The sequence below is a fragment of the Erythrolamprus reginae genome, chromosome 8 (assembly GCF_031021105.1).
Source record: "Erythrolamprus reginae isolate rEryReg1 chromosome 8, rEryReg1.hap1, whole genome shotgun sequence".
NCBI classification, from domain to species: domain Eukaryota; kingdom Metazoa; phylum Chordata; class Lepidosauria; order Squamata; family Dipsadidae; genus Erythrolamprus; species Erythrolamprus reginae.
This window is the reverse complement of record NC_091957.1, coordinates 5,994,012-6,065,139: the sequence shown is the minus strand read 5'-3', so window position 1 is coordinate 6,065,139 and position 71,128 is coordinate 5,994,012. Positions and strand designations below refer to the sequence as shown.

The 71,128-nt window shown below is 42.6% G+C and overlaps 3 protein-coding genes and 1 long non-coding RNA gene across 6 annotated transcripts in view; 1 reads left to right on the top strand and 3 right to left on the bottom strand.

Moving 5' to 3' along the window:
• Window positions 1-20,070: 20,070 nt before the first annotated feature.
• Window positions 20,071-23,890, bottom strand: LOC139170710 (uncharacterized). The gene is made up of 3 exons (XR_011559658.1): window positions 23,799-23,890; window positions 21,824-21,915; window positions 20,071-20,114 (listed from the first exon to the last, which is right to left on the bottom strand). It is a non-coding gene; the product is annotated as an uncharacterized lncRNA (long non-coding RNA).
• A 5,519-nt stretch (window positions 23,891-29,409) lies between these two features.
• On the top strand, window positions 29,410-32,194 carry B3GALT9 (beta-1,3-galactosyltransferase 9). Its single transcript, XM_070759588.1, has 2 exons — window positions 29,410-29,415; window positions 31,139-32,194. Exons 1-2 carry the CDS (start codon window positions 29,410-29,412, stop codon window positions 32,192-32,194), a joined length of 1,062 nt encoding a protein of 353 aa, XP_070615689.1.
• Window positions 32,195-32,859: 665 nt separating this feature from the next.
• On the bottom strand, window positions 32,860-49,291 carry PSMD5 (proteasome 26S subunit, non-ATPase 5). The gene is made up of 10 exons (XM_070758705.1): window positions 49,057-49,291; window positions 47,651-47,795; window positions 45,354-45,467; window positions 43,560-43,688; window positions 41,500-41,609; window positions 41,194-41,336; window positions 39,886-40,077; window positions 38,490-38,599; window positions 35,572-35,712; window positions 32,860-34,390 (listed from the first exon to the last, which is right to left on the bottom strand). The coding sequence occupies exons 1-10, from the start codon at window positions 49,239-49,241 to the stop codon at window positions 34,133-34,135; spliced, it is 1,527 nt and encodes a 508-aa protein (XP_070614806.1). The 5' UTR covers window positions 49,242-49,291; the 3' UTR covers window positions 32,860-34,132.
• Window positions 49,292-52,279: 2,988 nt separating this feature from the next.
• PHF19 (PHD finger protein 19) overlaps window positions 52,280-71,128 on the bottom strand; it is a 22,678-nt gene continuing 3,829 nt past the window's right edge. For 2 of the 3 annotated variants that reach the window (XM_070758702.1, XM_070758703.1), the window contains exons 2-15: window positions 68,854-69,042; window positions 67,717-67,798; window positions 66,550-66,645; window positions 65,526-65,626; window positions 62,228-62,376; window positions 60,859-60,954; window positions 60,391-60,459; window positions 59,263-59,383; window positions 57,694-57,761; window positions 56,613-56,768; window positions 56,404-56,479; window positions 55,526-55,611; window positions 54,459-54,554; window positions 52,280-53,413 (exon numbers count right to left, since the gene is read on the bottom strand). In XM_070758702.1, coding sequence (XP_070614803.1) covers window positions 53,062-53,413; window positions 54,459-54,554; window positions 55,526-55,611; window positions 56,404-56,479; window positions 56,613-56,768; window positions 57,694-57,761; window positions 59,263-59,383; window positions 60,391-60,459; window positions 60,859-60,954; window positions 62,228-62,376; window positions 65,526-65,626; window positions 66,550-66,645; window positions 67,717-67,798; window positions 68,854-69,033 — 1,728 coding nt within the window. In that variant the 5' untranslated portion in view covers window positions 69,034-69,042 and the 3' untranslated portion in view covers window positions 52,280-53,061. The remainder of the gene's footprint in view (window positions 53,414-54,458; window positions 54,555-55,525; window positions 55,612-56,403; window positions 56,480-56,612; window positions 56,769-57,693; window positions 57,762-59,262; window positions 59,384-60,390; window positions 60,460-60,858; window positions 60,955-62,227; window positions 62,377-65,525; window positions 65,627-66,549; window positions 66,646-67,716; window positions 67,799-68,853; window positions 69,043-71,128) is intronic. The other variant, XM_070758704.1, reaches the window with a different exon arrangement.

The following is a 71,128-nucleotide window of genomic DNA, read 5'->3' as shown; positions in this document are numbered from 1 at the left end:
TCAATCTGTCAAAGACCTTAGAGTACAGTGTTCCCTTGATTTTCTTGGGGGATGCGTTCCGAGACCGCCCGCGAAAGTTGAATTTCCACGAAGTAAAGATGCGGAAGTAAATACACTGCTTTTGGCTATGAACAGTATCACAAGCCTTCCCATAACACTTTAAGCCCCTAAATTGCAATTTCCCATTCCATTAGCAACCATTTAGATTATTACTCACCATGTTTATTTATTAAAGTTTATTAAAAAAAATATTTATTAAAGGCGGATGAAAGTTTGGCGATGACATATGACGTCATCGGGCGGGAAAAACTGGTATAGGGAAAAAACCAGCGAATTATTTTTTAATTAATATTTTTGAAAAACCGTGGTATAGACTTTTCGCGAAGCTAGAACCCACGAAAATCGAGGGAACACTGTACTCATATCCAATGACCTAAGTCCTAGAGCCCATGGCAACAACATTGCCAAAAAGGCTTTAAGAGTTGTTAACCTAATCCTTCGCAGCTTCTTCTCTGGTAATTTTGAATTGCTAACAAGAGCTTACAAAACATTTGTCAGACCAATCCTAGAATACAGCTCGCCTGTAGGGAACCCACATTGCATATCTGACATCAACACAATTGAGAGTCCAGAAATATTTCACAAGAAGAGTCCTTTATTCCTCTTCTCACAACAAAATCTTAGTTTAGACAACTTACAACTCCATCGTCTGGAGGCAAGTAATTGCACCAATTAATTGTTCTGTCAAGAAGTTTCTCTTTAGTTCTAAGTTGCTTTTCTCCTTGTTTAGTTTCCACTAATTGTTTCTTGTCTTGCTCTCAGGGACTTTGGATAATAGGTTGACTCCCTCTTCTTTGTGGCAACCTCTGAGATATTGGAAGACTGCTATCATGTCTCCCCTAGTCCTTCTTCTCATTTAACTAGACATACCCAGTTCCTGCAACCATTCTTCATGTTTTAGCCTTCAATCCCTAATCATCTTGTTGCTCTTCTCTGCACTCTTTCTAGAGTCTCAACATCTTTTTTGCATTGTGATGACCAAAACTGGATGCAGTTTTCCAAACGTGGTATTTACCAAGGCATTATAAAGTGACATTAACTACTTTATGGCACGTGATCTTAATTCTATCCCTTTGTTAATGCAGCCTAGGACTGTATTGGCTTTTTGGAGGTTTCCTTCATTCTCTGTAGTACAAACTATTTTATTTGGGGCTGAGCTTGCTACATTAAAAAAACCAAAAACCTGTTCATTGGGTCCATAATCATTTGATTCCAACATTTTTATCCTCATCTTCTGAAAGAAAATCTGCCAGATTCTCACTATTGCTAATTTGGCAGCTTGTAAAGCTAGCGAATGGCTTTAGAAGATTGTGCTGAATTTAAAATTTGCAGGGAGAGAAATAATCCATCTCCTGAGTGGAATTTCGGGGTTTGAAAACAAGATAATAAAGTTACAAACAAAGCTGAACAAATTAAACCTTGTAAACCCTATGGGGCAAATACTTCGAGCCCTAAAGCATATTTATTAAATTTATGTGCCACCCATCTCTCTCCCTCCCTCCTTCCTTCTCTCTCTTTCTCTCTCTCTCCCTCCCTCTATCTTTCTCTCTCTCCCTCTCTCTTTCTCTCTCTCCCTCTTTCTTTCTCCCTCCCTCTCTCTCCCTCTTTCTCTCTCCTTTTCTCTTTCTCTTTTCTCTCTCTCTTTCTCTCTCTCTGCATAGCAACCGTGGGTGGCTTACAATTAAAATCATAAATGATGTTTGTCCATCGTGTTCAAAGAGGACCTTGATATCTAATGGATTGTGGGCTGTGCATGATCTGTCCGCAGGTGGCTGGCAAGGCCTCTACGGGCACAAAATGTTCTGCGACATGTTGGGCAGACACGTGTGGGAACCATAGTCTCCACATTGGCATCTCTGGCTTTGCGGAGTGCTCGCTTCTCTTCTGCTAGGAATGCTCTTCTGGCCTCCGATGTCCGGCAGCCTTGGTGGATCACCATGTGCCCTGTCGCTCGATCTTGTGCCAGGGTTTCCCAGGAGGTGGTGCTGATATCAAGGGACGTGAAGGAGGCTTTCAACGTGTCTTTGGATGGCTTCCTTTGTCCCCCATACGATCGCTTTCCTTTTAGACAGCTCATCATAGAGGAGCTGTTTAGGGATGCGATGGTCTGGCATCCTTTATTTTATTTTTATTTATTTATTTTTTTATTTATTATTTTATTTTATTTTATTTATTATTTATTCATTCATTCATTCATTCATTCATTCATTCATCTGTCCAACAATTATAGGGTGATAATTTGTACAAATTAAACATTAGATAAGTAATGATAAAAAGTAACAAAAGAAGACAATAGGACAGGGACGGTAGGCACAGTGGTGCACTTATGCACGCCCCTTACAGACCACGTAGAAAGGGGGAGAGGTCAACTGTAGATAGTTTAAGGTTAAAGCACAACAAAGAATGTTCTTTCTGCGCCAGCTCAGGAATCTCAAACTGCCCGAGGAGCTGCTGATACAGTTCTACAGAGGAATCATTGAGTCTGTCATCTGCACCTCTATAATTGTCTGGTTTGGTGCTGCAACCCAACAGGATCGACACAGACTTCAGAGGAGAATCAGAACTGCAGAAAAAACAATGGCTGCCAACCTGCCTTCCATTGAGGACCTTTATACTGCACGAGTCAAAAAGAAGGCAGGGAAAATATTTACTGACCCCTCACATTCTGGACACAAATTGTTTCAACTCCTACCCTTAAAACGTCGCTACAGAGCACTGCACACCAAGACAACTAGGCACAAGAACAGTTTTTCCCCGAACGCCATCACTCTACTAAACAAATAATTCCCTCAACACTGTCAGACTTTCTACTAAATCTGCACTTCTATTCTACTAGTTTTTCTCATCATTCCTATCACCCATTTCCTCCCATGTTGACTGTATGACTGTAACTTGTTGCTTATATCCTAAGATTTTTATTAATATTGCTTCTTCATTGCTTATTTGACCCCTATGACAATCATTAAGTGTCGTACCACATGATTCTTGACAAATGTATATTTTATTTTATGTACGCTGAGAGCATATGCACCAAGACAAATTCCTTGTGTATCCAATCACACTTGGCCAATAAAAATTCTATTCTATTCTATTCTAAAGGTTTTGGGGTTGGGAGTAGAAACCATAGAATCAGGTAGTGCATTCCAGGCGTTGATTACTCTGTTGCTGAAGTCGTATTTTTTGCAGTCAAGTTTGGAGCGGTTGACACTTAGTTTAAATCGATTTCGTGCTCGTGTGTTGTTGCGGTTGAAGGTGCAACCTGGCCTGCCCAGCGTGTCTGGGCTTTCATTAGCAGGGTGGGAATTGATGGCAGGCCTGCTCTGGAGAGGGTTTCAGTGCCGGGCACCTTATCCTGCCACCGGATCTTTAGAATTGTACGGAGGCAGGTCATGTGGTTCAATTTCGTAGCACAGTGTTTCCCAACCTTGGCAACTTGAAGATATCTGGACTTCAACTCCCAGAATTCCCCAGCCAGCATTCGCTGGCTGGAGAATTCTGGGAGTTGAAGTCCAAATATCTTCAAGTTGCCAAGGTTGGGAAACACTGGCCTAGCACATCTCCTGTATACAGCAAGTCTCACTTGCATACAACAGTGTAGTTAGCACTACTGCTTGGTAGACTTTGAGCTTTGTAGTAAGGTTTATTCCACACTTCGGTTCCAAAATCATAAATATTGAAACATTAAATACATCGTGCCTAGGCAAACTATTAAATAGAATTATGTGCAGCTTTGCATATTTACGCTAGTCACTGTTCGAGAGAGTAAGATATACGGCTCAAAAAATTGAAGGGAACACTCAAATAACACGTTGTAGATCTGAATGAATGAAATATTCTCATTGAATGCTTTGTTCTGTACACATCATAATGTGGACCCAAGCCAGGACAATTTTTAATCCTTCTCTTAGTTTTAAAGTGTACAGATAAGAGCAAAATACCGCTTATCCACTCAGGAGAATTTCATCTGATGCTGGGATCCTCTTATTCATTAATGAAGCTGCTGCCTAATGGCTTGGTGGAATGGCAGGCCTGCTTTAATGATTCATATTTTGAATTTTATACGTTGCTCGTTTGAAAGCTCTCTTTTTATTCCCAGCCGCCTCGGCATCCCTTGCAGTCAAACAATTTCCCCATCCGTTTGCAACAAGAGAAACCTGCCATGGCACAATTGATTGCTGTTTTTAACCATTTAGTCGTGCCTGATTCTGAATACGGAGATGTGCATAGGTGTATCTTAACCCAAACAGGATAGTGTGTGAACATACCAGGGGAAGAGCCTTCTCTGTGGCGGCCCCGGCCCTCTGAAACCAACTCCTCCCGGAGATTAGAACTGCCCCCACCCTTCTTGTCTTTCATAAATTACTCAAAACCCACCTTTCCCGCCAGGCATGGGGGAGTTGAGACACCTTCCCCCAGGCTTTTTATATTTATGTTTGGTATGTATGTGTTGTTTGGTTTTTAAAATATGATAGGGTTTTTATATGCTTCTTTTTAATATTAGATCTGTTCCGCCATAATATTGTTTTTACTATTGTTGTGAGCCGCCCCGAGTCTCCAGAGAGGGGCGGCATACAAATCTAATTAATAATAATAATAATAATAATAATAATAATAATAATAATAATAATATCAGGACTCAAGAGACGTACTCTGCTTCTGTTAATTCCAAGAACATTCCACCATTCAGCATTTCTGAGTTTCTTTTCCTTTTCTACATATTTTTTTATTAAATTTAAAAGAAACACCACATAATCAATAATTGTAAATCATAAATATAATAATATTTAACACATCTCAAAAGCGTTTCTGAGTTTCAGTGGTGAAACTGGAAAGGCACTGGGGGGGGGGAATCCAAGGAGATTCCCAACCCTAAAAAGAAATAGTGGAAATAGTAACTACGAACTACAGAGAAAACACTTGCTGCCAACCTACCTTCCATTGAAGACCTGTAAACTGCATGAGTCAAAAAGAGAGCTGTGAAAATATTTATTGACCCTCTGAGATCCTGGACATAAACTGTTTCAACTCCTACCCTCAAAATGTTGCTACAGAGCACTGCACACCAAGACAACTAGATACAAGAACAGTTTTTTCCTGAACTCCATCACTCTGCTAAACAAATAATTCCCTCCACCCTGTCAAATTATTTACTAAGTCCGCACTACTATTACTACTAATTTTCCCCATCATTCCTATCACCCACTTCCTCCCACTTATGACTGCATGACTGTAACTTGTTGCTTATATCCTTAAGATTTTTATTAATATTGTTTCTTCATTGCTTATTTGACCTCTATAACGATCATTAAGTGTTGCAGCTCATGATTCTTGACAAATGTCTCTTTTTCTTGTATGTACACTGAGAGCGTAAGCACCAAAGACAAATTCTTTGTTTGTCCAATCACACTTGGCCAATAAAGAATTCTATCTTTGATTTTTCATTTTTGTGTTTTAACGATTGTTTAATTGCTCACTGCCCAGAATCACTTGGACTGAGAGGGACGGCTAAAGAAAGTGAACGAATAAAATAAATAATTTTGTTTAAGGTGTGGATGTAAAGCTCCTTCGTCCTGGCGCTGCTCAAATCTAGCTAAAGAACTTGCCCTACCTAATCGAGAACCTAGTTCTTGTTCATCTTCTGGTTATCTGCTCCAAGGGGACCCAAAGGATTCCACATCTTCGGTGGTCATTTGGATCACGGTGACGCCTCCACCTGGGTGACGGTTCTTCATGTTGCCAAAACTTCTGCAACGGAAGGAACAAGGGGCAGCATTAAAACTCCAGAGGTTTGTTGTGTGTTGTGTCTTTAATATCTTGTGAATCTCTGTTTCCAATTTCTTATTGTGGAAAGTAAGAAACCTTATGTGCCGAGGCGGCGCAGTGGGTAGAGTGCAATATTGCAGGCCACTAAAGCGGACTGCTAGATCTGCAGGTCAATGGTTCAAATCTCACCACCAGCTCATGGTTGACTCAGCCTTCCATTCTTCCGAGGTGGGTAAAATGAGAAAATGGATTGTGGGGGCAATATGCCAGCTCTGTTTTTAAAAAGTGCTATTGCTAACATGTTGTAAGGCGCCCTGAGTCTAAGGAGAAGGGCGGCTTAAAAAAATAAAATCAATTAATCAAATCCATCCATCCATCCATCCATCCATCCATCCAACCAACCAACCAACCAACCAACCAACCAACCAACCAACCAACCAACCAACCAACCAACCAACCAACCAACCAACCAACCAACAAACAAACAAACAAACAAACAAACAATCAGACCAGGATATCTACGAGACCTCCTTCTGCCGCATGAATCCCAGCGACCGGTTAGGTCCCACAGAGTGGGCCTTCTCCGGGTCCCGTCGACTAAACAATGTCGTCTGGCGGGTCCCAGGGGAAGAGCCTTCTCTGTGGTGGCTCCGACATCTCTGGAACCAGCTCCCCCCAGAGATCAGGATTGCCCCCACCCTCCTTGCCTTTCGTAAACTTCTTAAAACCCACCTCTGCCATCAGGCATGGGGGAATTGAAACATCTCCCCCTTGCCCATGTGGTTTTTGTGTATGATTCGATTGTGTGTTGTTTTTTATATATTGGGGTTTCTTTTTGGACTTTTTAATCTAAAACTGTAATCTAGATTTTTAAATATTAGATTTGTTACTATGTACCGTTCTTCGCCATTGTTGTGAGCCGCCCCGAGTCTGCGGAGAGGGGCGGCATATAAATCCAATAAATCTAATCTAATCAAACAAACAAACTAATAAATAAATCCTCTCCGAGGGCGGTATATAAATCCAATTAATAGATAAAATAAATAAGAATCCTGGGCATTTTGCCAAGCCTTTGGAAATACATGAGATAGCAAGAACTAATTGTATTGCTTTGAGTTAAGACCGTTTGAACTTACGGCCGGCTGCTAATGAAGATTAATTAGCTGCTGACTTTCTGCACGAAAGGATTGGTTTTTTTATTCGTGTGGGTGTCTCCCCTGCTAAGCCAGTTATTAGCAGTGGTCCATTGATTAAATTGAGTTTAAATAGAAACATAGAAACATAGAAGACTGACGGCAGAAAAAGACCTCATGGTCCATCTAGTCTGCCCTTATACTATTTCCTGTATTTTATCTTACAATGGATATATGTTTATCCCAGGCGTGTTTAAATTCAGTTACTGTGGATTTACCAACCACGTCTGCTGGAAGTTTGTTCCAAGGATCTACTACTCTTTCAGTGAAAAAATTAAGATAAAATTAAGATTACCTCCATGCGTTGAGATCCAGATCAAAGGCTTCCACCGTCGAAACGTGAACGATGCCGTCATAGCCGCCGATGGCCAGGAGATTCCCATTGATAGCAGCAAGCCTTACCTGGAAAGTCAACCATTTGGAAAGAGGTGTCAGTACTTTCCTTCTCAAAGCCTTAATGGGCTACAGTAAATGGATAACTTCAGCCTGGTTTAACCTCTCTTCTCTGTGCCAGGAGAGACAGAAGACTGATCATGGAGGAATATGGGCTCACGTGCTCAGTTCATAGAGAGCAAAACATATGAAGAACGGTAGCAGGAACTGGGCATGTCTAGTTTAAGGAAAAGAAGGCTCAATAAAAATGTTGGCTTGTGCAACAATGAGCAGTCTTACTATAGAATCAAAGATCAAAGAAAAGAATTTTATACTGTGTGGGAAAAACTTTATATAGTGATACCTCTACTTATGAACTTAATTCGTTCAGTGACCAGGTTCTTAAGCAGAAAAGTTTGTAAGAAGAAGCAATTTTTCCCATAGGAATCAATGTAAAAGCAAATAATGCATGCGATCGGGGAAACCACAGGGAGGGTGTAGGCCCTGTTTCCTCCCAGGAGATTCCTAGAGAGGCCCCATGGAGGCTTCTCCCTGCCTTTTCCGGCCCTGTTTCCTCCCAGGAGATTCCTAGAGAGGCACCACGGAGGCTTCTCCCTGTCTTTTCTGGCCCTGCTTCCTCCCAGGAGATTCCTAGAGAGGCCCCACAGAGACTTCTCCCTGCATTTTCCGGTTACAGTTTCGGAGCCTCGGCTTTGTAAGTGGAAAATGGTTCTTGAGAAGAGGCAAAAAAATCTTGAACACACGGTTCTTATCTACAAAAGTTCGTAAGTAGAGGCGTTTGTAGGTAGACGTACCACTGTATGTGGCTTGAAAAGAAAAAGACTAATAAATAAACAAATATTAACTATCAATTAGCCATCTCAAATATTAATCTAAATGGTAAAGATTAATGGCAAATGATTTCTGGCTGGATTGTTGGACAATAATGCATTGAAATTGATGTGCCGATGTTATGGAAATGTATATGAAGAGCCATCTGAATATTTTGTCAATGTCTTTTTAAGAAGATATTGCTTAAAAAAAACCCTAATAAAATTATTTAAAAAGAAAAGAAGGACATGGGGAGACATGATAGCAATATAGCAATATCTCAGGGGTTGCCACAAAGAAGAGTCAAAGTTATAGCTAATACAGTTCTAGGCTGCATGAACAGAAGGATAGAATCAAGATCACGTGTTCGGTCGGTGGATTTTTTTGTGTGTCTGTTTTTATATTCAGACTGGTTCTCCTTACCTTGCTCCTTTTGGATTTCATGGGCCTAACAGGCGTCCATCGATTGATGAAGGGATCAAAGCGTTCAGCGGTGCAGAGTTCGGTCCATTCATCCTGCCCGCCAACGGCATAGATCTTGCCTTGCCACGCAACACAACCCAGGTTTTCACGACAGCTGCGTAGCGGAGGGCAGACAGCCCACCGGTCCTCCGCAGGATCGTAGCGCTCGACTGAAATAGGAAGAGGGTTTATTTATTTATTTGTTATTTATTTATTGATTGGATTTGAATGCCGCCCCTCTCCAAGGACTCGGGGTGGTTCACAACATATCAGAACAATATAACAATACATTTAAAAATCCAATTAATAAAGCTAAAAAGACTTAAAAGCTCTAACATAATTTTAAAAACATTCATCACCATTCACTCAAGCAAATATACTAAACATTCGTTGATCAGGGTGCTAAGATCTAATGGGCCAAGCCTGGCAGCATAAATGAGTGTTTAAAGTTTTATGGAATTCTCGAGGAGGGCGGGGGCAGTGAAAATCTCTGGGGGGAGTTGATTCCAGAGGGCCGGGGCCCCTACAGAGAAGGCTCTTCCCCTAGGCCCCACCAAACAACATTGTCTGATTGACTGGACCCTGAGAAGGCTGGCTCTGTGGGACCTGACCAGCCACTGGGATTCATAAACATGTTCTTTATATCGTGGTGATCAAAACTGGATGCAGTATTCCGAGCCTTAAGGAGTTAATTAAGGAATTAATTATGATTCTGTTCTACAATTCCCGTAATTGTGGGTTGAAAACAATAACACAATTTATAAAACCAGATTGATTGCTGTTTGTCATGTATTGATTCATTATGTTCCTCTTGGCTAGGTCTCGGTTCTATGGAATCAATCATTTTCTATTTCGAATTGATACCCTTTCGTGGGTCAAAATGAGGAATCAATTCACAACTTGAACCCAATTATCATCTTTTATACTCTGCAGCTCGCAACGTTAACTGCTAAGCAGCAGTAGACTTCCATATAACTGGAATTTGATTTTGTTACTGATGAAGAGGCAATGAAAATTATTTTTGAAACATGTATCTTTTATTTTATGTACACTGAGAGCATCTGCACCAAAGACAAATTCCTTGTGTGTCCAATCACACTTGGCCAATAAAGAATTCTATTCTATTCTATTGTATTCTATTCTTATTTATTTATTTTATTTATTCATTTGTCCAATACACAAATACATAGGAAGAAAAATAGATATTTGGTAATATATATAAGGGTAAAAGTGAACTTAGAGGAGAGGATATATGAAAGGAAGATAATATATAAGATAGGTGAAAGAGAGGAAAGACAATTGGACAGGGGACGAAAGGCACACCAGTGCACTTATGTACACCCCTTACTGGCCTCTTAGGAACCTGGAGAGGTCAGTCGTGGAGAGTCTAAGGGAGAAATGTTGGGGGTTAGGGGTTGACACCATTGAGTCCGGTAATGAGTTCCACGCTTCGATAACTCGATTGTTGAAATCATATTTTTTACAGTCAAGTTTGGAGCGGTTCGTATTAAGTTTCAATCTGTTGCGTGCTCTTGTGTTATTGCGGTTGAAGCTGAAGTAGCCATTGACCGGTAGGATGTTGCAGCATATGATCTTGTGGGCAATACTCAAATCGTGTTTTAGGTGCCGTAGTTCTAGGCTTTCAAGGCCCAGGATTGTTAGTCTATTTTCCTAGGATATTCTGTTTCGAGTGGAGGAGTGAAGGGCTCTTCTGGGTTTTCTATTCTATTCTATTCTATTCTATTCTATTCTATTCCATTCTATTCCATTCTATTCCATTCCATTCCAGTCAAATTATCATGTAGTCACTCTGTCTATAAGCTCATTTTCCAAGGCTTCTTTTTATCACTGTTTATTCCTTAAGTATCGCATTTATCTATTTTGACATTATATGGCATTTGCTAAAACAAGGGCAGGGGGCGTTTTTGTTAACTAATTGCCTGATCTGAGTTCTTTCGTTAATTAATTTAATATAATAATTACCCAGTCATGCACGCTACTGCAAACCAGCCGTGATTAGGACTTGGAAAGCTTTTTTCCATCCTTCAACATACCCGGCCCACAGGAATCCATCAATCACAAACGCGGATTTCAATTAACGTCACAGATACATATAATCATTTTCTATTTTTAATCTTTGCGTGAGAAGAGAGAGAGAGATGCAAAGATACAGGAGACCGTATAAAACACTTGCAAAACTATGTAGCAAATTGGTTCCCAACCCACCAATTATTTTCACCCTTCTCTTTCCTGCCACAAATGCCCAAAAAAATAATAATAACACTAATTTAAAAAAAACAGGGAAATTATTTCCTGTCATTTTGAGACAGAAAGTGCACTCTAGGACATCTTAGTCAATGCTGCGTTGGCTCAAGCTCAAAGAAAGAAACTGGAAAGTTTGAAACGGAATTCAAGTAACGAAAGATTCCCTGACAGTTAGAACAATTGATCAGCGGAACGACTTGCCACCAGAAGTTGTGGACACTTCAACACTTGAAGTTTCTAAGAAGAAATGGGACAACCATTTGTCTGGAATAGTTTAAGTCCATGGTGGTGAACCTATGGAATATGTGCCCAAAGTGGTATGCCTGTTTGTCTTTTGGTTTTCTGGTGTGCATGTGGTTGTGACGCATAGCAGTGGCAAAAATTCATTCATTCATTCATTCATTCATTCATTCATTCATTCATTCATTCATTCAAAGAGCTGGCGTGGCGCAGCAGGTAGAGTGCTGTACTGCAGGCCACTGAAGCTGACTGTAGATCTGAAGGTCAGCAGTTCAAATCTCATCACCAGCTCAAGGTTGACTCAGCCTTCCGTCCTTCCGAGGTGGGTCAAATGAGGACCCGGATTGTGGGGGCAATATGCTGGCTCTGTTAAAAAGTGCTATTGCTAACATGTTGTAAGCCGCCCTGAGTCTAAGGAGAAGGGCGGCATAAAAATTGAATGAATGAATGAATAAATTCATTCATTCATTCATTCATTCATTCATTCATTCATTCATTCATTCATTCATTCATTGGACTTTTATGCCACCCCTCTCCGAGGACTCGGGGCGGATTACAACATATAACAGAACAATATACACTGCTCAAAAGGAACACTCAAATGAAACATCCTAGATCTGAATGAATGGAACATTCTCATTGAATACTTCATTCTGTACAAAGTTGAATGTGCACAACAGCCTGTGAAATTGACTGTCAATCAGTGTTGCTTCCTAAAGTGGACAGTTTGATTTCACAGAAGTTTTATTGACTTGGAGTTACATCGTGTTGTTTAAATGTGCTCTCTTTATTTTTTTTTGAGCAGTGTATAAAGTCCTAAATCTAATTAATTTGAATTAATAGTCTAAAAAAAACCCCCAAACCATAAAAAGACATTCATTCCCAAAAACGTCCTCCCAGCATCTCTGTGTGAGCCAAAAATCAGCTGGCCAGCACACACATGCATGTTGAAGCTGAGCTCGGGCAACAGCCACCTGCGGCACCCGTGCCATGGGTTCGCCATCACTGGTTTAGGGGGTTGGACTAGATGATTGGATTGGATTGGATTGGATTTGTATGCCGCCCCTCTCCATAGACTCGGGGCAGATAACAACAGTAGTAAACAGCATATGACAATCCTATATTAAAACAGTTAAAAACCCCTATTGTAAAACCAAACATACATACAGACATACCATGCATAAAATTGTAAAGGCCTAGGGGGAAAGAGTATCTCAGTTCCCCCATGCCTGGCGGCAGAGGTGGGTTTTAAGCAACTTTCGAAAGGCAAGGAGGGTGGGAGCAATTCTAATCTCTGGGGGGAGTTGGTTCCAGAGGGTCGGGGCCACCACAGAGAAGGCTCTTCCCCTGGGTCCCACCAAGCGACATTGTTTAGTTGACAGGACCCAGAGAAGACCCACTCTGTGGGACCTAACTGGTCGCTGGGATTCGTGCGGCAGAAGGCGGTCCCTGAGATAGTCTGGCCCGGTGCCATGAAGGGTTTTATAGGTCATAACCAACACTTTGAATTGTGACCGGAAACTGATCGGCAAGATCCCTTCCATCTCCATTATTCTCTTCTGTCCCAATTCTGTTATTCTGCTTTAACCTAGAACGAGAACTAATTTAGCCAGAGATATACCTGAGCATAAGGGAGAATATCCATCGGAGCCCCCAACGGCGTATAAATACCCATCCAGTACAGCCAAGCCCAGGCCTTTTCGACGACACTTCATTGGTGCCAGCTTCTGCCATCTGTCCAGTGCAGGGTCATATCTGGAAGGAATCAGCAATGGCGAGAAAGCTGATGATTCTGCGAAATTGCAATTCAGTTGCAGAGGCTGCTTCTCCCAACTAGTGCTCCTCTAGTCTACTTCAGCTAACTGCTAGCTGTAGTTCAGCAGTTCAAATCTCACTACCGGCTCAAGGTTGACTTAACCTCCCATCCTTCCAAGATGGGTAAAATGAGGATCCAGATAGTTGGGGACAAGAGGCTGATTCTGTAAACCGCTTAGAGAGGGCTATAAAAGCACTATGAAGCAATATATATAAGTCTAAAAGTCTAAATTCTAAGTCCTATGCTGCCAGTCAAGATTAAGAAACCCACAGAGTTCAGTAAGAGACCTTCGCGGTGAATACAGAATTGCCAGGCCCCAAGAACCAAGAATGACAGTCAGAGTTATTTCTGAGTAGTTCCGTTATTGTCTTTTGCGTACCGACTGAATCTTGCCGGACTAAAGCAACAAATTGCCATATGGATATCCTATGTGAATCGGTAGGGAGGGTCTGCCTTAGCCCTCGTTCTGCCCACCAGACATTCCAGGTTCCGCTGCCTCTTTGCCCTATGGGGAAGAGCTCCACTCTTCTGTGACTCTTCTCCATATCTTCCTTCTCTTTCTCCGTATCTTCCTCCTCTTTCTCCATTTCTTCCTCCTCTTTCTCCATATTTTCCTTCTTTCTCCATATCTTCCTCTTTCTCGATGCCTTCTTCCTCTTTCTCCATATTTTCCTCCTCTTTCTCCATATTTTCCTCCTCTTTCTCCATATCTTTCTTTCTCCATATCTTCCTCCTTTTTCTCCATATCTTTCTCCTTTCTCCATATCTTTCTCCTCTTTCTCCATATTTTCCTCCTCTTTCTCCATATCTTTCTCCTTTCTCAATATCTTCCTCCTCTTTCTCCATATCTTCTTCTTCTTTCTCCATATCTTCTTCCTCTTTCTCCATATCTTCTTCCTCTTTCTCCATATCTTCTCCCTCTTTCTCCATATCTTCTTCCTCTTTCTCCATATTTTCCTCCTCTTTCTCCATATTTTCCTCCTCTTTCTCCATATCTTCTTCCTCTTTCTCCATATTTTCCTCCTCTTTCTCCATATTTTCCTCCTCTTTCTCCATATCTTTCTCCTTTCTCCATATCTTCCTCCTCTTTCTCCATATCTTCTTCCTCTTTCTCCATATCTTCTTCCTCTTTCTCCATATCTTCTCCCTTTCTCCATATCTTCTTCCTCTTTCTCCATATTTTCCTCCTCTTTCTCCTTTCTCCATATCTTCCTCCTCTTTCTTGATGCCTTTTCCCTCTTTCTCCATGTCTTCCTCCTCTTTCTCCATATCTTCCTCCTCTTTCTCCAAATATTCTTCCTCTTTCTCCATATTTTCCTCCTCCTCCTCCCTTCACCTTTTATCCTCCTCCTCCATATCTTCCTTTTCCTTCTCTCCTCTCCCTCCCTCTCCCTCTCTTCTATAAGCTTCTCAAGATGATTGACTCCAGCCCCATCTCCCTCTAGAGCAGCGTTTCCCAACCGGTGTGCCGCGGCACAGTAGTGTGCCGCGAGACACGGTCAGGTGTGCCGCAGGAAGCTCCAGGTGGGCGGGGCACTGCCAGTGCCGGACCGCCAGTGCCTCCGACACTCGCAGCTGTCCCCCGGCTACTGCCCGATGCAGCTGTTTCCCGGCTGGGCCCCAAAGAAGGAAGGCGGGAAAAAGGAGGCAGGGGCGGGGAGGTCCGGCAGTAGGAGTAAAGGGAGCCGCGGCCGCCCCTGCCTCCCCACGGTGCCTCTGGCCAAACGCGCCCCTGGCTTCTCTGCCCTGCCCCATTGCCCGCCCGATCCGCCCCCTCTCCTCCTCCTCCTCCGCCGCCTCCTGTCTTGGGGCGTGATCCGCCCCCTCTCCTTCGCTGCCGGAGAGAGAATGGAAGGCGCCGTTGTCTTCGCCTCCGCCCGCCGGCTCCCCTCGCCCTCCCAGACGTCCCCAGCGCCTGGCCACGCGCCGCCTCCTGTTAGCCCAGCCGACCTTTCCCTGCTGCCGTTTTCTCTTCATGGCGCAAAGCCACACAGTCCCGGACTCCCGGATCGCTCGCTTCTCCGGTCAGCAAAGCCATCTGCCCAGGAAAGCGCCGCGCCGCGCTTGCTGGCCGGAAAAGCGAGCGATCCGGGAGTCCGGGACTGTGTGGCTTTGCGCCATGAAGAGAAAACGGCAGCAGGGAAAGGTCAGCTGGGCTAACGGGAGGCGGCGCGTGGCCGGGCGCTGGGAACGTCTGGGAGGGTGAGGAGGCTGATGGCTGCTGTTGCCTCTTAGCTGCAGAGCCGGCGGGCGGAGGCGAAGACAACGGCGCCCTCCATTCTCTCTCCAGCTCTCTCTCTCTCTTTCTTTTTCTCTCTGTTGCCGGCATGGTGAACGAGAGAGAAAGATAGAGAGAGAAAAAGGAGGGGAGAGAGAATGAGAGAGAAAGAAAGCAAGAGAAAGAGAGGGAAAGAAAGCAAGAGAGAGAAAGAGAGGGGGGAAGGAGGGAGAGGGAAAGACATGGAGGGAGAGAAGGAGGGAGAGAGAAAGAGCAAAAAAGAGGAAGAAAGAAAGAGGGATGGAGAGAGAGAAAGAAGGGAAGGAAGAGAGAGAAAGAGGGAGGGAGAAATAGAGTGAAATGGAGGAAGAGATTTTTTTTGTCCAAACTTTTCTTTAGCCCCGCCCCCCGCCCCCCCCTTCAGTGTTCCCCAGAATTTTGAAAATATTAATAATGTGCCGCGGCTCAAAAAAGGTTGGGAAACACTGCTCTAGAGTCAGTGGTTCTCGACCTGGGGGTCAAACAAGAGTCACCTAAGACCCTGGGAAAATACAAATTTCCCATGGTGTTAGGAACTAAACTTCTATTCTGGCCTCTTGGAATGTATTTTTACAATCCGACCAATCCGGCGTTTATAGTGGGGGTGTCCCTCTGACCTTTCTGCCAATCAGGTTAAAGCTCTGTTGGGAGAATTGGCGCTAGACTTATAGTTGGAGGTCAACCTGAGGAACTGTATTAAGGGGTCGCAGCAGTAGAAAGGTTGAGAACCACTGCTAGATGTTACATCAATCTATTTTGATTTGAATCGGGGAAGAGATCTTTGCAGGAAGTCAAAGGCTATCAACCATAAATGTTATCTATCACAACATGCCAATATAGCTTCAAATCAGGCTCCCAACTGGGCTTACCTTTCCAACGTGTTGAGGCAAACCATCCCATCAAAACCACCGGCACAATATAAGTAGCCGCCGAGTTCAGCCATAGCGACATCTTGCTTGGGTTCACTCAGAGGTGCGATGTTTCTCTTCCACTCATTGATTTCAGGCACATACCTACCAGGGAAGAAGTAAGATGGAGAAGTTCTAACTATGGGAGGGGGGCAAGTGTTTCCCACCCACCCTTCATAGGAAGAGGCCCTATCTACACAGCGAGTCTCTGCTCCCGGATGCTCATCCCCTTATTATCTCCGGGACCGCCTTCTGCCGCACGAATCCCAGTGACCAGTTAGGTCCTACAGAGTGGGCCTTCTCCGGGTCCCGTCAACTAAACAATGCCATTTGGTGGGACCCAGGGGAAGAGCCTTTTCTGTGGCGGCCCCGGCCCTCTGGAACCAACTCCCCCCAGAAATTAGAATAGCCCCCATCCTCCTTGCCTTTCATAAGCTCTTTAAAACCCACCTCTGCCGTCAGGCACAGGGGAACTGAGATATTCTTTCCCCCTAGGCTTCTACAATTTATGCATGGTATGTTTGTATGTATGATTGGTTTTATAACAAGGGTTTTTAGCTGTTTTTAGTATTGGATTGTCACGTGCTGTTTTTACCACTGTTGTTAGCCGCCCCGAGTTCACGGAGAGGGGCGGCATACAAATCCAATAAACTTAAACTTATCACCTCGAAGTTCAATTACTGCAATGCTCTCTCCATGAAGAGTGTTCGGAAGGGCATGCAAGGGCAAGCAATCACCTTTCGGCAAGCAAAGTCAATGGGAAAGCGAGGTTTGCTTAACAACTATAGCAAAGAAATGGGGCAAAAGTCACTTAGGAAAATATTCACCTAACCCCAGAAATTTGGGGCCCGTTGTGGTCGAGGACTAGCCAAACTCCTAATTGGAATTTTTGGCAACGGAACAAGGTTAATCTTTCCACAAAGCGCTCCTATTTCCCAAGGCGGGAGAAATTCCAGCCCTCTGCAGCCACTTGGGGGGCTAAAAATTAACGTCGGCACCTCTTTGAACCGAGATTATATTCAGTTGGCAGACGAGTGAGGTCAGCACCCAACAACAGCCTTTGCAGAAGGAGCTGGAGAGATGTTGAGTTGGACTCCCGAGAGAGCGCAGTAATGGGACCCATCAGAGTAATCCATCAGATTTTAACAGGGATGACAAGGTGCTAAACAGGCACTGGGGGATCCCAGGATAGGAAGGAATTCTCCTCCGGGCTGTCAGTCAAGGGACACTTGTGAGCTATGTGCCCTTTGCTAAGGGGAAGATCAGGCACGGGAAGGGCAGAAAGCGTAAGGAACTCTGTTAAGCGGTCCCGAGGAGAAGATGACAATCCAGGAAGGAAGGGTCACAGATTTCAATCGGGAATTTTAATTTGGCTCAGCTTGGGTTGGTTCTTAAAACTATGCATATGTATGTATATGTATTTGGAAGTGTATTTATGTATATATATGTGTGTGTATTCTATTCTATTCTATTCTATTCTAGTCTAGTCTATTCAATATTCTATTCTATCCAATATGCTATTCTATCCAATTTCATTTCCTTTTTTTTCCTACCCTGCCCTACCTTATTCCATTCTTAATTCCAATATTATTCTATTCTATTCTATTCTATTCCATCCCAACCTCTATTCTTTTCTATTCTATTCTAGTCTAGTCTAGTCAATATTCTATTCTATCCAATATGCTATTCTATTCAATTTCATTTCCTTTTCTTTCCTACCCTGCCCTACCTTAATCCATTCTTAATTCCAATATTATTCTATTCTATTCCATTCCATCCTCTATTCTATTCAATTCCATTCCATTCCATCCTCTATTCTATTCTATTCTATTCTATTCTATTCTCAATAATAGAGTTGGAAGGGGCCTTAGAGGTGTTCTAGTCCAACCCCCTGCTCAAGCAGGAAACCCTATACTTTTTCAGACAAATGTCTGTCTAGTCTCTTCTTGAAAACTTTCATTGATGGAGCAGCCACAATTTCTGGAGCCAATCTATTTTATTATTATGCAACATGATATAATTAGTTATCAGAATAATCAGTTTAACAGACATGTAGGATAATGGTTTTATAGATTTTTTTGTTGTAATATGAATGAATATTCATATTACAACAAAAAATCTATAAAACCATTATCCAAAACCATCTTATATATAATCTACTTAGCTATTATGTATTATAAGATAATTAGTTATTGGAACAATTAGTTCAATAGATTCGTAAGATCAAAATAAGATGTGAATTTGATGAGCAGCGATTAATGTATAGGTTATCGTAATGTTTTAAAATTGGATGGAGAAAAGGTAAGAGGTTTATGAATATATAAGATATATAAGTCCTTTTGTGAAAGGAGGAGATGCAAGAACCTCTATTGAGTGACTACAAAGTAAGAAAAAAATGTTTATGTTTGATAATAAGCTTGATCTTGTGTTGGAAACTATGTATTGTTTCTTATTCTATGTTGGAGAAAATAAAAATTTTATGTTAAAATAAAAAATTTAAAAATGTTAAAAAGAAGAAGAAAAATCACTGCTGGCCACTGATGATGGGAAGTAACTTTTTCTTAAGCCAGGATAGACAGCTGTCGTCCACCGGCTTTGAAAATGGAGAACGGATCCCTTTAGAGAAACTCGTGTTTTGCACCTGTTTGGAAAGCAATCGTAGCTCCAGAGAATTAGAAGAGCTTATGGGTTTTTATTTTTATTTTTTAAGGAGCAGACGTCATTGTGTAATTGACTGGGCTTGTAAATAAAGAGACATCATAAAAATACCAAGAGCGTCTTAGTCATCTTGCAAGGAACAGGAATGGTGCAAAACATTTCTCGGCAAGCTGGCAAAATGGCAAGTGACTCAAACAACGGTGCCTTTGCAGGCTACTCAAAACCTGTGGGCACAACTTGGGAGTCAAGGGCAGGGAGTTGAAATTCAGTCAATTTCAAAGGGAACAGGGAGTTGAAATTCAGTCAATATCAAAGGGAACAGGGAGTTGAAATTCAGTCAATATCAAAGGGAACAGGGAGTTGAAATCCAGTCTATATCAAAGGGAATAGGGAGTTGAAATCCAGTCAATTTCAAAGGGAACAGGGAGTTGAAATCCAGTCAATTTCAAAGGGAACAGGGAGTTGAAATCCAGTCAATTTCAAAGGGAACAGGGAGTTGAAATCCAGTCAATTTCAAAGGGAACAGGGAGTTGAAATCCAGTCAATATCAAAGGGAATAGGGAGTTGAAATCCAGTCAATTTCAAAGGGAATAGGGAGTTGAAATCCAGTCAATTTCAAAGGGAGCAAGGAGTTGAAATCCAGTCAATTTCAAAGGGAATAGGGAGTTGAAATCCAGTCAATTTCAAAGGGAATAGGGAGTTGAAATCCAGTCAATTTCAAAGGGAGCAAGGAGTTGAAATACAGTCAATTTCAAAGGGAATGGGGAGTTTAAATTCGGTCAATTTCAGACTGAGAAGATAAGAGAGAAAAATAACTGGAATTGAAGAAAAAAAGAGAATCTTTCATCTCTACTTCTTCTCCAGAATCCTTCCCCTTTGCAAACCCACAGCATACACCCAACATAACCCAAGGAAAGTTGGGGTGGTATTCATTTAATTGGATGCCGCTAACTCGAACAACTCTCAATAAACAAAAGAGCAACATAAAACCCTCCAAATGTTAGTAAATAGACTGGAGGAAAGGGTGAGAACAGCTAGGAAAATACACAGACAAATCCAGCCATCGACCATCTCTAAAGGATCGTTCTTCAAGGCATCCACTTACCTGTCAACACTATTGAGGCAAACTAGTCCATCATGGCCACCTGCTGCATAGATGGATCCATTAAGGGAAGCCACCCCAAAACCACTCCGTTGCCTTGAGACCGAGCCCAGGATTTGCCACTCATGATCCAGTGGGTTGTAACGCTCCACCCCACCGTTGTCGCCTGTAGGGCTGACTCCCCCAACTGTAAATTAAAGCAGTAAATTTAGATTTTGCCTTTGAATGATTTCGTTCCAACAGGCATTTGATTGACTGAACCATGGAGAGGCTGCGATCCTTCCAGCGTTAAGAATTGCTGCCTTAATATGTTGTCCTTTTCCCATTCATTTCCTGCCATTTTATAGGATAAGCTCTTTTATATTATTACTATTAATTCCTCTATATCTTAAATTGTTGTATTTTATTCCATTTCATTTTAGACTGTATTTTATTCCAACGTTTTAAATCGTATTTTATTCTGATTTCATTTTAAATCGTATTTTATTCCAATTCCGATTTCAATTGTATTTTATCAAATTGCATTTTAAATTGTTTTTATCAAATTTTAGTAATAATTTGTTTCTGGAGCTTTGCACTCTGATATGGCCCAAGGGCTAATGAATAAAGACTCATGTCATGGTTTATATTATTATTATCAATTTATCTATAGCTTAAATTATTGTATTTTATTCCATTCCATTTTAGATTGTATTTTATTCCAACATTTTAAATCGTATTTTATTCTGATTTCATTTTAAATCGTATTTTATTCCAACTTCATTTTAAATTGTATTTTATCAAATTCTAGTAAATAATTTGTTTCTGGAACTTTGCACACTGATATGTCCCAAGGGCTAGTTAATAAAGACATGGTTTATATTATTATTATTAATTTATCTATATCTTAAATTATTGTATTTTGTTCAATTCCATTTTAGAATTTGCCTAAGGGCTAATCATGGTTTATATTATTCTTATTATTAATTTGCAAGCTGTTTGGATGAGGTATGAAAAATAAATGCTTCAAAGGTTTAGTCTTTTGTAAACGAAAACTTTAAGGGGTGTGCATAAGCGCACTATTGTGCCTACCGTCCCTGTCCTTCTGTATTATTATTATTATTATTATTATTATTATTATTAATCATTATCATTATTATTAATTTATTTATTAGATTTGTATGCCGCCCCTCTCCGTAGACTCGGAGCGGCTCACAACAACAATAAAACAATCTATAACAAATCTAATAATTTAAAATCACTAAAACCCCCTTATTAAAAAGCAAAAAACATACACACAAACATACCATGCATAAATTGTGTAGGTTGTTTTTATCACCTCTTTATAGAATAGAATAGAATAGAATAGAATAGAATAGAATTTTATTGGCCAAGTGTGATTGGACACACAAGGAATTTGTCTTGGTGCATATGCTCTCAGCGTACATAAAATAAAATATACATTTGTCAAGAATCATGTGGTATGACACTTAATGATAGTCAGGGGTCAAATAAGCAATGAAGAAGCCATATTAATAAAAATCTTAGGATATAAGCAACAAGTTACAGTCATACAGTCAACATGGGAGGAAATGTGTGGTAGGAATGATGAGAAAAACTAGTAGAATAGAAGTGCAGATTTAGTAGAAAGTCTGACAGTGTTGAGGGAATTATTTGTTTAGTAGAGTGATGGCGTTCGGAAAAAAACTGTTCTTTATACTTAGCTATGTTAATAAAAACTATAATTCTATACTTGTATAACAAATATATATACATAAAAATAAATAAAATAAATAAAACAAAATCAAAATCTTGTTCTAAACTCTCCTGGATCGTTTTCTCCACCCAACACCCACAAAGAGAGAACATTGTCATCTCCTACCGCAGAAAAATACAGAAAAAACACAATATACTTACTTGCATAAAGAATCTCTAAGGGACGTTCATTGTTGGACAATGAATGCTTGACTCTCCAACTAACCAGGTTCCGGTTTGGTTTGATCTGCTCCCTGCAGAAACCCAAGATTGAATTTACATTATTCTTAAAAAATGTGATTATTGCCCTTCTGTCGGAAATCTTCCAAAGGGAAGCTAAAGATTAGATTCTTAGCAATTCCTTCCTTCTATTACTATACCTTCTTTTCTATTATTTCTTAGATATATTTTACTATGAGTATCTCCTCCATAATCTTCATCATGTATTTTACTATGTGTATATAGATATATACCCACTAAAACCCTCATTGTGTATTGGACTAAGTAAGTAAGTAAGTAAGTAAGTAAGTAAGTAAGTAAGTAAGTAAGTAAGTAAGTAAGTAAGTAAGTAAGTAACTAAGTAACTAACTAACTAACTAACTAACTAACTAAATAAATAAATAAACAAACAAACAAACAAATAAATAAATAAATAAAATTTTGCCCCTGCAAAGGGAATTTGATGCCAGAATCAGGACAGAAGGAAATTTTAGAAGCACCCATTGATGCTTAATTCCACTCATTCCTTAGACTCTTTGACTCAACAGTAAACAACAAGCCGGGAACTATTTTAAAGAGATCTAAAAGAGGTTTTTGATGATACCCAAAGGAATGAGCACTCGTAGGTCCCTGCTTTACTAATTTTAGTCGTTTCTTCTAAGCGCCGTCTGATGAAATCTGCCTTGAAGGGAAACTACTCTAAGAAGGAAGAAGCTACAGATTTGGAACAGCGCTAAACTCCAATGAACATTCTATGAGAAGCCTTTTAACAAGATTTTTCACCACTGATCCTCACCATATATATATTTATTTATTTATTTTATTTATTTATTAGATTTGTATACCGCCCCTCTCCGCAGACTCGGGGCGGCTCACAACAGTGATAAAAACAATATATATACCAAATAATGATATATACCAAAAAAAAGCACACAATTTTTTAAAACCTTGGCAAATGGCAGCATCTAACTAACTTTCCTGGGCATGGAAGCAAACCAGGATTAAAGATAGTTAGATGGGAGGCTCCTAGAGGAACACAGGGCTGTAGGTTAGACTGAAAAATCAAAAAAGGCTCTTGGAATTGGCAAGCCAACGACGCCTTTTATTCATTAGTTAAATGTTTAAGCTGTTTGTTTGTTTGTTTGTTTACTTACTTACTTACTTACTTACTTACTTACTTACTTACTTACTTACTTACTTACTTATTTAAATTTCTAGGCCGCCCTTCTCCTGAGACTCGGGGCGGTTTACAGCATAAATTACACATTTAACACAGAAATTAGAATTAATCTAAAATAACCCAATCTTATTTATTTTTTTTAAAAAAAACCCTTAAAAACAGTTTACTCAACCACCACATCTCATACACCAATCTGTCAGCGATCTATCTTTTTATTACTGCCTAAAATTTGTTTTCTCATGCACGCTTGACAAAACTAAAAGAAATAATTTAAAAATTAAGTTAAATAAACGAACGATAGTTATTTAGACGCACGTCCTATTGGCCATTGCTTAAAACAGAAAACAAAAACTCATGAAAATGTGGATTAGGAGTTCATTGATCTCCAAACCACGATAAGAACCGAAGAAGCTTCTTGGATGAGAAGCGAGATATCTTCAAAGAAAAACCAAAGAAGCCTTTTGAAAAAGAAACTTTGGGAAAGGATCAGGTCAGTTTTTCCAATGTACAAAGGGTGCTTGCTTGCTTCCTTCCTTTCTTCCTAACTACTTTCCTTCCTTCGTTCCTTCGTTCCTTCCTTCTTTGCTTACTTACTTATTTATTAGATTTCTATGCTGCCTTTCTCAACACACTCAGGGCAGCTTACAACAGGAATAAATACAAAATACAAAGCGTCTAAGAAATCTAATATTAAACAACTCTAAAAAATTCTAAAAACCTCTTAAATCTAGGGCTTACCCGCGTTCTTCGTATATACCCATCCTGTGATCTTAGGGATGCTCCGGAGAAGCTGTCCTTGAATCGGGATGCAAACTCCCGGGCTTATATGTAAACTCTGAAGCCGAAAATAGAAATAGCAGACACTTCTTCATTGAGTCACACGCCCGGGTGGGAATACTCTTGAATCCTTTGTTCTTCTCCAAAGAGAGAGTTTGTGCAACCAGACACCGGAGGGATCTTATTTTGGCTCAGAAGTGGGAAGCTGGACTTGTGAGGGCACCCTTGAGATCATCTGGACACTCAAATTCACAGGTCCCAGGGCCATTCATGATATCAGTGAGGCAGTTAGGTCCCATCAACTAAACAATGCCGCTTGGCGGGACCCAGGAGAAGAGCCTTCTCTGTGGCGGCCCCGGCGCTCTGGAACCAACTCCCCCCAGAAATTAGAATTGCCCCCACCCTCCTTGCCTTTCGTAAGCTACTTAAAACCCACCTCTGCCGCCAGGCATGGGGGAATTGAGATACTCTTTCCCCCTAGGCCTTTACAATTTTATGCATGGTATGTCTGTATGTATGTTTGGTCTTTATATTAATGGGTTTTTAATCATTTTTAGTATTTGATTATTATTGTACACTGTCTTATTATTTGCTGTTAGCAGCCCCGAGTCTCCGGAGAGGGGCGGCATACAAATCCAATAAATAAATAAATAAAGATGGATGAATCAGTTGACTCCAACACCCCACTGCTTCTGTTCCAATGGATGTCAAAAAAAAAAAAAGGTTGGGAGGGCTACTACAGGATTGAGGTTGACTTTCTGGACCCCCCCCACCGAAGACACCTGTGGAAGGAAGGGTGGAAAGGAAAAGAAGGGGGGAGGGAAAGAAAGGAGAAAAGAAAAGGCTAAATAGATGAGGCTCCTCGGTCTCTCTTGAGCTTGCTTGGTTCCTTGCTGATGTTTCACTACCGAAAGTAGGTAACGTTATCAGCATGAGCATTGATATTGTTACCTAGTTGGGTAATGAAATGTCAGTAAGAAAACGAGCAAGCTCAGAGAGACTAGATTAACAGAGTTGGAAGGGACCTTGTAGGTCAACTAGTCCAACCCTCTGCTGAAGCAGGAGACCCTACACCAGTAATACGAACCTATGGCACGGGTGCCATGGGTGACACGCGGAGCCATATCTGCCGGCACACGAGCCACTGCCTTAGCTCAGCTCCAGCATAGAAACACAGAAGACTGACGGCAGAAAAAGACTTCCTGGGCCATCTAGTCTGCCCTTATACTATTTCTTGTATTTTATCTTAGGATGGATATATGTTTATCCCAGGCATGTTTAAATTCAGTTACTATAGATTTACCGACCAAGTCTGCTGTAAGTTTGTTCCAAGCATCTACTACTCTTTCAGTAAAATAATATTTTCTCGCATTACTTCTAATCTTTCCCCCAACTAACCTCAGATTGTGCCCAGATTCAGCATGCGTGTAAATGCCGGCCAGCTGATTTTTGGCTCGCACAGAGGCTCTGCGGGGTCATTTTTGGCTTCTGGAGGGCCTCCGGGAGGATTGGAGAGGGCTTCCCTGGAGCCTGGGGAGGGTGAAAAACAGGCCTACTGGGCTCACCAGAAGTTGGGAAACGGGCTGTTTCTGGCCTCCAGAGGGCCTTCGGGGAAGCAAGGGGAGGCAATTTTCACCTTCCCCAGGCATTGAATTTTGGGTATGGGCACTCGCACAGGTGCGACGCTTTTGGCACCTGGGGGAAAAAAGGTTCGCCATCACTGCCCTACACCATTTCTGCAAAGGAGGGAATGGGTGTGGGCACGCACCCTCCCCTTTTGGCATGCAAACCAAAAAAAAAGGTTCACCATTACTGGTCTATCCTATTTTTTTCATTATTTATTCATTTCATTCATTCATTAATTCAATCAAGTATGTATTGGTAGCATACATACCTATGTTTATATATAGGAGATGGGTAGTAGTAAAAGGGAAACATTAGGATAGGGACAGTAGGCACGCTGGTGCACTTATGCACGCCCCTTACTGACCTCTTAGGAATTAAGAGCTTCGGCTTGCAATAAATTTTCAAAAACTGCATATGCAAAAAAGGGAAGGTTGCAAGTTGTTCTGTAGAAATAGTTCAAAACATATATCTCGCTCATTGCCGATGTTCAAGCTAGAAGCCACCAAATACACTGCTGAAAAAAATAATACAGGGAAAACTTAAACAGCACAATATAACTCCAAGTAAATCAAACTTCTGTGAAATCAAACTGTCCACTTAGGAAGCAACACTGATTGACCATCAATTTCATATGCACATTCAACTTAGTACAGAACAAAGTATTCAATGAGAATATTGAATTCATTCAAGTCTAGGATGTATTATTTGCGTGTTCACTTTATTTTTTTGAGCAGTATATGTACTGTATATATGTATGTATGTGTGTGACCAGCATTTATGTGACATACCAAGCTTATAAAAGTCAGTTTTCAAAACCCAGTGGCTACGTTCAGAGGACAGGCTAACCCAGAACCATGGTTTACTGAATTGAGCCACTTAGTTATAATTTTAGAAGTTTGCTTCTGGAAAAATCACAAAGCAACCGATCATTCTGGCATTGAAAAATTGTATCAGTCTTAGCTGTGTTTATGTTATTCTTTAATATAAGCAATTCAGTCTTGATATTGAGTATCAAGTGAACAAGGACCTACAAGGTCCCTTCCAACTCTGTTAGTCTGAATCTTACATGGATTCAAACTTGTTACATATTTGCATCCCAAAATATCACCCATGTTCAGTCAAATGAGGTCTGATGTCAGCAGGGGCATAAAGGAGAAAGGTTGCTTAGAGTTCACGAAAGAGATAAACCAGACCCCAATTTGTACTAACAAACTTTTTCGTATCTGGTAAGGAGAGAGAGGGGAGGGAGATATGGAGAGAGAGAATATTTTACAATTGATAGATTACAGGGATTGTTAGCTAGAAGATAACTAATAGTTGGTTAATAGATAGATAGATAGATAGATAGATAGATAGATAGATAGATAGATAGATAGATAGATAGATAGATAGATAGATAGATGGGTTGGGTATGTATGTATGTAGGTAGGTAGGTAGGTAGGTAGATAGATAGATAGATAGATAGATAGATAGATAGATAGATAGATAGATAGATAGATGGGTTGGGTAGGTAGGTAGATAGATAGATAGATAGAGACAGACAGACAGACAGACAGAGACAGACAGAAGATAACTAATAGGAGATAGAGAGACAGAGATAGATAGATGATAAATAATAGATAGGCACACAGACAGACAGACAGATTTCTTCCTTGATTCAGTTCGGATATAGCACTATCACTTTTTCTTATCTTATTCTCTTTTTCTTCCTTATCTCCAACCAGTTTATCTTTTCAATTTAAGAATGTTCAAAAGCTAATTTCCTACATTCCACTCCGTAACCAGCCGGAATGTAATTTGAAAAGAGAGAAAAGAAAGTCAAATTAAAATAAAAAGGAACTTGGTTAGTTAACGAGTTTTGGTTTTTTTGTTGTTTTAAAATCCAGGTCGTGTGCCCCTCTGAACGCTTTTGAGTCTCAAGGCCTCGGAGGCTGAGCCTTACTCCAGCCGAGCCCCCTCCTCCACAGTGACTGGAAACCGTCAAAGATGCACACGAGCAGCTGTGGAGAAGCCGAGAGGTCTGCTTGGGTCTGCGCGTGCCAGGCTGCGCTCTGCACCTGTGGAAAGAGATCTCTCCCACATGCCGGGCGAAGCTGGCGTGCTTGGCCAGGTAACGGATCCCCCTGCGATGCGCTAGGAATGCGTCCATCTTGGTCCCCGCAGGCTTCATAAATAAACATGGTTTATTTGTAGTAGAATAATGCGTTATTTATAGTAGAATAATACATTGGATCCTATGAGAGATGCTTTGTGTGTGTAAATTTATTTTTATGATGACTATGATCATGATTTATTACATATAGTTTTTATGCACACTGAGAGCTTATGAACCTAAGACAAATTCCTTGTGTGTCCAATCACACTGGGTCAGTAAAGAATTCTATTCTGTTCTGTTCTATTATTTTCTATTCCATTCTATTATTTCTATTCTATTATTCTATTCCTATTCCTATCCCATTCTCTATTAGTTCTGTTCTATTCTATTCTATTCCTGTTCCATTCATTCTATTATTTCTATTTCATTATTCTATTCCTATTCCATTCTATTTTATTGTTTCTCTTCTCTCCTATTCCATTCTATTCTATTATTTCTATTCTTTTATTCTGTTTCTGTTCCTATTCCGATTTATTGTATTAGTTCTGTTCTGTTCCTATTCCATTCTATTCTATTATTTCTATTCTTATTCCTATTCCATCATCTTCTATTAGTTCTGTTCTATTCTGTTCTATTCCTATTTCATTCTATTCTATTCCTATTCCATTATCTTCTATTTTTAAGTAGACAACAGGTGTCTCTGTCTTTCTCTTTCACCTTTCGCTCTTTCTCTTTCATGCTCTTTCCCCTTCTTTCTCCCTTTTTCCTCTCACCTCTTCCTTTCATTCTTTCTCCTTTCCCTCTTTTGCCTTTCTCCCTTTCTCCTCTCTCTCACACCTTTCTTTCTCTTCTCTTTCACCTCTTCTTTCTTCTCTCCCTCTCACCTTTCTCTCTCTCTTCTCTTTCTTTCACTCTCACACCTTTCTTTCTCCTTCTTTCTCCCTTTTTCCTCTCTCTCACATCTCTCTTCTTTCTCTTTCATTCTTTCACCTTTCTCTTTCTCCCTTTCTCCCCCCTCTCCCTCTCTCGCCTTTCTCTCTCACCTTTCCCTTTCTCCTCTCTCTCACCTTTCTCTCTTTCTTTCTCCCCTTTCTTCTTTTTTCCTTCTCCCCCTCTCCCTCTCTCCTTTCCCTTTCTCCTCTCTCCCCTTTCTCTTTCCTTTTCTTTTTTTCTCACCTCTTTCTCTTTCTCCTTTTTTCCCTTCCCCCCCTTTCCCTCTCACTTCTTTCCCTTTCTCCTCTCTCACCTTTCTCTCTCTTTCATTCTTTCTTTCTCACCTTTCTTTCTTTTTCCCCTTTCTCCCCCCTCTCCCACTCACCTTTCTTTCTCTCTCAACTCTTTTCCTTTCTCCTCTCTCACCTGTCTCTCTTTCATTCTTTCTCCTTCTTTCTCCCTTTCTTCCCCCTCTCCCTCTCACCCGTTTCCTTTTCTCACCTCTTTCATTCTCTCTTTCTCACCTTTCTCTTTCTCCTTTTTTCCCTTTCTCCTCTCTCTCTCTCTCTCTCGCACACACACACACACACACACACACACACACACACACACACACAGACTTCATTCAAGCGTGCTCTTCTGCAGCCTCCGTTGTGGTCCACTCAGAAATTAAAGAATCCTGTGCCAACACGTAACATGATCACCATCCTCTGGCATTACATTGCCTTTGCTCAGATTCAAAAGAAGATGGAAAAAAATTTAAAACGAATGCTGAACTTGGTGACGGACACAAAAGAAACCCTATCTCTAGCTACATGAAAGGCTACTCCAATTGCAAAAACATTCCCCCGTGCATCCAAAGCTGTACGCACACAACCTCCTGACTCAAAAAATTCCAGTGTCGCCTCCATAAAGACCATGCAGGTAAGTTCTGAGCATCTTAAACACTATTGCGGCAATATTGAAACAAGGAGTTAAATCCTATTTAAAAATCAAATGCTTCCCCCCCCCCCCCGCCCTGCATTTTGCTAACATTCAGGGGGCAATTTGACACTTGTGGTTTCTAGGACACAAGCTTTGCTGCAAGACAGAAATAGGAAATAAAATGTCCTAATTCAGATTTTATCTAGCTAGCTACTCTTTACTTCATTCAGCCTGATCTACCGCAGCGTTGTTGTTTTTTTTAAAAAAACAATCTAATTAAGTTGTCTTAATTCATGATAGCTGATATTAACACAATCAGAAAGCTAGAATGAGAGCACGAATGTATCCCAATGCCTTTATATACCTTTGGTCTCTCTATTCTTGTCTCTTTTTTCTCAATGCATTGCATAAATACTGTGCATGGCCAAATAAAATACAGTGATACCTTGTCTTACAAACTTAATTGGTTCCGGAACGAGGTTCTTAAGGAGAAAAGTTTGTAAGACGAAACAATGTTTCCCATAGGAATCAATGCAAAAGCGATTAATGCATGCAAGCCCAAAACTCACCCCTTTTGCCAGCCGAAGCGCCCGTTTTTGCGCTGCTGGGATTCCCCTGAGGCTCCCCTCCATGGGAAACCCCACCTCCGGACTTCTGTGTTTTTGCGATGCTGTTGCGATGCTGCAGCGGAATCCCAGCATCGCAAAAATGAGCGCTTCGCTGGCAACGGAAGTCCAGAGGTGGGGTTTCCCAGCGAAGGGAGCATCAGTGAAATCGCAGCATCGCAAAAACACCCAAACTCGAAACCCCACCTCCGGACCTCTGTGTTTTTGCGATGCTGTGATTTAATTGAGGCTCCCCTCGCTGGGAAACCCCACCTCCGGACTTCCGTTGCCAGAGAAGCGCCCTTTTTTGCGCTGCTAGGATTCCCCTGCAGCATCACAAAAACAAGGAAGTCCGGAAGTGGGGTTTCACAGGGAGGGGAGCCTCAGGGGAATCCCAGCAGCGCAAAAATGGGTGCTTCGCTGGCAACGGAAGTCCGGAGGTGGGGCATCCCAGCGGCGGCAGTGGGTTTGTAAGGTGAAAATAGTTTGTGAGGCAAAAAAAATCTTAAACCCTGGGTTTGTATCTCAAAAAGTTTGTATGACGAGGCCTTTGTAAAACGGGGTATCACTGTACTTTTATTCTAAGCACATTATCCTGAATAACAATGTTTCTGATTGTGAGCTCCTTGGTGGTCTCTGAGGTTGGTTGGTTCGTTTATTCTTTTGTTCGTTCATTCGTTCGTTTTCTAGGCCGTCTTTTTCCTAAAACTCAGGGCGGCTTACAATATAAGTGGTACATAAAAAGCAAGTTAGAAATCGGAAAAAAATTAAACTAAAATTTAAACTAACCCTAACAAAACATATTAAAAAGCTTGTTGACCCAACTCATCCAAACATTCATGAGTAGTTTTCTTGCAGAACTTTCATTACCCAACTAGGTAACATCATCAGTGTGAAGTAATTAATGACGATACCTAGCATGGTAATGAAATGTCTTCAACAAAACCAAGTTCGGAGAACACCAAGGAGCCCACGGTTCAACTCTGAGCTACAAATATTTTTTCTTCTCTTCTCTTCTCCCCTTTTCTCATCAATATTTCCAATTCCACAGCAAGAATTGAAAAGTGCAACTGTTGAAGGAAACAAGCACTAATGTTTATTCCTCTCCATTTCAACAGCTAATTTTCTGTAGGCTCCGAACTCACCAGTGGTGTTTCTTGCTCTTCAACGTGGCCCTTTTCCATATTTTGCTCTTCGGAGCTGATCTTGTAGAGGAATATTTCTTACGAGCTGTCCCTACCACTTACATGGATGCGGAAGTCCTCAGAGTTCGGGAAAGAGCCCGGGTATTGGACATGTCTTCCATGAAAGCCAACATCTCCCAAGCTTATGTTATTAGCAACCCGGAAGCCTGCTCCAACCGAGATATCTTCCTCTTGGTTCTCACCTTCAGTAGCCCCCAAAACCTGTCCAGGCGCAATGCGATTCGGAAAACATGGGCCAACGTGACCTACGTCCAGGGTTACACCACTCTGGTCCTGTTTGTGTTGGGCAAGCCATCTTCAGCGACCGCCCAAGCGGAAGTCATCAAAGAATCAAACCAACAACGGGATTTAATCCAAGGAACCTTTCTTGATACCTTTGAGAATCAGATACTGAAGATTAAAAGGGCCATAGAGTGGACCATAACATATTGTCCCGAGGCCAGGTTCATTCTCAAAGTAGACGAGGACATGTTTGCTAACCTCCAAACCTTGGTTGAATACTTGCTCCACTCAAGAACGCATCCTGAAGACATCTACCTCGGAAGGGTGATTCATCCAAACGTCCCCGACAAAGAATTCCACAATGGCAGTTTTACCTCCGTGAGAAAATACCTTGGACGGTATTATCCTGACTATTGCAGTGTCACGGCCTTGGTCATCTCGCAAGATGTCGCTCGGAAGATCTACGTAACCTCTGGAGAAGTTCCTCCTTCCCTACCTCCTGGCATTTTTGTAGGCGTTTGTGCAAAGGCAGCTGGCGTAGTTCCCATCCACAGCTCCCGGTTTTCTGGCGAAAAGCCTATCTGGTACAACCGATGCTGCTATAAATATATTTTCACTTCGACTGTGTCGGAAACCAGCCGTTTTCTCCGAGAATGGGAGGAGATGAAAGGCGACGAAGATTGCACGATCCTGGAAACTTATTATGGGCTGGTGTCCTGCAGAATCATGACGTATCTGGATGCTTGAAAGAATCCAACATCAACGCTGTTCAGAAAGAGGCTCTTATCTTTTTCCAGTTAGAAGAATCAAAATAATAGGAGTACCTCCGTTTTGACTCTCTTGTGGGCTTACCCAATCTTATGTATCGGTATTATGACGATTTATCATTATCCTGTTGCTTTTCACATAGAGGTTGTCCCCGACTTACTGTTCTGACTAACAGCTTCCCAAACATGACAACCCTTCTAGAGTAAACTCAAAGATTCCTTAAGTGCGCCGGGAAAATGTTTCTCTCACAGGCTGGCAAGTCCATCCACCCGGAAGATGAATAGTGACCTGCCACATTTATTCATCTACATCCCGTTTTTTATCCCCAGCGCTAAGGTCAGGCTTCACTAGCAGTGGTGGCTTCAGTCCCAAGGACCAGCCCATCACCTGATCGACTCAGGGTGGCGTACAATTTTGGGTGTACAATTGAGCCCAAAGTTTATGCTGCTGAGAAATTTATCAAGCGGGTTTTGCCCCCATTTGTTGAGCGAATCATGGCAGTCATTCAATTAGTGACGTGGTTGTTAAGTGAATTTGTTTCCTCCCACCCACATTGACTTTGCTCACAAAATTATGAATTCAAGGCAAAATATTTTAAGCAGTTGATGTAACAGGCAGCCCAAGATTCGGACAAGAAGCTGAAGGCTTTTTGCACGCATTTAATTTTTTTCCCCTTTCAAAAAGCTAATTCTACATGATGTTTATAAGCACAACGAAAGGAAGTCGCAACAAGCAGTGTTTCAGAACCAACACACACACCAAAGGTTTTGAGAAAAACGGGGTAAAAAATCAGACGGCAAATACCAACGTTCACATTTTCTTCAGTTCAAGACATCCAAAGCAGAATGCAAGCAAAACAAATGTTTTATAGGCAGGTAAAACTACTCAAAACATCACTACAACCACAGATTCATCTATGGTGGGGAGTTACTTTATTGCTTCCCAAATTACTCAAGTATTAAAAGCCACCAATGCATTTAAACACCCATAACGTTGAGCTGGATTATGCATATTGGACTCTGGTCCTTCATGTTGAATCGCTTTTCAATGTAAACTATTTCAAATTGTAACCCTGTTTATAGACCAGTGTGTAAGAAAAGGGACAGTGAATCGAAGAAGAAATATCTTGCATGTATATATGTATTTATTAATTCTCAAAGGCACTAGATGTCTCTTATTTTGGTGGCGATTGTTGGGCTCTGAGAAGTGAGGCAACATAAATTTATATTTTGGGGGAGTTGAGATTAAGATCTGGAGGATGGACAGATGAAGGCTGAGAAGGGGGGAAATAAGCATTTCCCCCTTTTTTTTGTAAAATGGTGATTTGTTTAACGTTTCATGTAAGATATATACTCTTTAGTCTTCCTTCTAACTTGCTTTTAAGAACCTGGATTAAATCCATGTACTTGTTCCCTACGTAAAGTTGTGTGGTTTTGTCTCGTGACACTTGGAACGCCAGAAAAACAACACTGCAGATGTGATGGGGGGGGGGGGGGAAATCAGTCACACTTGTGCAGATGGTAAAACCAGTGTGATCAACCAAAAGAAAATCATTTTTCTTCCCACAAATGAAGGTGAATATACGTGTTTCCCAGAATCCTACGTTATCCTGGGGAAAATGTTTTTTCCACCCTTTATTTTAGTATCTCCTTTCCTGGTAACAACTATGCTCTTGGATTTTTAGTGTGAAATGGTAGAGCATCTGTTTTCCATCTGGGAAAATACCAAGAAAATCTCCGTTATTTCAAACCAACTTCCTGCCGTTTCAACGTCGGGAAAAATAAGAAACTCATACCAAGTTAATGTTATCCACACTTTCTTTTGCCCTCCCTACAAACCGACAGGCCAGCCCCACTTTCCAGAAATCTAGAACGTTTCGTTAACCCTGGAATTATCTTAAAATTACATCGTCTGAAGTTACTCGGCTCCTTCCACAGCGGTAGTCGAGACAGCCTTAACGTAATATGGCCCCTCGCGCATGTAAGTCCTCAGTCTCAAATAATGCTGATTTCCAAAGATTTCTGCAGCCGTCTTGGAGTTAACCAAAGCCTTGACCAGTTCATACTTGGCTTCTTTGGAATCTTTATCTGGTTCCACTGATCTGTCCACGATGTATTCCAGAAAGCCAGGACTGGCCAACATCTGCTGCTGAGCCCATGGTTGATTTGCAATGGCCTAGGGGACAAGGCAGAGTTTGTTAAGTGGTTTTGACCTCCGAATTCCTTGGATTTAAAAACTGTTGTCAAGTCGAATATATTTAACCCGATGTAAAAACTGACAGTTTTCAAGTTATGACTGGCCGTTTCTTAGAAATTGACCTACTGTTATGACCCAGATTAAAAGGGTTTCTTCCCCCCCCCCCCAGCCTTTAGGTGCTTGTCAACACAGCTGAAAACATGTATACATGATCATAGCAATAGCACTTAAACTTATATATCAGTTTACAGTGCTTTATAGCTCTAAGCGGTTTAAAGAATCAGCATGTTGCCCCCAACAATTTGGGTCCTCATTTTACCGACTTTGGATGGATGGAAGGCTGAGTCAACTTTGAGCTTGTGAGAACTGAACTGCCGGCAGTTGGCAGAATTATCCTGCAATACTCCATTCCACCACTTTGCCACTATGGCAGATGAGATAGCCAGATAGATAGCCAGATGGATGGATGGGTAGGTAGGTAGACAGATGGTAGATAGTTAGTTAGTTAGTTAGTTAGTTAGTTAGTTAGTTAGTTAGTTAGTTAGTTAGTTAGTTATAGATAGATAGATAGATAGATAGGCACACATACATACATACAGACAGAGCTAGTGAGAATCGAACTGCTGGCAGTTGGCAGAATTAGCCTGCAATACCGCATTCCAACCACTTTGCCACTATGGCTAATGATGGAGGGATGGATAAGCAGGCAGACAGACGAGGTAGGTAGGATAGCAATAGCACTTAGACTTGTATACAGCTTCCTAGTGCTTTTACAGCCCTCCCTAAACGGTTTAGTCAGCTTTTTGACCCCAACAATCTGGGTCCTCATTTTACCCACCTCGGAAGGATGCAAGGCTGAGTCAATTTTCAGCCTGATGAGATTTGAAATGCCAAATTGCAGGCAGCCGGAAGGCAGCAGAAGTTGCCTGCAGTACTGCATTTTAACCACTGCACCACCACGGCTCATGTTACAATTTAGCCTCTCTTTAAGCCCTTAAAAATATAACCCCGACTATCCTGGACTGCCAGCTGAAAATCCTGGCTCATGTCCCTCCAAAATTATCCAAAGAAGGCCAGTTGGGGAAAAGCTGCCCTTGAGAGAACGACAATGTACAAATGTACAACAACAAAGAATGCATTTTGTGCAAGAAGAATCTTACAGTGAAAACCTTCAAGGCTCCGCAGTGGAGATCAGGGAAGGGCTGAGTGCTGATGCTTTTGAACAGTTCCAAGGGGTGGTTGGATAGCGAGGAGAACCACGCTTCGGTCATCCGGAGGAGGTCTTCTGTTTGCTGCTCAGGCTGTTATGCAAGAGATAATAATAATAATAATAATAATAATAATAATAATAATAATAATAATAATAATAATAATAATAATATGATGTTGATGATGATGAGGATGATAAGAACAACAACAGAGTTGGAAGGGATCTTGGAGGTCTTCTAGTCCAACCCCCTGCTTAGGCAGGAAACCCTACACTACTTTAGTTAAATGGTTATCCAACATCTTAAAAATTCACAACTTCTGCAGGCAAGCCGTTCCACTGATTAATTATTCTAACTGTCAGGAAATTCCTCCTTAGTTCTAAGTTACTTCTCTCCGTGAATGAGCTGCCCTAAAAGGACACGACATGCCCCTACACCAGGGGTCGACAAAGTTGTTCAGAATCTAGGAGCCAGCCAAAAAATTTAGGAGCCAGAATTTTTTTTAAGCAAACTTGGTTTTTTGCCGAGTCTCCACCTGACATCGCTTTCACCCCCTCCCCCCCGGCGCAGGCCTGGCTCCGCCGAGCCGGCTCTGCTGTACTCCCGTCGGGATCCGAGGAGAGACCGTTAGTCAGAAACCGAAACAGAGAAGAAGGAAAGGGAGACCGGGCCGGGGACGCGGGTGAGGGGGGGAGGGGGGAGGAGGGGTTACTGGTCGGAAGTCACCGCGCACGCGGCCGGAGGAGGAATGAACAAAACCTCACGCCGGGAGGGGAGGGGCTTCCGCTTCTCTCCGAAGGCGGGTGAGCGGCCAAGATCGGAGCGTCTGTGTGCGGTGGGGGGGAGTGAAGGGGTTCGAGTAGGAGGAGGAATGGAGGCAAGGGGGGGAGGGAGAGACGCACGCAAGCGCAGGGGACGCTGGGAAAGCAGCTCGCTCCGAGGTTGATGGGCGGAGCTACGGAAGCCAAGATGTACCATTTCTGGGCGTAAACACAAGGCGGGAAAAATATACTGTATACCAGTGATTTTCAACCTTTTTTGAGCCGCGGCACATTTTTTACATTTACAAAATCCTGGGGCACACCACCAACCAAAATGACACAAATCTAATAAATAAATAAATAATAAATAAATACATACATACATACATACATACATACATACATAAATAACCCCCTCATATATACAATCCCATGTAACATCCCCTTATAAATACAGTCAATCATCAATCATCCCTCCTGAAATTTATACCACTGTCTCATTTCTGGGTACTTCTCCTGTCTTTCCCCCTTTTCTCTCTCGTGTTTCTCATTTCTCTCTCTTCCTCCCTTTTTCCCTCATTCCTTCTCCCTCTCACTTCTCCTCTTTTTCCATCCCTGTCTCTCTCCCCCCCTTATGTGTGTGTATGTATACACACTCCAACCATTTCCAAAACCAGTTGAGGGCTGGGGTTTTTTTCTCTTTTATCCTTTTCAAAAACAGGTGTGGGCTGGGGGGGTTTTCTTATTATTTGGGTGCTTTTTACCATATGCTTCAAGAATCACCTCTCTCTCTCTTTTGTTTCACTCTCCTCTCATTCTCTGCCTCAATCATTTTCTCATTTCTCCTTTTTTCTCCCCTTTTTGTTCTCATTTCTCTCACTCTCCTTTCCTCTCCCTATCTGTCTTGCTTTCTCTCTCTCTTGCTATCTTTTTCTCTCTCTTGTTCTCTTATTTTCTCTCTCTCTCTTGTTCTTTCTCTCTCTCATGCTTTCTCTCTCTTGTTCTTTCTCTCTCTGTTGCTCTCTCTCTCTTATTTTCTCTCTCTCTCTCTCTTTCCTTTCTCTCATTCCCTCTTTCTCTCTATCCTTTCTATCTCTCACTCTTTCCTTCTCTCCCTCCCTTTCTCTCTCTTTCCATTCCCTCTTTCTCTCTATCCTTTCTATCTCTCACTCTTTCCTTCTCCCCCTCTCTTTCTCTCTCTTTCCTTTCTCTCATTCCCTTTCTCTCTATCCTTTCTATCTCTCACTTTTTCTTTCTCTCCCTCCCTTTCTCTCTCTTTCCTTTCTCTCATTCCATCTTTGTCTCCTGGGGCTGATTGCGCCTGCCCTGCACCCCCCACCGCGGAGGGAAAGCATTTGGCATCGGCACCGCCAACCCCCCCCCCTCCACAAGCAGCAAAAGCCTCTGCGACTGAGCCGGAAGGCAAACAGCGCACCCCACCGCTTAGGCTTTTGCTGCTCCTGGGGGGGGGAGGATTTTCTCCTCCCCGCCCCCCCGGCAGCCAAACGTCGCTGGTGCAGGAAAGCAGCGTGTTAAAAGGTGCGCTGCTTTCACGGAAAACAAACCCGGCTTTCCTGGCAACGGAGGATGACAAGCAGGATGAAGCGGGGTGGAGCAACGCGAGGCTCAAGCAGGCAGCTTCCGCGCGTTTCTTTCAGCGGAAGAGGAGGAGAGGGAGCGGATCGGGCGGGCGGGGGCTGCGCCTTCTACTGCCGGCGCCTCCCCGCCCCCGCCCCCCCCCCAGGCAGGCAGGGGAATGGGGACTGCGCGCCCATGGAAAAGGGCACGCAGGGGGGGTATTTTGGGGTGCGCGGGTAGCGGTGGCGGCGGGCAATAGCCGGGGGGCGGCTTCTGCAAGTGGGAGCTCCAGGGCTGAAGCCTCAGCCCTGGAGCTCCCACTTGCAGGAGCCACCTCGCGGCACACCTGGCCATGTCTCCGGTTGAAAAACACTGCTGTATACATACAGTACAGCAGGCAACATTTTCTAGGCGCCAGACAACATTTTCTAGGCGCCACTGGCGACCAGGCGCCTGGGTTTGTCGATCCTTGCCCTACACCAGAGGTGCTACCCCTCCCTGAACACCTCATATATGTCGCCTGTAACTTACCTGCAGGAACAAGAGAGATGAAACAGCCTCCAGACACCGGATTCGCATCTCCGTGGTGGCATTCTTTGTTTGGTGCCCGATTCTGTTTAGCACACGCTGGAAACGACTCCCTGAAAACCAAAGCAAAGTCTTGTTTTTGGCTAGGTCTGGCAAATAATTTTTATTTTTTTCTACTCTGATCACATATGCAAAATAATATGCCATCAATCTTAAAATACATTACAATGAATAAATTCATAATCCATCCAACGCTACCTCCTTTACATTTGACATCTGGAAAAAACAACAATTACTCAAATTTCTTATATGCATTTAAATAGCTAATAATACAGTTTTTTTAGGCTGCTTTTCTAATTACATCGAATCATTTAGGCCGTAGTGTTTCAATCTGCGCCATATATCCTAAATATTAATTCCATGTACAGTGGTACCTCTTCTTACGAACTTAATTCGTTCTGTGACCAGGTTCGTAAGTAGAAAAGTTCGTAAGAAGAAGCAATTTTCCCCGTAGGAATCAATGTAAAAGCAAATAATGCGTGCAACCTCATCCCAAAAGTCACCCCTTTTGCCTTGCGCCGCTGGGAATCCCCGCCTCTGGACTTCCGTTGCCAGCCGAAGCGCCTGTTCTTGCGTTGCTGGGATTTCCCTGAGCCTCCCCCCTCGCTGGGATTCAAAGCAGCGTCGGCAAAAATGAAGGGAATCCCAGTGAGGGGAGGCTCAGGGGAATCCCAGCAATGCAAGAAAGGGCGCTTCGGCTGGCAACGGAAGTCCGGAGGCGGGGCATCCCAGCGGCGGCGGCTCAGGTTCAAAAGGTGACAATAGTTCGGAAGAAGAGGCAAAAAAATCTTAAACCCCAGGTTCGTATCTTGAAAGGTTCATTAGTAGAGGCGTTCGTAAGAAGAGGTACCACTCTATTACTTTTATTGTGAGTGCCCTTTAAAAAAAAGGAAAGAAAGAAACCAAAATTCCCAATCATGTCATCTAAATCCTAAATTTTATCTAACTGTTACCGGGATCAAAAGTATACCAATTCGTGGGGGAGAGGGAAATCCAAATAATTTGTCACATATGTCCCAATTAGCCCAATTAATAACGATTTCTTTTAATACGTAAATAAACAATAAAGAAATCAATAAGAAGAAAAGAAAAAGAGAAAGAAAAAAGAATAACCAAAAAAGAGAGAGAGAGAGAGAAGGAAATAGAAACTTTATCCCTTTTCTTTCATATATCTCTTTTCACTATAAATCCAATGAAATCATCATACCCCGTTTATCACTGTAAGCCCAGTGGAATCCTCATACCCTGCTCTAATTGTATAACTATTTTTCGGCTAGGTCCATAAAGCATCCCCCCCCCCTCTCTAACCGGAGTTGTACTTTTTGTACACTGGACCAACCTGTCTTCTGGAGCACCAGCTTGCCCTCCACGTTGGAGCCCAAGATAGCGATCGTGTCCACCGCTACGCCAAACAAGGTGGTATCTTGGCCTTCGGCCATGTTGAAGACCTTCTCTACGAAGACGGGATACTGCTCGCAGATCTGCTGAGGGCTGTCCACGATCGCCAGGTTGCCGAAAAATTTAACAAAACCTGCCAAGGAAGCCCCACGTCAATGGAGCAAGGTGGTTGCCCCTTGAACTGTTGCAGTACAGCTGTTTTAAGAGCCGGTATAGCCCAGTGGTTAGAGTGCAGCAGTGCAAGCTACTTCTGCTGATCACCAGCTGCCAGCAATTTGGCAGGTCGAATCTCCGTAGGCTTAAGGTTGACTCAGCCTTCCACCTTTCCAAGGTCGGTAAAATGAGGACCCAGATTGTTGGGGGAAATTAGGCTGACACTCTGTAAACTGCTTAGAGAGTGCTGTAAAGCACTGCAAAGCAGCATATAAATGCTAATGCTAACAGCAGGCCACAAAGATAGAAACATAGAAGACTGACGGCAGAAAAAGACCTCACGATCCATCTAGTCTGCCCTTATACTATTTTTTGTATTTTATCTTAGGATGGATATATGTTTATCCCAGGCATGTATAAATGCAGTTACTGTGGATTTACCAACCACGTCTGCTGGAAGTTTGTCCCAAGGATCTACTACTCTTTCAATGAAATAATATTTTCTCACGTTGCTTTTGATCTTTCCCCCAACTAACTTCAGATTGTGTCCCCTTGTTCTTGTGTTCACTTTCCTATTAAAAACACTTCCCTCCTGAACCTTATTTAACCCTTGAACATATTTAAATGTTTCGATCATGTCCCCCCTTTTCCTTCTGTCCTCCAGACTATACAGATTGAGTTCATGAAGTCTTTCCTGATACGTTTTATGCTTAAGACCTTCCACCATTCTTGTAGCCCGTCTTTGGACCCGTTCAATTTTGTCAATATCTTTTTGTAGGTGAGGTCTCCAGAACTGAACACAGTATTCCAAATGTGGTCTCACCAGCGCTCTATATAGCGGTATCACAATCTCACTCTTCCTGCTTGTTATACCTCTAGCTATGCAGCCAAGCATCCTACTTGCTTTTCTTACCGCCCGACCACACTGCTCACCCATTTTGAGACTGTCAGAAATCACTACCCCTAAATCCTTCTCTTCTGAAGTTTTTGCTAACACAGAACTGCCAATACATTACTCAGATTGAGGATTCCTTTCCCCCAAGATACAGAATTAACCCTACTAAGATCAAGATGCCCAAAGGCCACCTGTCATCACCTGGCAGGTAGAAACTTGAGAAGGGATCTGAATCGGCTCCAATGATTATATTGGAAATCTTGTCAATGACGCCTTGCTGGGAAAGATACTGCCGTCCATGTTGAGTGTGGGCCAGTGAGGTCACCATCTCAATACAGGTCGCTCTGTTTTAAAACAAACAGACTCCTTCAGAAAGATGAGAATTATCTGTGGCCTAGAGGTGGAGCTCTACCCAAGAGGTTGTGAGTTCAATCCTAGGCAGAGGCGGATGTAGGGTCTACGGTACTGCCCTCCCATTCATGCTGTAGGCCCCCTCCCATTACGTACCTGACAAGCACATCGTTCCCCGTCAGTTCTCCAATCATTTCCGATATTAAGCCACTGTTCACACAGTAGTTCAGAGAGTCCACCGACGTCGAGGAAATATTGACCACTAGCTAACACAAACGCACAAAGAGACAGGAAATCTGAGCACACATCTCTTTTTTAAAAAAGGGTTTCTTCTGCAATGGGCAGCTACGCCTCCATTTGTAAGCCAGATTTGCAGTTATTTGATTAAACCTAGGTATGTTAAGCCAGGGGTGTCAAACTTAAGGCCTGCGGGCCGGATCTGGCCTCTGGAGCTCTGATTTTGCTGGCAGAGGATTGCATGAAGCCGTTACAGCCAAAAACTGGGCCTGGAGGGCACTAATAACCCACCCAAGCTGTTTTCGCTGGCAGAATCCTCCAGCCACCAAAGACACCCCCAACATGAGCGCCCAGGTCAAACAATCCTGATGAGGCCCTCAAATAAAATTGAGTTTGACACCCCTGTGTTGAGCCAATAGGTAGACTCCATTAACATCTCTTTAGAATGGGGAAAAAAAGTCCTATTCCTTCCCAGAAATTTCTGTTCTGTTCATGTTGATCTTTTTACACCTTTTAAGAATGCCAAATAAATTACCGTATTTTTCAGAGTATAAGATGCACCTTTCCCCTCCCTAAAAGAGGGTGGAAATGTCGGTGCGTCTTATATACTTTTTTTAAAAAAAATGTTTTTAGTAGAAATTTAGATTTGTTGTAAATTATTTTTTCACTTTGTTGTGAGCCGCCCCGAGTCTGCGGAGAGGGGCGGCATACAAATCTAAATAAATAAAATAAAATAAATAAAATAATACCGAACACAGCCATTTTTGGCCTCTGGAAGCCCTACCCCCACATCCTATTTTTGCAAAAAACGGGGTTTGCGGAGGGTTTGGGAGGCCTGCAGAGTGGTCTGGGGGAAGGCAAAAATACCCTCCTTTTTGCAAAAATGGGCGGAAAATGAACTGATTTTTTTGCAAAAAGGGAAGCAATTTTGCCTTCCCCCAGCCCCAAGGAGCACTCTGCTGGCCTCCCAAACCCTCTGGGCGCCCCATTTTTGCAAAAAGTGGGCCATTTTTGCCTTCCACCAGGAGCCCTTTGCAGGCTTCACCAACAAAAAAGGGCGAAAAACAGGCCTGTTTTTGCGAAAAATAAGACACGCAGAGGGTTTGGGAGGCTTGTAGAATGGGACGGAGATTATGTGGAAAAATAGGGAGTGTAGAAGAAACATCATTCTTTCTTGTGTGTAAGTTCATTGTGTTCAATAAATAATTGCTGAAGAAAAAAAATGTGGTGCATTACTTTCTGGGCGACCAATTCCTTTTTCATATGTACCCTCTCATGCTTGTTCAAAAGACAAGTGGACTTTGTTTTTCTCTGAAGACTTTCCTTTGTCATCCGAGAAGTTTCTTCAGTTCTTTGGTCAGAATTGAAGAAGCTTCTGGGAGGAGAAGCAAAACATTTTCCAAGATAAAATAAAGTACGCTTGCGTTTTGAAAAAGCACCTTTGGGAAAACTAGGACCTGGATGACTGAGAATCTCCAAACAGCCTCCCTCCTTAATCTTCACATCCCATAATACCACTAATTTTATCCAACTTGGAACTTATCTGTACCTCAATTCAGCCACAATCAGAATGGTTTCTAAATCCCCCAAGTCACACCATCCACCTGACCGCTAAAAGACATACATTTCTGGCCTCTATCTCTTAGGGTTAGGCCAGTAGCCGCATGTGGCTCTTTATTCCCTCTGCGGCGGCTCCCTGTCGCTCAAAATACTGTCAATGTGTGACACCCACCGGCACACAATTAATTGAGCTTTTCAACTGTGGATAAATCCAAGAAAAGAAAAAATTCTTTAATTCAACTATTTATGCTAGTTTTGTGGTCGCTCAGGAAATAGTTGGATACAGGAAGGGTTTTGTGGTTCCCGGAGTTTTCTTTTCTTTGGGAAATGGGTCCAAGTGGCTTTCTAAGTGTTTAAGGTTGCCGACCCCTGGGCTAGGCTTAAATTTATTTTTTAAAAAAACAACCCTTAACACTTGCCTCATACACACGATAGCGTATGATGTCGCTCTTCGCCATGACGTTTTTCAAGTCGATCAGCAAATTGCCCGCCAGCAAAACTTCCAAGCCCTCTGGCGATTGTGCTATCCTGGACAAAGATTTGATGGCCTAAGAAACAATGTTGTCGATGAAAACAGGAGCCGCACAGCTATGCATACGTTGGGGTGCAGAGACCCTGAATTAGCAAAAGGCACAACAGTCGCACAATCTGAATACAAAACTCTCTCTGTCCACCCCAGCGGGTTAAGATGAAATACCTAACCGTTCTCCGAAAAATATTTTCCAGAAGGAGGAAAGCCTTTATACAATGGGGACATGTAGTATAGCACATTGGGTTTTTTAATTGAATTTATTTACCACCCATCTCGTAGCAAATGACTCTTTTAATGGATCCTTGACAAATAAGTCAGAGACCTAGAGAAAGGCACTCATTTGACTTTCGAATTAATCCAGAAATAGTTCTGCGAAAAAAATCTTAACTCTAACCTAAGTTTAGAAAATTTTTATCTATAAGATCTTAAAAGCTGTAGAGTAACTGGGTCAACAGATAAGTTGACACCATCTACGAAACTCAATAAATTTACAGATATGAATTTACTACTTTTCTTTCTTCCTTTTTCTCTCTCTTTTTATTTCTCGCCTTCTTTCACCCTCTTTTTTCTTTTCTTCCTTCTCTTTCTCTTTAGCTTTCTTTCCTTTTATAGATATGTGTGTATTCTGATTTATAACTGTATATTCAAAATTTATATACATTTGTATTGATATCAGCACAGTCCTTTTTATTTTATGTATACTACCGCCACCCCCCCCCCCATTTATCTTTAATAAATATTATATTTTCATTTTAAAAATGGAATAGTTTTGACTACAGTTCTGGGAAGAGGTCTAAGCTGGTACATAATTGAATATATTCATTTTCTTTCTAAGAGATTCAGCAGGGAGATCCCATAGATGGTTCTTGTAGGATCTATTCTGGAGTTGAAAAAACAGACACTGGGAATGCAGTGCCCCAGAGCCCATGGCTACCCATAATTTAGATTTTTCAGGGGTGGGTGGGAGGCGCGCCTTTGCGTCTTGTGCTTAATCCTTGACAAATCCCTGCATTGTTCTTGGCAAGATTTTTGGAAGTGGTTTGCTTCCAAACCACTTGCCAGGACTTAGGAAGCGCAACTGGCCCAATACATGGGGAGATTTGTAATTTATGACATTTATCAAGTTGAATTTATTTATTTATTTATTTAATTTAATTTAATTTAATTTAATTTAATTTAATTTTTATTTAATTTATTTAATTTAATTTAATTTAATTTAATTTAATTTAATTTATTTATTTGATTTGATTTGTATGCTGCCCCTCTCCAAAGACTCGGGGCGGCTAACAACAATGAAAAGACAATGAAAACAAATCTAATATTAAAAATAATCTAAAAAACCCCAATTTAAAGAACCACTCATACATACAAGCATACCATCTATAAATTCTATAAGCCTAGGGGGAAGGGAAATTTCAATTCCCCCATGCCTGACAACAGAGGTGGGTTTTAAGGAGCTTGCGAAAGGCAAGGAGGGTGGGGGCAACTCTGATATCTGGGGGGAGTGGTTCCAGAGGGTCAGGGCCGCCACAGAGAAGGCTCTTCTCCTGGGTCCCACTAAACGACATTGCTTAGTCGATGGGACCCGGAGAAGGCCAACTCTGTGGGAGCTAACCGGTCGCTGGGATTCGTGCGGCAGAAGTTAGATGGCCTTCCCTTCCTCCCAATCCTAAGCACTGACCTCTTTCGCCACTGCTATTTTCTCGGCAGCGATGCAATAGACAATCTGCCTCAGCAATTCAGGAGTGTTAAGGATTTCTCTGACAGCAACAGTGTCTTCAACGACTCTTCCGACCTAGGGATACAATATAATTCAGTCATTGGACATTGACTAATCTTACATTCATTCATTGCATTTATATGCTGCCCCGCTCCGAGGACTCGGGGCGGCTTACAACATATTTAAAAACATAGCACAATATAAGCATCTGAAATCCGATTAACTTAAATAATTACTCTAAAAACCCTAGTAATATTAAAAATCACTCGTTCCCATTCAATAATAGTCTAGGGCTCCAAGCCTGGCAGCATACCTGAGTCTTCAGACTCTTACAGAAGGCAAGGAGGGTGGGGGCAGTATGAATCTCCTGGGGGGAGCTGATTCCAGAGGGCTGGAGCCCCCACAGAGAAGGCTCTTCCCCTAGGTTCCGCCAAGCAACACTGTCTCGTTGATGGGACCTGGAGAAGGCTGACTCGGTGAGACCTAATCGGTCGCTGCGTTTTGGTCTTTTAAGTCTCATTCTTAGCTGTCCTCTCTGCTATTTTTTTATACTGCCTTGCGGTTTCGTAAACCGAAAGTTAAAAAAATAATCACTCCAAGCATTTGCGTTGCATCTATCAGCCAAAAAATGTAAAGATGATAATTGTAATTAAAACACCAAACAGGACAAAATTAATGCACAATGTAGATTTATTTATTTAGTCATTTGATTTCTGTGCTGCCTACTCCTGGGACTCGGGGCGGCTCACAACATGTAGAAATCTAGATAACATCACAGATTAAAATCCCCATAACTAAAAGTGAACAACACATTCATACATAATACATCACACGTTCATTTATTGGGTGGGGCAAGGAATTAAAATTTCAATGGCCCCAAGCCTGCCAGCAGAGGTGGGTCTTTAAAAGTACAGATAGTCCTCCACTTTACAACAGTTCATTTAGTGACCACTGAAAGTTACAACGGCACTGAAAAAAATGAGTTATGACCATTTTTCAGACTTATGACTACTAAGGGAAGGTAAAAGAGGACTGAGTGAAAAGATAATGGAAGTCCAGACCGGCAGACATTGGTAGTAAAGATTTAGATGGAAACCAAAGTAAGGTATTTTCGGTGATTTTTTAATGAAGTTTTGTTTATGGTGATGTAATTATTTGATGTGTGGAAGAGAAAAATAAAAGAACCATATCACTAACTTAACAACTGTAATGGTTCACTTAGCAACTGTGACAAGAGAGGCTGCAAAGTGGGGCAGAATCTAGTTAATGAACGAAGGTGTCCAGTGGGAAAGCATTTTGAAATTCCCTGATATTTTCCTGACATTTCCTTGTAACTTGCGATCTAGTTAAAGTGCAGTCGTAGATGATGTCATACCAAAACGCTAAGCCATGGAGAAATATCAGTAGCTGAGGAAGCAAGTTTTGCAAGAGTTATGCTCATTCTTGCATGACTCTGCCAGGCAGCTTGATCCGTTATTTTTTTTTACATGATTTTTCCCTGACTTTTAAACATTTTAATACAATTTGGTTTTTTTCCCTGATTGATTCTGTTTTTTTCACAAATTCCCTAATTTCCCTGTTTTCCATGTTTTCTGGACACCCTAACAAATGTCTTGCTTAGCAACAAAAAATTTGGGCTCAATTGTGGCTGTAAGTTAAGGACTACCTATATCTCAGGGACCGCCTTCTGCTGCACAAATCCCAGCAACCAGTTAGGTCCCACAGAGTGGGTCTTCTCCGGGTCCCGTCAACTAAACAATGACGCTTGGCGGGACCCAGGGGAAGAGCCTTCTCAGTGGCGGCCCCACCCCTCTGGAACCAACTCCCCCCAGAGATTAGAATTGCCCCCACCCTCCTTGCCTTTCGTAAGCTACTTAAAACCCACCTCTGCCGCCAGGCATGGGGAAATTGAGATACTCTTTCCCCCTAGGCCTTTACAATTTTATGCATGGTATATCTGTATGTATGTTTGGTTTTTATATTAATGGGTTTTTAATCGTTTTTAGTATTGGATTATTATTGTACGCTGTTTTATTATTGCTGTTAGCCGCCCCGAATCTCCGGAGAGGGGTGGCATGCATATAAATAAATGAATGAATGAATGAATGATTAAATAAATAAATAAATAAATCACCTCCAAATGTTGTTTTGGACACCTGCAACACATCCATAAAAACAGAGAAGCTCACGGCAGGATAAACACCTCAATTCTTAATTCTCCTTGAGGAGATAGCAAAACTAGAAATTGTAACACGTACTTGGGAGATGGTTAGGATTTTGACTGAATCATCCTGGTGGAAGAGGCCCTTCTGAAGCTCCTCCCCAAAGTTTTGGATTACATCCAAGGGATCCATGACTTGCAGGAATCTCTCCAAGATCGACAGACATAAAGAGATCTGCTCACTGCTTGCAAGAGAAAGGGAAACGGAGGTGTTTGTGCCAATGAAATGAAAGGCATCATCCAGTGGTGGGTTGTAAAACATTTTGCCACTGGTTCGTGCACATGCTTGGGCATGCAATGTTTCTGCGCATATATAGAAGTGTCTCATGTGGGTGGGCAGGGCCTCCCACCACTGGTGTTACTGGTTCTAAGAATCGGTCCAAACCAGGAGCAACCCACAATACAGTGCAAAATAAACAACCTCTCTCCTTTATGAAAATTCTTGATACCAATTTTCAAGGTAGAAACTGGTTGTCATTAAGATCAAAGGCTTCTTCCCCTAAAGGACTCTCCATGAAAGCTAATCACACCCTTTCCAAAACTTTTCCCAAGCACCTGGCACTAACTATGCATAAAATCAGACCAATCACTTTCCCATTCTGCTGCCGCCGCCTTCCCTTAACATTGTTACGCTCACTTCAAGAGCTTCCACATTTATAAAGCAACATTTTGGAGACAGGCAGAGAAAGAAAGGAGGGACCCGAGACCAAGCATGTTTACAACTAAAAAACTCCCCGCAACTTTCTACATCCACATAATATGGAAAAGCATACACACAGATTTGTGTATTTGTATTTATGTGTATGTGTGCATGTTTATGCATATGTAATATAAGTGATATAGAGATAGGCAGACAGACAGACATATAGGTATGTATGGCACATATTGGTATCTATACATATACATACAGGATGTGTGTATAAATGTGAGTAGGTAGGTAGGCGGGCAGGCAGATAGATACATACATACATAGATAAGATAGATAGGAATGGAAGATAGACATATATAGGTATGTATGGCACATATTGGTATCTATACACGTACATACAGGATGTGTGTATGTATGTATGTATGTATATAGATGAATGGATGGATGATAGATGGACAGACAGAAATATATAGGAATGAATGGCACATATTTGTATCATGTAAATACGTACAGGATTTATGTATAAATATGTATATGTATGTGTGTGTGTATATATGTATAACATATTTTGCATATATATATATATATTCTCATGTATATCTACACACACACCACACATACATGTGTATACATATATATATATGCACACCCAATTGTGCATGCACCTGTCAGCCTGTGATCTTGAAATTCGGCCCCATGCACCCCCCAACTTCACAGCGCCCCAGCACGACCCCAACTCCTCCATGAGGACTAGCCCCTTTGATGTGAGGAGACCCCTCCCCATTCGCTCTTACGTATCCCCGCGGGCCATGAGGACGAAGAGCCCGGCTAAAGGGTAACCAGGCCCTCGTTCCCGGAGGGCGTCGAGGGGCAGAGCCTGCACGGCCACCCGCAGCGCCCGCAGCTCCTCCAGCGGCTCTTCCAGCGCGGCGACCCGACTCAGCAGCGCCAGCGCAGCCTCCACCTCTCCCGCCGCCATCTTGGGGAAAAAAGAGAAGGGGGGACGTCTCGCGAGAATTCGGCGAGGAGCGGCAGGGCCCCTTTTGGGTCCGCAGCCTGCGCAGGCGCGGTGGAAACCCTCTGTGTCGGCGGCGGTGACGATTGCTGATTGGATGGACAAATCCGGCAGGGTTGGAGAAAAAGACGAAATCCCCGCCCACTCCCAAGCGGGTGACCCTGGATGGATGAGTACCATATTTCCGTGCTTCCAAACGAAGCCGCTATGCGGGGCTAACGGGACGACTCTTCCCGGGTGGATGGATGGATGAATGGATAGATAGATGGAGAGAGTGAGAGCGATTGTAAGTAGGTAGGTAGGTAGGTGATGGATGGAGAGAGGGAGCGACTATAAATAGAGATAGATAGATAGAAAGGTAGGTAGATGATTGATGGAGAGCGAGAGCGACTGTAAGTAGATAGATAGGTAGGTAGATGATGGATGGAGAGGGAGCGACTATAGGTAGGTAGGTAGATGATGGATGGAGAGAGGGAGAGCAACTGTAAGTAGATAGATAGACAGATAGGTAGGTAGGTGATTGATGGAGAGCGAGAGCGACTAAGTAGATAGGTAGGTAGATAGATGATGGATGGAGAGGAAGAGCGACTGTAAGTAGGTAGATAAGTAGGTGGGTAGGTAGATGATGGATGGAGAGGGAGAGCGACTAAGTAGGTAGGTAGGTAGGTAGATGATGGATGGAGAGAGGGAGTGACTATAAATAGATAGAGATAGGTAGGTAGGTAGATGATGGATGGAGAGAGGGAGAGCAACTGTAAGTAGATAGGTAGGTAGGTAGGTAGGTAGGTAGATGATGAATGGAGAGGGAGAGCGACTGTAAGTAGGTAGGTAGATAGGTAGGTAGATAGATCATGGATGGAGAGGGAGAGCGATTGTAAGTAGGTAGGTAGGTAGGTAGGTTTATAGATAGGTAGACAGACAGACAGACGATAGGAGGGAGGGAAGGTGAGGAAGAAAACAATAGCAAAGAACTCCTGCAGCTTCTATATTTTTGCCCTCAAACCCAGTGTGATTAGATATCCGTGAAGTCAACAGATATCCAGATATAGAAATGAATTCAGGTAGGCTAATGTCCAATTTCATTTTCTCTCATTCTATGCAACTCCATTTTCTTCCGTTCCCCAAGCATTGTGTTTGTGACCCGCCTCTGCTTAATATTGCTCCTTCATATCCAGATCTTTTTTAAAAAATCTCAAATTTTATCAGCCTGCTCATTGTCCCAACCCCATTCCCTTCTCTTAGCGCTTACCCATATTCCATCAACTATTCACGCAGTGCTACTAATACAAAAATATGGCCAAGTTTCCAATATTCTTTTTTTTTTAATAGTTGTACCTCTAACACATTCATTACGGTTTGAAGAGAACAAACGCACAAAAAGACCATTTATTAAAAATGCAGCAGCCTTGACTTGGGGAAGGTGCATAGAAGCGTTTACAAGATCAGTCCAAACCAATGCAAAAAATAATAATAATTAAAATATTTAAAAATACAAATAAATCCTTTAAGGGAGGGAGAAGAAGAGTATATATATTTTGAAAAGCCCTCTCTTGTCTGCAGGGGCCTCCAACTGTGCAAAGGGGAGCAGGGAAATATAATTAAGATTCAGAATTGCTCTGCAAATCTTTCCCTCTGGGGATAACAGCATATATATACCGCTCAAAAAAAATAAAGGGAACACTTAAACAACACAATATAACTCCAAGTAAATCAAACTTCTGTGAAATCAAACTGTCCACTTAGGAAGCAACGCTGATGGACAATCCATCACACATGCTGTTGTGCACATTCAAATTTGTACAGAACAAAGTATTCAAGGAGAATATTTCATTCATTCAGATCTAGGATGTGTTCTTTGAGCGTTCCCTTTATTTATCTATTTTGAGCAGTATATATTTGGAGAGAGGCACTTGTAAATTTAAAGGGGGGGGGAGGGAATCTTGGCAAAGTAAAACGCAACAGCTAGTTTTGTGCTTTTTCTAAACTGGGACCTGCCTCTTGTTGAGACATTTGTCATAAACGAACCATCCTGCCTGCAGTGATGACCAAAGTTTTGGCTTTTTTCATCCTACAGCAGTCAAAAAATGGCAAGCCACGAGCCAAAATGGACAGGGTAGGAAGCTCCCCCACCAGAGGTCCACTTCCAATTAAGTGGACAACAATCCAGATGTGTGCATCTTTAGTGCATTTATTAATCTCTTCCCACCCACCCCCGCCGTCACATTAAAACTGCAACCCAGTTTAGGAAGGGTCTGTTGGGGTGCACCAGGCAAGGCCTCCTTGTCGCTGCCGTTACTGGTGCACTCTGTGATCCAGTGCACGCCCGTGTGTGTGTCGGCGCAAGTTTCATCTTCTGCGCATGCACCAGAAGCCAAATCTCATGTGAGAGGCACGAGCATGAAATTTCTGCCCTTTCTTTTTGCTTGCTTGAAAAAAAATAGGTGAAAATCGGCGAGATCTCGCTCGTGCATGGGTCCTCATATGAGATTTGGCTTTTGGCACATGTGTAGAAGATGAATCTCATGACGACACATGCACCACTCAGCTGTTTTTGCTACTGGGACAGCGCCCCCCCCGTCCCATTCCGGTAGCAACCCAATACTGGGATGCACCCAGGAGCTTAGAGGTGTTTTTAAATCTCACCCTTTGGCTTCATCCTTCCTCCACCAGCCATCCTCTCAGCCTGCTTTCCAACTCTCTGCTCATCCCACCTGCTAAGCAGGGTTTACCCATTCTTCCCCTTCCTGGATCCTATCGAGGTGTGATCTCTCGCTATCCTTTATCGAGGGGGACAAAAATACCGTATTTTTCGGAGTATAAGACGCACCGTTTTCTTCCCTAAAAGAGGCTGAAAATTCAGGTGCATCTTATATTCTGAATGTAGGTTTTTTCTTTTCAGCCCTAACTAGGTACTAACGATCTTCCCAGCTCTAAACCTTGCAGGTTCTTTCATTGTTACTCTCTGCAAAGAATGTTTTCCAAGCCCTAAGTCTTTGCAGGGGTTTTTTTTTCATTGCTCTAACTTGCTCGAATGCTTCTTTCCAGCCCTAACCAGGTGCTAATGATTTTCCCAGGTCTTACCCGCTTGCAAGCTCTTTCATTGTTACTCTCTGTGAAGAATGTTTTCTAAGCCCTAAGTATTTGCAGGGTTTGTTTTAAATTGCTCTACTTGATCTGAATGTTAGTTTCGAGCCCTAACCAGGTGCTGACAATGTTCCCAATTCTTCCGGGCTTGCAAGCTCTTTCATTGTTACTCTTTGCGAAGAACACTTTCCAAGCCCTAAGTCTTTGCAGGCTTTTTTTTTTCATTCTCTCCAAATAAGTTTTTTTTTAAAGCCCTAACCAGGGGATAAAATAATGTGCTGAAGCTGACCAGATTAAGGACTCTAGCCAGTTGAATACCTGGTAGGCAGATTTCCACCCCCCCTATTTTCCTCCCCCAAAACTAAGGTGCTTCTTCTTATACTCCGAAAAATACAGTAACAGTAAGTGCCGTGTTATATGGAGCCAATCTTGCCCAAGTGATGTCATTTCTATGGGGAATTCGCTCCCCCTTTTTGTCCCAAACGTCCACACGGAGCTAAGGTTGAGCGATCATTGATCGCTAAGCTACCCCTTCCATCCTTCCCAGCCGAACCCCAAAAGGGTCTACAACAGGGACTGTTGGAAATGGAGCCTTGAACAGATACTCCCCAAAGCAGGGCAGGGCAAACTGTTCCCCCTTCAATTGCATTCCCACCCTAGTTCCTCGCTTATGGCTTCACGCGGCAGGCCCCGACACCCATCAGTAGGGGGTGCTGCCCTCCCACTCCACGAGATACTCCACTTTCCCCTCTGGGCTGATCCTCCGAGCCAACACTTGATATTTCTCTCCGCAAATCAACCGGCCGGTGGCTCCGAAATAGCTGCTGATGGACGACTGGAGGTGAGAGAGGGACAAATCGTCTTCGCTCAAGCTTTCCAAAGTCTGGCAGTCGATGGCGTTCTCCGGGCGATCCAAACTGCTGGCCCGGTCACTGCCGTCCAAGGAGGGGACGGGGATGAGACCGTGGAGGTGCTCGGAGGGTTTCTTCTTGGCATCGAAAGGCACGTAGGTTTTAGCAGAGATTTTGCGCTTGCGGCTCCCAACGTTTGTCCTGCCAAAAGACAGTAAGAAAAGAGGGGCTTCTTAGGGCTGGGGAGCAAGGCAATGTTTCGCAACGCCTAGTCTGTGTTGGCCTCTCAGCCAACAGCCCCTCCAGCAGCCAAATCATTATGAGGAAGAGGAGGAGGAGGAGAAAGAGGAAGAGGAGAAATAGGAGCAAGAGGAGGAGGAGGAAGAAGAGGAGAAGGAAGAGGAGGAAGAAGGAAGAGGTGCAAGAGGAGGAGGAGAAAGAGGAAGAAGAGGAGAAAGAGGAGCAAGAGGAGGAGGAAGAAGAAGAGGAGAAGGAAGAGGAAGAGGAGGAAGAAGGAAGAGGTGCAAGAGGAGGAGGAGGAAGAAAAGGAAGAGGAGGAGGAGAAAGAGGAAGAAGAGGAGAAAGAGGAGGAGGAGGAAGAAGAAGAGAAGGAAGAGGAGGAAGAAGGAAGAGGAAGAGGTGCAAGAGGAGGAGGAAGAAAAGGAAGAGGAGGAGGAGAAAGAGGAAGAAGAGGAGAAGAAAGAGGAGGAGGAGGAAGAAGAGGAGGAAGAAAAGGAAGAGGAGGAGGAGGAGAAGAGGAAGAAGAGGAAGAGGAGGAGGAGGAAGAAGAGGAAGAAGAAAAGGAAGAGGAGGAGGAGAGGAAGAGGAGGAAGAGGAGGCAGCGTGGGAGTCAGGCTCAGCATGAAGGCAATCCGAGAGCTCCGAAGTTGAAGAGGAAATGTCAGAATGTGTAGCTGGGTCATAGCAGCCAGCAACCAGTCAGCGCAAAAAAAGCAAAGCCCCATCTGCAGAACGCAGGCAGCACATAAAACCTTTCCCAGTCCGGTCCACGGAGGAAGCTTTCTCGAACTAAAATTTCAGTGTTATTTTTTTGCAGGTCAGGTGCAGTCTGAGACAATGGCAGGAGACCAGTCATGACATCAGGGGGCATCTCGCTTAAAATTGGGTCTCAATTGCAATGGCGAGGCCAGGACTAACCGGGATACAACTTTCTGGGGCTAAAATGCCTTTTTAAAAAGAAAAAAAAAGCCTCCCCCCCACCCATTTCTAAAGGAACCTGGGTCACCTCGATTCTAAGGAGAAACTCGTTGAGGCCGATCCAGATGTGCTGATGCAGTCCGTGGAGTCAACATCGGAGAGGAACCCCTGGCCCGAACTGGTGCTAGAAAAGAGGGAGAAAGCAGAGCAATGAAACGGCTGCAAGAGAACGAAACAAGCTGAGAGAGAGCAACAAGGACCCCACAGTACAGATGGAATTGATGTTGTCATAGCTGATATGTATTGATATAGAAACACAGAAGATTGACGGCAGAAAAAGGACCTCATGGTCCATCTAGTCTGCCCTTATACTATTTCCTGTATTTTATCTTAGGATGGATCTATGTTTATCCCAGGCATGTTTCAATTCAGTGACTGTGGATTGACCAACCACGTCTGCTGGAAGTTTGTTCCAAGCATCTAGTACTCTTTCAGTCAAATCATATTTTCTCACATTGCTTCTGATTTTCCCCCCAACTATCCTCAGATTGTGCCCCCTTGTTCTTGTGTTCACTTTCCTGTTAAAAACACTTTCCTCCTGAACCTTATTTAACCCTTTATCATATTTAAATGTTTCAATCCTGTCCCCCTCTTTTCCTTCTGTCCTCCAGACTATACAGATGGAGTTCATGAAGTCTTTCCTGATACGTTTTATGTTTAAGACCTTCCACCATTCTTGTAGCCCGTCTTTGGACCCGTTCAATTTGATCCATCTCTTTTTTTAGGTGAGGTCTCCAGAACTGAACACAGTATTATTCCAAATGTGGTCTCACCAGCCCTCTATACAGCGGGATCACAATCTCCCTCTTCCTGCTTGTTATACCTCTAGTTATGCAGCCAAGCATTCTACTTGCTTTCCCTACCGCCTGACCGCACTATTCACCCATATTTTTAATTGTTTGAAGAGAAGTAAATTTGGATTTTTCTTCTTAAAGGGTAGTTATATTAAAATAAGGATTAAAAAACATGAATGTGATAGGTAAGAGTACACGAAATGTACCAAAGCACTTTGGCGTGGGTGTACAAATGAGTCTTTTTATCCACAAGGTTCAGGAATTAAGCACTAAGGCACGGGCGCAGTCTACAAGGTGTTACCTTTTTAGACTCTGGATTTCATCCAGCGAGAAATCAAAGATGCAGGCCAGGTGATGGTTGGTGCTCCAAGCCGAGGCAAAATCACTCTGTGTTAGGAAGGAAAAAGGAGAGAGAGAAAGAGAGAGGGAGGGAGGGACACAGAGAGAAACAGAGAGGGGGGTAGCAGAGAGAAACAGAGAGAGGGGCAGAGATAAAGAGAGAAAGGGACAGAAAGAAAGCAAGAGAGAGAAAAGCAGAGATAGAAACAGAGAGAGGGAGGGTGGGAGAGAGAAAGAGGGAAAGAGAGAGGGACAGAAAGAAAGCAAGAGAGAAAAGCAGAGAGAGAAACAGAGAGAGAGAAAAACAGAGAGAGAGAGGGACAGAGAGAGTAAGAAAGAGGGGACAGAGAGAAATCGAGAGAGGGACAGAGAAAAAGAAAGAGAGAGGGAACAGAAAGCAAGAGAGAAAAACAGAGAAAAAACAGAGAGAGAGAGGGACAGAGAGAGTAAGAGACAGGGGACAGAGAGAGGGACAGAGAAAAAGAGAGAAAGAGAGGGGGAACAGAAAGAAAGCAAGAGAGAAAAACAGAGAGAGAAAAAACACACAGAGAGAGGGACAGAGAAAAAGAGAGAAAGAGAGGAGGGACAGAAAGAAAGCAAGAGAGAAAAACAGAGAGAAAAAGAGAAGGGGGACAGAAAGAAATATATATATAGAGAGAGATAAACACACAGAGTGGGACAGAGAGAAAGAGAGAGAAAACAACAAAAGCCATTAGCCAGCATTCTCAAGTAGGGAAAATAATTTGCAAAAAAAACCCCTCACCAATCCTCTTCCCCCAGCCCCACAAAAAACGTGGAACCAATCCCCAACCGCAGAGCCCATCATTTTAGCCAACTGACACTTGGAATGGCATCCTCCAAGAGAAATTTGGGTGTTTTCCTTTTGCGTTCGTGCTGGGATTGATGCGGCAGCGAACTGGAGAGGGAGGGTGGGGAAAGACCACAAAAAAAGAGAGAGAAGAAGACAAGGAATCAGACCAGGTGGCACGAAGACCGAAGGGAGAACTCGAAGGCTGTGAAGTTAAGAGCCTCGACTGACTTCTACAGACCTGTTTTTCTGGGGAGGTTTGACTTTCCCCTTTTTCTTGGTCTCGCTCCGTCTTGTAACCTTGTCCGGGAGGAGTTTGCTGGGAGGATTCGGGGGGACTCGAACCCGGAGTCGAAAGATGCATTTTTTTTTCTTGATTTCCTTCCCGCACAGAAACCTGAAAAGCCACCGAGACAAACCAAGACATCTTGGTTCAACGAGGAAAGAAACGGCTGCATGAAACCTACCGAGCTCAGGGACCCTACAATTCCTCCTTCTCCTCTTCTCCACTCCCTTCTAGCACTGATAATGTCATCTAGTAAGGTAATGAAACGTCTGCAAGAAAACCACCAGGCTCAGAGAGCACCATGGGGTCCCACAGAGTCGGCCTTCTCCTGGTCCCGTCAACCAGACAATGTCGCTTGGCGGGGCCTAGGGGAAGAGCCTTCTCTGTGGGGGCCCCAGGCCCCTGGAATCAACTCCCCCCAGAGATTTGTACTGTCCCCACCCTCCATACATAGGGTTTTTAGCTATAGTTTTTTTTAATGTACAGTAATACCTCGTCTTACGAACCGAATTGGTTCCGGAAGGAGGTTCGTAAGGCGAAAAGTTTGTAACACGAAACAATGTTTCTCATTGGAAACAATGTAAAAGCGATTAATACGTGCAAGAGGGGGGAAAAATCCCAAAATGGCGCTCCGCTGGGCGCCGCTGCCCGGCTGTCACCTTTTAAAACAGCTGGGGGGCTTCTCGGCGTTCACCCGAACCCGGAAGTTCGGGTTCAGGTTCGAGAGAACGCCAAGAAGTCCCCCGGCTGCTTTAAAAGGTGACAGCCGGGCGGCGGCGCTCAGCAGAACGCCATTTTGCGATCTGCAGTGGGTTCGTAAGGCGAAAAAAGTTCGTAAGAAGAGGCAAAAATTTTTTGAACCCCGGTTTCGTATCTCGAAGTGTTCGTATCACAAGGGGTTCGTATCACGAGGTACCAATGTATTAGATTTGTACTGTACGCTGTGTTTTCGGAGAAGGGCGGCATACAAATCTAATAAATAATAATAATAATAATAATAATAATAATAATAATAATAACCTCACCTGACACTCACCTGCTTTTGTAACTGTTTAGTGCCTCTAGAAGAAGAGGACCTCGTTCTGCCACAGGGGTTGCAGTCAACTGGGGAAGAGATTTTAAGGCAAGATTATCCCCAAATTAGCTTTTCGCGCCAACCTAAGAATGCCTTTGAAAGACTAAGCCAAAATTGTGCCTAATCCAGCATCCATTAGATCATTCTCTAATCTTCTGTGGAATTTTGTGGATCTATTCTTGCTTGTCCCAGCTTTTTGCTGGAATCTTGTTTTGGGGAAATATTTCCTGAGAGTTCGAACAATTAACCAGTGGAACAGCTTGCCTCTAGAAGTTGTGAATGCTCCAGCATTGGAAGTTTTTAAGATGTTGGATAACCATCTGTCTGAAGTAGTGTAGGGTTTCCTGCCTAGGCAGGGGGTTGGAGTAGAGGACCCCCCCCCCCAAAGTCTCTTCCAACTCTATCGCTATTGTTGTTATTTTATTATACAGGCTCTTAAAAGGATAACAGCCAAAAATCTTGCCGGCTCGTTCCCATCATTACATCAGTGCATCATCGTAGCTGGTGGTCAGCTCTTAAATTACCATCCCGACAGGGAAGAAAGGAAAAATTTGGAGAATTTATCTTTGCACACCTCAAGATTGCAGATTTGATACCAAATACCGAATATCTCCGGGACCGCCTTCTGCCACACGAATCCCAGTGACCAGTTAGGTCCCACAGAGTTGGCCTTCTCTGGGTCCCGTCAACTAAACAATGTAGTTTGGCGGGACCCAGGGGAAGAGCCTTCTCTGTGGCGGCCCCGACCCTTTGGAACCAACTCCCCCCAGATATCAGAGTTGCCCCCACCCTCCTTGCCTTTCGTAAGCTCCTTAAAATCCACCTCTGTCATCAGGCATGGGGGAATTGAGACTTTCCCTCCCCCTAGGCTTATAAAATTTATGCATGGTATGTTAGTATGTATGATTGGTTTTTAAATTGGGGTTTTAAATTAACTTAAACTTAAATATTAAATTTGTTTACATTGTATTATTATTGCTGTGAGCCGCCCCGAGTCTGCGGAGCGAGGCGGCATACAAATCTGATAGATAGATAGATAGATAGATAGATAGATAGATAGATAGATAGATAGATAGATAGATAAGATAGATAGATAGATAAGATAGATAGATAGATAAGATAGATAGATAGATAGATAGATAAGATAGATAGATAGATAGATAGATAAGATAGATAAGATAGATAGATAGATAAGATAGATAGATAAGATAGATAGATAGATAGATAGATAAGATAGATAGATAGATAGATAGATAGATAGATAGATAGATAGATAGATAGATAGATAGATAGAGAGAAGTGGAGAATCCACCCTTTGCCATATAGCCCCAATCCTGCCCTACTTCCATGCACAGAACATCTAAATATCTATCCATTAACCAAGGCAGCTTATAGGACTCATTTCATAAGAACGGCTCCAGAGGAAGTTAGCAAATTATAGAAAACTCAAATGTTTCAAACGGGGGGGGGGGGGGGAGAAGAAGAGAAGCAAATTATAAAGAGAGGGATTTGAGGCTGGCCCCCACCCACCTTGCCGAGCTGAAAATGGTCCCAGCGGTGATTGACGAAGGCCAAGATCTCCTCAAAGTTGAAATATTTCTTCTTGCTTTGCACGCCCAGGTTGTAGATGGCAAGGTGCACGATGTCGACCCTGTGTGTTTGTGGTTTCAAGAAACAGAGGAGACAATGAAGGAAACGATTGCAGGAAGAATACAGAATATAAGAAGAAGAATAGAATAGAATATAGAAGAATAGAGTATACTTCTTCTGGAGTGGGTGGGAATGGGGATTTTGCAGTATCCTGCCCAAGCCACGGTCACCCAGACACACCCTGCCCACAGAACCGGTAGTAAAAAAAATAAATTGGATTTCACCCCTGGAAGAAGCTCACCATGGTATAAATAACTCGCTTTGCCAATTCCTTCTTACGCACACAAACACCACAAGAGTTAAAACTTCAGATCGTGCAGAATGCGGCCACGAGAGCCATCGTGGGGCTCCCTAGATTCGCCCACGTTTCTGCAATACTCCGTGACCTGCACTGGCTGCCGATCGGTTTCCGGTCACAATTAAAAAGTGTTGGTCATGACCTTTAAAGCCCTACATGGCATTGGGCCAGAATACATCCGGAACCGCCTTCTACCGCACGAATCCCAGCGGCCGATAAGGTCCCACAGAGTTGGCCTTCTCCGGGTCCTGTCGACCAAACAATGTTGTTTGGTGGGCCCCAGGGGAAGAGCCTTCTCTGTGGTGGCCCTGGCCCTCTGGAATCAACTCCCCCCAGAGATTAGAACGGCACCCACCCTCCTTGTTTTTCGCAAATTACTCAAGACCCACCTTTGTCGCCAGGCATGGGGGAATTAGGATATTCCTTCCCCTAGGCCATTACAAGTTATGTATGGTATGTTTGTGTGTATGTTTGTTTTTTATAATAAGGGTTTTTAGTTGTTTTATTAAATTGGATTGTTAAATGTTGTTTTTTATCATTGTTGTTAGCCGCCCCGAGTCTGCGGAGAGGGGCGGCATACAAATCAAATGAATGAATGAATGAATGAATGAATGAATGGATGAATGGATGGATGGATGGTGCCTGGTGCAATAAGATACATGAATGGAAATTCTTTTTATTTGGGTGTGTGGGAGAGAAGCAGATCTTACCATCTCAAAGGTAAACGTTTGAGATACTCCGGTCCCTGATTACAAACCGTGCAGTAGAAAATATAAAATCTGTAGAAGTCGGTGAGAGAGGAAAACAAGAGAGAACAGGCTCCGGTTATTACTTTTTAGATGGATGCAAGAATTATACTGCTCAAAAAAATAAAGGGGACACTTAAACAACACAATATAACTCCAAGTCAATCAAGCTTCTGTGAAATCAAACTTAGGAAGCCACACAGATGGACAATCAATTCCACCTGCTGTTATGTGCACATTCAACTTTGGACAGAACAAAGTATTCAATGAGAATATTTCATTCATTCAGATCTAGGATGGGTTCTTTCAGTGTTCCCTTGATTTTTTTGAGCAGTGTAGTTTATCAGGCTTCCCACCCCAGCTGTTGCCTTCGGCAGCGTCTGGACTACAAAACCCTTCCTCCCCAGCCAGCAGGATTCCGGTCGCACCTACCGATCTCCAAAGAGCATGGGGTGGTTCAGGCACTGCGTGCAGGCTTCGTGGAACCACTGTCGGCACTGAAGGCACTGCAGCATCTTCAGGTACCATCTGAGGAAGGAAAAGAAGTATCCTCCTCTTAACACGGAAAGTCCTCGTCTAAGCAACCGCCTCAGGCAACGACCATTCGCGGTGGTGAGGGTGAGGGAAACGGAACAACTGTCACATCTGCGAACTTTGCAAGGTGCAAAGCCGAGGAAAGGTGAGGCTTGATTGCAACCGTGGTCACGTAGCTTCGCCGGGCGACCGAACTGCTGCTCCCAATGAGGACTGCCTATATCTTTATTTTCTAGGCTGCCTAAGTGCTATTGCTATTATTCTATTTCATTCCCTTCCATTTTTTATATTCTATATTCTTCTAGAATCTATTCTTATTCTATATTCTATTCCATTCCATTATTCTAATCTATTCTACTCAATTCAATTCTTCTCCTCATTCTATATTCTATTCCATTCCATTATTCTATTCTATTCTTATTCTATTCCATTCCATTTTTCTCTCTTCTATTTCTCTCTCTTCTATTCTATTCTTATCCTTATCCTTATCCTTCTATATTATATATTCTATTCAATTCAATTCTATTCCATTCTTCTCTCTTCTTTTCTATATTCTATTCTATTATTCTGTTCTATTTATTCCATTCCATTATTCTATTATCTATTCTATTATCCTTATTCTTCTATATTCTATTCTATTCTCTTCTATATTCTATTCTATTCCATTATTCTCTTCTCTTCTCTTATTATTCTATATTCTATTCTATTCTATTCCATTATTCTATTATATTCTACTCTGTTCTATTCTATTCTCTATTCTATCCTTACCCTTATATATATGCTATATTCTATTCTATATTCTATTCCATCCCATTCCGTAGCGACCCAATGGTTAGAATGCAGGATTTCAGGATAAACTCTGCTCACTGCCAGGAGTTTGATCCCAACCGGCTCAAGGTTATTAAAACCAGGACCCAGATTGTTGGGGGCAATAGACTGACTCTGCAAAACTGCTTAGAGAGGGCTATAAAGCATTGTTAAGTCTAAGTGCTAAAGCTATTGCTATTGGAGAGGCCAAAAATGGCTACCTTCAGCTGCCGGAGCTCATGGCCATGCTGAAAAACGTGGAATCGTTTGCACACACACACACACCCCGAGGTAAATTTCAAAGCCAGCATGCAAAGCCCAGGGCCACGTTTTGAAAAAATGGAAATCTCTAAGTCCCTTGGAGAGGTCGAAAACCGTCCCCTCCAGCTGCCAACGATCAGCCTTCACCCTCTTGAATCTTTAAATGATTCCCGCCAACATCACCCTCAATCAAACGTACTCTGCAGGACCACCACAGTAGCAGTAACACTGTTGGTGATTTGTTCTGTGGAGGGAATCCCATTCCAGCTGTTCCGGATTATAACACAGGACCCTTTTAACCGTCTGTAGGGTCCGGGCGATGGGTCCTTTCTTCAAGGCTCCACCTTTCTGGAGAAGAAACAAGACACAGAATTTTTCTACGGATTCTCAAGTTGTCAATCGTTCCTCTTCTTTTATCTATTCATCAACGAGCAGCAGAGGGGTTTTTTTAACAAATAGATTGTCTGTTAACTGAGTGCTTCCAGGTTAAAAGTTTAATAGGGATTCATTTTGATTAGAAAAATCTTCATTCCATTACTGTGCAGTCTATCCGATGAACGGCTTTTGGATAGCTTACCCATGGGATTGGGCGGCATATAAATCTAAATAATAATAATAATAATAATAATAATAATAATAATAATAATAATGCCCACATCTTAAAAACATTCAATAGGAAGGCTATGTAAATATATGCATCCCAGTGGCGCAGTGGTTACAGTGCAGTGCTGCAGGCTACTTCTACTTTTACGACTTTTATGCTACTCAGCATAAAACAAAATACAAAATCGACAATCGCTAAAAGCTACATTTAAGATTCCAAATAATAATAAAAGACCAAGAAGCAACAGAATTTTATGAGATTTGGAATAAAGTGTATATATGGATAAATAAGAAGAAAAAGTAAAAGTAAAAAGAATAGGGGAATTGTAGAAGTATGGATATGAATTAAACTTTGTGTTGGATATACAGTAATACCTCATGATACGAACTTAATTGGTGCAAGGAGGAGGTTCGTAAGACGAAACATTGTTTCCCATAGGAAACAATGTAAAGTCAATTAATCCGTGCAACCAAAAACCCCCCCGCAAAAAAAACGGCTTTCGGCGACTGCTGGGAAGCCGCACGGCTGTTTTAAAAGGTGACAGCCGGCCTGGGGGGCTTCCCAGCACCCCCCCGAACCCCAAACCCGGGTTCGGGAGGGTGCTGGGAAGCCCCCCAGGCCGGCTGCAACCTTTTAAAACAGCCGTGCGGCTTCCCAGCTGTCTCCCAAAGCCGAACGCCAAAGCCGAACTTCCGCGTTCGGCGTTTGGAGACGGCTGGGAAGCCGCGTGGCTGTTTTAAAAGGTGACAGCCGGGCTGGGGGGCTTCCCAGCAACCTCCCGAACCGAACCCGGGGTTCAGAAAAATTTTGCCTCTTCTTACGAACTTTGTTCGAGTTACGAACCGGCGTTCGGGAGGCTTCTAGGAAGCCCCGCCGCCCGGCTGTCATCTTTTAAAACAGCCGCGCGGCTTCCCAGCAGTCTCCGAACGCCGGTTCGTAACTCGAAAAAAGTTCGTAAGAAGAGGCAAAATTTTTCTGAACCCCGGGTTCGTATCACGAGTTGTTCGTAAGACGAGGGGTTCGTATCTTGAGATACCACTGTAGTTTATATATGAAGATTTATTATATAAGTTTCTTCTTTTCATTTAAAATAAGAAGTAGAGTTATAGTATTAACAATGTATTCTTTTTTCTGTATCGAAATTTAACTTCTAGAATAAGCGGGGAAGTTGCAACCCCATTTTTATGTTAAATGTATGTTTGTTAGTTTTGTCTATTTTACAAAAATTAATAAAATTTATTGGGGGGAAAAAAAGATTCCAAATAATTAAAACCTACTCTTAAAAACCCAAATCATTGAAGCCATTCAATCAACATTTATTTTATGGTTTTATCTAGGAAACATTTGATTCCTAGATATCTTACTTTTTTTTGTAATCTGTATATTTAGTTTTCCAATTAATTCCCTTTTTTGTTTTTTCTGCCATGGTTTTCACTAGGAGTTTAGTTTTCTCATTAATCTTTAATTTCCGCAACGTCTCCATACTTTTCAATCTGTCAGAGCAGTTTTGGCCCTCTTCCAGTAAAAAACACCAAGTCACTTGCAAATGTTTGTAGTTTGTACTCTTCTCTTTTAATTTTCTATCTTTATTTTGTATTATATTTCTAGCCAATACCTCCAGAGTCAAAACAAATAGCAAAGGTGATAATGGACCTCCTTGTCTCGTTCCTAATAATCTTTGTTGCTCTTCTCTGTAATCTTTCTAGAGTTCTATCTCACATCCGTTCAAAAATGTACATTTTTCAAAAGGAATGCTTTCCCCCTCATTTCCATTTTTTTTCTTTTTTCTTTTAATCACTTTTTGGGAGGAAAGAAAAGGAAAGTGACCAATTGGGATGAGTAAACATATCAACAAATCTGCAAGTGATTAACGTCTCCGGGTCCAGCCAAAACTGTTATTTGTCCTGGTGTGTTTTGTCTCCTTAATGTTCTCTTGAACAGCAAGCTGTCTAAAAAAATTTAAATGGCATGAAGTCCAAAATTTCTTCCTGGAAAAGTAAATGGAGTTCTTGGAAGACAGAAACTCCTTGGAATCGGAGTCAGCGTTCCGATATTTGCAACTCAAATTAAATCTTAAGAAGATTATGTGAATTCAAAATCCCGAATCTGAGAATGAGGATAATTTAGTTAGATGGAGATATGAAATTTTAAATGAAGATATAGATATAAGAGGTTTTATTAACGTTTATATTTATATAATGTCTTATTTTAAGGTGGAGAAAAATTTCTGATGTCGGCCGAAACGTGGCCTCCAGGAAGGACGTCTTCGTGACATCAAAGCTCCACCCATGGAATTCCCTATTGGGATTCCCCACCTCCGTTTCAGCCTCCAGATCGGCCGAAAACGCCGCTGCCGATCGCAAAAACGGCGCTCCTGCGGGTGGCGCCACCCGGCTGTAACCTTCTGAAACAGCCGGGTGCTTCTCGGTGGCCTCCGGAACCCGAACTTCCGGATTTGGCGTTCAGGAGAACGCTGAGAAGTCCCCCGGCTGTTTCAGAAGGTGACAGCCGGGCGGCTGCGCTTCTCGGTGGCCTCCCAAACCCGAACCCGAAAACTTCGGGTTCGGGAGAACGCCGAGAAGCCCCTCGGCTGTTTTAAAAGGTGATAGCTGGGCGGTGGCGCCCAGCGGAGCACCATTTTGCGGTTTTTCCCCCCCCTTGCACGCATTAATCGCTTTTACATTGTTTCCTATGGGAAACATTGTTTCATCTTATGAACTTTTTGCCTTACGAACCACCTTCCAGCACCAATTAAGTTCGTAAGACGAGGTATTACTGTATATGATAAGCATGTGTTTACAATACTGTAATATGTAAAGGTATATGGATTGATAGTTTAGAAAAAAAAATATTGCAAAAAAAAGAAGAAGAAAACCTCTTGTAGGCCACTCACCCGTGCAGTTAGTACAAAGATACACCTCCGACAAAACCAGGGGGTCTCCAAAGAGTCTTCAATGCTGGCCACCAGTGGAATATGGCACTGTTGGTGGTACCCTGAGAAGGAGGAAGGGGGAAACGGAGAGGTTTTAAATCGATAATGGAAGCTTAAATGCTTAAAAGCTTGTCCCAAGTCACTGATGATGTTAGCTAGTTTGGTCATGAGACGTTTGCAAGGAAGCAACCAGAGAGAACCCAAGGACCCCGACCCATAGCTCAGCCCCTCCTCCTCTTTCTCATCCACTGCCTTCTAGCACTGATGGTATTCCCTAGCTGGGTGGTGAAACGTCGACAAGGAAAGCCACGGTGGACAGAGAGCACCAAGGATCCCACAAACATCCTCGTCCACTCCACAAACCCTTCTAGCTCTAAGGATGTTGCATGAAAATCACCAGTCATTTGGGAAATCAACTAGCCCAGAACTAAAGCTCCTGTTTTGGTGCCTTGGAACATATTTTTACAATTGGACCAATCAGGTGTTTACAGTAGGGGTGTCCCTCTGACCTTCCTGCCAATCAGCTTAAAGCTCTGTTGGGATAACTGGCGCTAGACTTATGGTTGGGGGTCACCACAACATGAGGAACTTTAGATGAGGAACTATTAGATTTGTATGCTGCCCCGAGTCTTTGGAGAGGGGCGGCATACAAATCTAATAAATTATTATTATTAATTATTATTAACTGTATTAAGGGGTCGCGACATTAGAAAGGTTGAGAACCACTGGTATACAACAAGGCATTCAATGAGAATATTTCATTCATTCAGAGTCTGCGGAGAGGGGCGGCATACAAATCTAATAAATTATTATTATTATTATTATTATTATTATTATTATTATTATTATTTGACCAGTATATATTGACAGACCCAACTGTTATGTACATAGTACTAACTCTGCCCATGGCAGAGAAATAATAGTACGGAAAGCTGCAGGCCAACCCAAAAACCAAGAGAGAGGAAGATATGGAGAATGTACTCACCTACTCCACACTTCCCACAGATCAAGATCTCATTCTGAGGCTCCGATGTCTTCTCCAGGCAAATGTTACATTCAGGCTGCTCGCCGAGGACACCAGCTAGAAAGCAGGAAGAAGGGTTGGGAGAAAAGAGATCTGGTAAACCCAATCCAGATTTAGAACTGTAACCCCGCAAAAGGCTAATACCATCCTGGATTCTATGAACAGAAGATCAGAAGCAACGTGAGAAAGAATAGTAGATGCTTGGAACAAACTTCCAGCAGACGTGGTTGGTAAATCCACAGTAACATATAAATAAACATGGATAAACATAGATCCATCCTAAAATAAAAATACAGGAAATAGCATACGGGTAGACTAGATGGACCAGGAGGTCTTTTTCTGCCATCAATCTTCTAAGTTTTTGTTTTAATATGTGGATAATTCATATTTTCCAACTGCCAATAGGTCATAGATGTGAGTTTTGGGCAAAACTCTTTTTCTCAGGCTAGTTTAGGAGTTTACCGGAATCGCCTGCTACCGCACGAATCCCAGCTGCCGATAAGGTCCCACAGAGTTGGCCTTCTCCGGGTCCCATCGACTAAACAATGTCGTCTGGCGGGCCCCAGGGAAAGAGCCTTCTCTGTGGCGGCCCCGGCCCTCTGGAATCAACTCCCCCCGGAGATTAGAACTGCTCCCACCCTCCTTGTCTTCCGTAAACTACTTAAGACCCACCTATACCGCCAGGCATGGTTGATTTGAGACACCTTTCCCCCAGGCTTATTATAATTTATGTTTGGTATGTATGTGCTGTTTGGTTTTTAATTATGATAGGGTTTTTAGGTTTTTTTTAATATTAGATTTGTGCCAGTATAATATTGTTTTTATCGCTGTTGTGAGCCGCCCCGAGTCTTCGGAGAGGGGCAGCATACAAATCTAATAAATTATTATTATTACACCCAGGTTGATCGCAAAGAAAGCCATGTTGAACTTTCCATTATTCAAAAGAGTGTACGAACACCCCAAACATGTCTTCTTTTTTCACCTAGCTAGCACCTTTTCCAAGACGATCTAGCTCAGCCCAACTCTACCCTGCAAGATTCTAGTCCTCATTCATCATCACTCATCTGCATCAACCTCTGAAAACGCTGAGAATTCCCCAAGGACGAGAGGCCGGGAACGTTCACGCACCATGCTGGATGTCCTTCCAAAGCACCCAATATTTGGAATTATCTTCAAAGGTCACCAGGCAACTCTGCTTAGCATCACTCACCTATAAATGTAGGGAGGAAAAAAAAATGCAGAACATAGAACTCAAAGATGGAGTAAGGCTTTCTCCTGGATTACTCCAACTTTGCAAACTTGGGGGTCTGCGTTCACGTCTCAGGCTATGCCCGAGTGCAAAAATGAAGGTGGGGTTCCCCCCAATTCCCTAAAACCATGGACCCTCTACCCCACATGGGCTAACTTAACAACCCCAACATTATTAATTGCCCCTTTTGTTCCTTCGCCAGCTTTTGAGAGTATCCAGCAATTGTTATTTGTAGCAGGGGAAAAAAGATACAAGAATAAATACAATTAAAAAAAGAAAAGAATAAGCTTGGGGGAGGCATGAAGATAAGAAAGGGAAAGGGAGAAAATGTTATTCCTTCTTTCCTCCTTTCTTTTCTTTTCTTTCCCTCTTCCTCCTTTCCTTTATTTTTCTTTCCTTTCTTTCCTCCCCTTATGTCTTCCTCCTTTCCTTTCCTTTCCTTCTCTCTTCCTCCTTTTCTTTCTTTTATTTTCCTTTCCTTCCCCAATCTCTTTCTCCTTTCCTTTCCCTTCCTTTCTTTCCTTCCTTCACTTCTTCCTCCTTTCCTTTCTTTCCCTTTTCCTCCTTTTCTTTCCTTTATTTTCCTTTCTTTCCTTCCCCAATCTCTTTCTCCTTTCCTTTCCCTTCCTTTCTTTCCTTCCTTCACCTCTTCTTCCTTTCCTTTTTTCCCCTTCCCTTCCCTTTCTTTCCTTCCTCATCTCTTCCTCCTTTCCTTTCCTTTTCCTCCTTTTCTTTCCTTTATTTTCCTTTCTTTCCTTCCCTTACCTCTTCCTCCTTTCCTTTCCCTTCCTCTATTTTCCTTTCCTTTCTTTCCCCTCCCTTCCCTTTCTTTTCTTCCCTCACCTCTTCCTTCCCTTTTCTTCTTTTTCTTTCCTTTATTTTCCTTTCCTTTCTTTCCTTCCCTCACCTCTTCCTCCTTTCCTTTCTCTCTCTCTGGGAGAAGATAATGAAGATAATAATAATAATAATAATAATAATAATAATAATAATAATAATAAACCCGTAATATTATTTACTCTCTTAATCTTCCCAAGATAATAAAGTCCATCTGTCCAGCGGCATAAAACGTATTGTCCTTCGGGCAATTTAGCCATCAGCTCTCGCCGGCTGTCCTGAGTTCTGGCCACCCAATCCGCCATCGATTGCTGCAGGGGTTCAAGGGCTGCATAAGTGCGCCCAGGATTAGCAGTCCCCATGCTCCTGGGCTACAACGAGAAAAGAAAAAAAAACATTATTTCTACTCTACTCTACATTCCATTCCACTTTATATTTTCCATTCTGCTCTACCTACTGTATCCTATCCTACTCTACCTACTATAGACTACCTACTCTACTCCACTTCACTCTACATTTTCTATCCTATTCTACCTACTCTACTCTAATTTTCTATTCGACTTTCTATTCTACCCTCTATTCTATTCTATATTTTCTAATGTATTCTACCTACTGTATCCTACCCTACTATAGACTATATATACATAGAAACATAGAAGACTGACGGCAGAAAAAGACCTCATGGTCCATCTAGTCTGCCCTTATACTATTTCCTGTATTTTATCTTACAATGGATCTATGTTTATCCCAGGCATGTTTAAATTCAGTCACTGTGGATTTACCAACCACGTCTGCTGGAAGTTTGTTCCAAGGATCTACTACTCTTTTAGCAAAATAATATTTTCTCACGTTGCTTTTGATCTTTCCCCCAACTAACTTCAGATTGTGTCCCCTTGTTCTTGTGTTCACTTTCCTATTAAAAACACTTCCCTCCTGAACCTTATTTAACCCTTTAAGATATTTAAATGTTTCGATCATGTCCCCCCTTTCCCTTCTGTCCTCCAGACTATACAGATTGAGTTCATGAAGTCTTTCCTGATACGTTTTATGCTTAAGACCTTCCACCATTCTTGTAGCCCGTCTTTGGACCCGTTCAATTTTGTCAATATCTTTTTGTAGGTGAGGTCTCCAGAACTGAAGACAGTATTCCAAATGGGGTCTCACCAGCGCTCCATACAGCGGGATCACAATCTCCCTCTTCCTGCTTGTTATACACTCTAACTACTCTACTCCACTCCATTCTACATTTTCGATCCTACTATACTCTACTTTTTTATTCTACTTTCTATTCTCTCTATTCTATTCTACATTTTCTATCCTACCCTACTCTATACTCTATATACACTCTACCTACTCCACCCCACTCTACTCTACATTTTCTATCCTACTCTACTCTAATTTTCCATTCTACCTTCTATTCTATTCTATTCTATTCATTCTAGTGTTCTATTCTACCCAGCCTGTTGGAAAGGGAAACACCCAGCAGCTAGGGCTACCTCTGGCTGGATTTCAACTCATAACACCCGTTACTCAATGTGCTTTTACTCCAAGCAGCAAGAAAGGGAGATCTTGACTAAGTTAGCAGCAGGGCCTCCTTTGCCAAAGGTCTATTTTTGGCTTCTCATTCTTGGCAGCTTCCGATCCATGTAAAGATTGTGGCATTCCAATGTCTGTGCAACCAGCTGTGTCACGGAAAACATCATAGGTCACTTCCTAAGCTGTTATTGCACAATTCAGGAAAATTTCTGGTGATCAGAATGACCAGGAAGCTTGGGAGCTACTGGTTTTAAGATCAGGTGTATCTGTATTTAACCCAAGCCTTCTGTTGCTAAGTGAAACAGAAAGTGAACAGTATGTGAAAAGTTTGAAAAAAAGACAGATATACAGTGATACCTTGTCTTACAAACGCCTCGTCATACAAACTTTTCGAGATACAAACCCGGGGTTTAAGAATTTTTTGCCTCTTCTTACAAACTATTTTCACCTTACAAACCCACCACCGCCACTGGGATGCACCACCTCTGGACTCCTGTTGCCAGCGAAGCACCTGTTTTTGCGCTGCTGGGATTCCCCTGAGGCTCCCCTCTATGGGAAACACCACCTCTGGACTTCCGTGTTTTTGTGATGCTGCAGGGGAATCCCAGCAGCGCAAAAACGGGCACTTCGCTGGCAACGGAAGTCCGGAGGTGGGGTTTCCCGGCGAGGGGAGCCTCAGTGAAATCACAGCATCGCAAAAATACAGAGGTCCGGAAGCGGGGTTTCGAGGACTTTGGTGTTTTTGCGATGCTGCAATTTCACTGATGCTCACTTCACTGGGAAACCCCACCTCCGGACTTCCATTGCCAGCGAAGCACTCGTTTTTGCGCTGATGGGATTCCCCTTCTGGGATTCCCCTGCAGCATCACAAAAACACGGAAGTCCAGAGGTGGGGTTTCCTATGGAGGGGAACCTCAGGGG

Excerpts from the sequence above, each read along its gene's own strand:
- PSMD5 (XM_070758705.1), bottom strand. The coding sequence starts at position 49,241 with ATGGCGGCGGGAGAGGTGGAGGCTGCGCTGGCGCTGCTGAGTCGGGTC. Across the intron at positions 41,610-43,559 it reads TACGCTATCGTGTGTATGAG|CTAGTGGTCAATATTTCCTC; the intron begins GCAAGTGTTAAG and ends CGTTTGTGTTAG. Across the intron at positions 40,078-41,193 it reads CTCAAGTTTCTACCTGCCAG|GTTTTGTTAAATTTTTCGGC; the intron begins GTGATGACAGGT and ends CTTCCTTGGCAG.